Genomic DNA, 61,423 nt, shown 5'->3' with positions numbered 1-61,423 from the left:
TGTATGCACTTGTGGACAATGCTGACAAAGCCCCATCAGCGGCTGTCACCAGTGGATATAATATAGCAAAATCCCCTAACCAAACAAGACCTTAATTTCTCATTGAGTTTTGGGTTCCCTGAAATCTCAACTTGAAAGAGGTTTCATCCCTTGCTCAAGGGGTAGAATCCTCTGGTGAGAAAAAGTAAAGAAAGGTTCATAGTGCACAGACTTTCTGCAAATAAATGCCTTAGTATCTCACCAATGGGATCAACGTGATGCAACTGCAACAGCATCTCAGCCTCATCTCTGTTGCAGACCTTGGGAAAAGTAAGTTCAGCTTTTTCTGATGATCCTGTGTCATCATAGGAATGTTTTCAGAGTACATTCTTCATATGTTAATAGTTTTGCGCAGTATTAAACTGGATCTAATTATGCTCAGTTTGCTAGGAACAGCAAATCATATTCACAATTGTGTTTTCATTTTAAAAATCATTCTATATAAAGATTCCATTAAGATGTTAATTGCTACCGGAATTATATGCACATAAATAATAAACAAGAATACCCACCTATTATTAGAAAATAATTTCCACATATACCAAGCCATTTACTTTAACGTGCTTTAGATTTTAAGTGGCAAGTAGTGTGCCTGGCTAGAATTAGCAAAAGATCCTCTGTTATGAAAATGTGGCTTTATGTCCTCTGCAGAGTGCCACTTGCCAGCCCACACTAAAAGAATATAGGTGATGCCCTTTCAGCATCGATAAAAAGAATGGCTCACATAAAAATTCTAATGATGGGAAACATTGCGCAAGTTAAAATCACTGAAGGAGACAGCACAAAAAAAGAACAGACTATGAGACAAATGTGTGAGGGCAGCAGACACTTTTCTACCTGCGGACCCTGTATTTTAACCAAGCAAGGGCAAACTCCAAACCTTCAAAGAGGCCTGGATGACGTGATCATGTCCCTTGCCAGAAACTCCCTGAATTTGCTGGTCTGTCTTTGTGGGGGATCCAGTATGAGATGGGAAGTGAGCTCCCCAGCCCATGGGTGACGGCCACCCCTGGAGAGCAAGGGCAGCGAGGACACAACTGTGGCCAAAATCCTGATAGGGGTCCTCCCTCTGCTGAAGTGGCAGCAGCTGGAAATGACACCAGTGAGCTCAGTCACATCACAGGAAAGTATCTGTGCTTGTGCCTGTTGGTCTCAAGGTGTCATGATGACAAGATGGGGTTTATTTTTGGCCTCTAGAAAGAGGATTTCTTGCTCTTGCAGAGCATATTGGACACTGAGATCAAACACGCCCTACGTAAGGTCTGTTGACATGCCCATTGGGCAACAGTCATCTTCGGTGACACACAGAGAAGAATGAAAAGGAAAATACAAAAAGTCTAGCAGTATCAACAAATTCTCCTTTCTGTGCCCTTCCTCTAGCATCACAGGCTGAGTCCACATGAGGGAACAGAGAGATTTCGCTCGGGAGAAAACTGGAAAGGAACAAGAGGAATGTAAATGCAGTGTGAATCAGAAAACACACTCAGAATTATAAAAAGTCTCTACTTCAAGAGGAGACACAATAGAAGCCTGAAAGCCTGAGCAATAGGAACTAGGAAATAGAAAAAGGAAATTAAATTTTTAAAACTCTGTATGTTTAGATGGTGTTGTCTTCAAGACAACAAACAGCAAGGGGGCAGGAAATTCCAAATTAAATCCAACACTTTCCTTATTTCCTGATTTTCTCTTGTTAAGTATAAAAAGCACAGCCAGGTTCAAGTTAACATTGTATTTCCTGCCATGTGATTCTATCGCATAACTTTCATTGCTATGTATATGTGGACTGGCCCACCCTGAAAAAAAAACCCCAAGATACAGTATCTTGACATGCAAAGAGAGCCCAGAATTTCAGAGCCATAGTTCACAAAAGATGCAACAAGCCCAACTGCTGGTCCCAAAAGGTTTTTTGTAAATCCAAGGTGAATATATCATGGATGGAGTTCATGTCTGATGGCAGATTCTGTTGTTATTAGGTGACATCTATTGATCAGTGTGAGCTATCTGACAAGTGTTTACCCTACCAGAATTTAAATCGTGTAGCTCTTTGGCACTGCTCTGACACAGTTGCCATCTTCTACAGTGCTTTAACTCCTGTGAGTTGACTATGAAAGGCAGCTCACCAAGGTTGCTGGCTACCTGAAGCTTGCAGCGTGTCCTGCTGCAGGGAGGGATCATCTGAGGCACAAGTCGATGAATTGAGCAATAGGACATTTCCAGCCCTGTAGGCAGTTCCTGTGCAGGGAGGTTCATCATGGGAAACAGACCCAGTGGGGCAGCGGGATGTGTGGGGTGGTGAAATGAGGCCCGGCCAGCTCCCCTCCAGCCAGAAGGCGTTAGTTCCCAATGGCCGCCCAAGTCCCAAGCCCTAGGAGCACACCTATCCATCAGAAAGAGAAAGCCAAAGCAGAAGGCATACCTAGCACAAACACACAAAACAGTTTGTCACACATAGGTGACACCTGTCCCCAGTCCTTATCAGTAGAGTGTGCAGGGCAGCACGTATCTCACTGCAACCCCAAGAAAGGTGCTGTTCCTCTGGCAGAGACAGCTAAGTCCTCAGACACTGCCAGTGATGTCGCTGGACCAGCAGCAGGAATTCCTGGGGCGAGGAGGTGACACCCATGACACCAACAGTGGCGCAAGGAAACCCATGCCTTCCCCAGGCTCATCCTCTGCGTGGGGTGAAGAGCCCAGGGAGAGACCATGCCTGCTCTGTCACTGTGGCCTGTGGAACTCGGCCGTGAGAGCAGCATGTGGGGGACAACTGGGTGTGAGTTAGGGCCAGTGCAGCTTATCCCCCAGGCAAAGGGCCACCTCTGTGGATTACAGCCCTGCAGCTGGCCAGATGCTGGTCGGCACGGGCTTGGCATGGGCACCAAAATGTGTCCAGCCACAGGCTGGCACTGATCCTGCTGTACTCCTCTCTCTGCAGCGGGGGTCCTCCTGGCCACTGAGGCTCAGCACAACGTTCCAGTTGTTTCCTCATCATCAGGAAATAATTTGGACTCAAACCTTATTAACAAGAAGGTTTTGCTCCCATGAACTCTGGGGGCTCGGTGGCCTCAAGCTCAAGGGCTTGCTTTCCTCAGGTCCTAACGCTGACTCTGATACAAGCCCCTTCTTTTGTTTTTTGAGTGAAGCCCGTCGCTGGCCCGAGGGCAAACAGCAGCCAGGGGATGGTGCAGACCCCACGGGACTATCCATGGTGCCTGGTTGCCACCAGCTGTGTCCTGCACCCAGTGCCTGCACTCTGCCAGCATCCAGCAGCACACAGGTCCCACAGCACAGCCCAGGAGCCCAGCCAGAGTTAGACTCTGATTATTGAGATTATTGTTAGGAGGTGGGTTTAGTCATGATGACCTGACTTTTCACTGATATCTATGAGAGTTGATCCAAACTTCTTAGCTAATTCTGTGCTTTCACAAATTATTTTTTGACAGTCCTGGAATCCTCAGAATCGAGGCTGAGAGGTGGCAGGACATTGTACTTTTCCCTGTGCCAATTTTAATTTTAAAAACTGCCTTCTTTTACACAGTCAATAGGTTTTGAAAGGAACAAGGGAGGGAGGGAGCAAGGGAGGGAGAGACAGAGAAGCGCAGGGAGGGAGGAAAGGTGGAAGGGAGGAAGAAGGGGAAAGAAAGGAGGAAGGGAAAAGGGAAGGGAGGAGAGAAAGAGACAAAGACAAAGAAAGAAAGAGAAAAAAGAACAAAAGGGAGGGAAGGAAGGAGGGAGGGAGGGATAGAGGGAGGGGGGGAGGGAGGGAGGGAGGGAGGGAGGGAAGGAGGGAAGGAAGGAGGGAGGGAAGGAAGGAAGGAGGGAGGGAAGGAAGGAAGGAGGGAGGGAAGGAAGGAGGGAGGGAAGGAAGGAAGGAGGGAAGGAAGGAAGGAAGGAGGGAAGGAGGGAAGGAAGGAGGGAAGGAGGGAAGGAAGGAAGGAAGGAAGGAAGGAAATCCACTCTATAGCCAGCAAGGTTAGGTGAATTATAATGTATTTACAAACGACACTTGAAAAGAAGGATTCTACACTGTGTTCTGATCCTTCCACTTTGCTTCCTATTTTATGTGTTTTCATTGATGTTGGAAAAGTCTAGCAATACAATTTGCATTTCAGGCAACACTGTGGATCAGTTTGCCACAGACAGATAGATACAGTTCTTTTTCAAGTGACATGGTTTAGTGATGGACTTGGCAGTCCTGGGTTAACGGCTGGACTTGATGATCTCAAAAGTCTTTTCCAACCTAAATGATTTTATGAATCTATGATCCTCTAATAAGGTCTGACATGTCACTTCTCGATGCATCAAACTTGCGAAACACAAGTTGAAATTTTAAGACATCACTGAAGGGTATGGTCAGTCCTTTCCAGGATTTGCAAGGAAGTTTTATCACTCAAGGGTGAAAGTTAAGATTAAAACTCACCAGAGTTGGTGGCGTGGAGCTGCTGGAAGTGATGCCTGAATACAGCCCTGCCCTGCCATGTTTTATGGAATCCACGAGCAAGAAAACCTATGAAAATGAAACACTGTTTTCCATTTTAATTTTTGAAGCTTTAGAGTTCTCTGGGCTTTCTTTTGCCACACTGTCCCCTCTCCAGTTAAAAATGCTTGAACCAAAAGAGAAGGAAAACCAAAGAAAGATTGGGGGGGACCACAGTCGTGGACCATTATTCATTTTATTTTTCCTGAAGGGAGAAGGATCGAGAGATAGAGTTCCAACTTTGTAGAAGAAGTTCGATTTTTCATTATTTAAAATGTTGAAACATAATTTTCACACTCCTTAGAATTAAATACGTTATGAAGAATCTATCCAGCTTGGACCAGCACTAGCACCAGACAGAGGAGAGCTTCCCCAGTTGCATGCATTGCAGATATTTCATATTAGCCAGGAGGCAAGGGAGTAAGAGAGGTCTCCAGCAAAGGGGCGAGACAATGACAATTTAACAGACTGTCCTCTTTATAAACTAACCTCCTGTTCTGATCTTGTGCAGCTACCGAAGATCCCATCCCAGATCCATTTTCTCAGATGAAGGAAATTCAGACCTATGTCTCCCAAGAAAACATCTCAGCTACCAGGGTAGGGGTTAACATGCAGGGTTTCTCCTGGCATCACACACTTCACCCTCTCCACCCAAGTTGTACCAGTGTGTAGAAACATGACAGGTTCCTGGGGCAGGGCATGAAGGGAATCAGAGACCTGCCCTTACGTGGCCTCACTGCTAACAGGCTATATGAGTGGTGACACAGCAGTCTGTGCTGCTTCTGTCATGCAGCTGTTTAATGCAAAATGCAGACGCAGGCATCCCCTTCAAACTGAACAGGATTCAGGGTTGTCTTCCTACTAGCACCTTTGTACATCCAGGTCAACAAACCTTGAACCCTTCTTTGAATAGTGGCTGTGCTACAACAGCTGCTCCTGGCGGAGACAAAATGGGTAGAGAATATGAAGATGGATGAAGCAGTAAATAAAGTTGGGAGAAGCATATGGAACAACTCATCCCTGTGTGGTTTACTAGGGCCAAATGAGAAAAGTTGGTTCGGTAACAAGGAATGTAGTTGTATCTATGAGGAACTGTGTTTAATAAAGATGCAACTCTGCAAGGAGTTTTCGTTGTAGGGATAGCAAGCAGCTGAACAGAGACATCAGTGTCATAGGGCATATATGGTTCTTGGTTGAACAGATAATGCTGAAAAATTAGAAGCTGTCAGAAAGAGTTAGAAAAAGTACCCAAACATGAGAGAGAAAAGTTTTAGAGAAGACCTTTAAGAAGCTTAGTCATAAAAGAAGACTAAAAAATGATCGATTAGTGTGTGTTGGTGAAGTAAAATTTTTCCATGAAGAAAAAATATGAACCACTAAAAGACTGCTGATTTTAGCAGAACCAAAAGCCAGTGGCTGAAAGATGAAGCCAGATGTGTTCACATTTTGAATGAGAAGCAATTCTTATGTAGCACAGAAGGCAATAAACCTCTGGAACAGGTTGCCACAGGAAGTGCTGGACTTCCCGTCTTTCAGTGTCCCCAAAGAAAGGATTTTCTGGCAAGTATCGTTTAAACACAGACTTCAATTGAGTTAACAGCCTCAGCACAAGAGTAATAGATGGACAGGTAAGACGGGTAAGACCCTCTAACAGACACAAGATCAGATGATCCAGTAGGTCCTTCTGGATGTGTGCTCTGTGAACATACGAACTGAAGGTCCTTAAAGCTTTCTTAGAAAATCACAGATGTTTTTCACTGAGAATACTAAGTGTAGCACATGGGCAACCTGGATAAAAACAGTGATTCAACAATAAAAACGAGATTCAGTTATACATGACTTGCCTCTACGCTATTCAAAGGGAGCTGGCATTTTGACTTCCACTGGCTCAGAATCTTCTGTGAATAGCACTCGGACCAGGAAGACTGATGACATTTTCAAAGAACTACATCATTCACCTGATGAACTTTTTATGAGACAAGGAATTTACCTTTACCCATTTATCTACAAAGATAAAAGTTTGGAGGCTTTAGAAGTAAAAACCAAGTAAAAAACCTGACTGCCTTTTCAGGGCCATTTACAATGAAGTAAATATACACACTAATCTACCAATTTATAAGGTTTGTCTTTCAGCACCCTGCCTCATTAAATGCCTGGCCTTCTCTTTCTCCTTTTTCAGTTGTTTGGGTGAAGTCCTGGCCCCACATCAGTCTATAGCCAGACTTAGTGGGGGAGGAGAGAGGAAATCTTTCAGCCTCTGTTCTGCCTTTAAAATGCCATCCTGCTATTCTGCTTGGGTTCCCCAGGCCTGCTTAACCAACCCTGACAAACCCGACAGCTTTGGTGAGTCCTCTGCTCCCCAGCTCTTCTGCCCCTTCTGTATGAGTGTGTTGCAGTAACAAGCCTGCACCCTGCTCTGTCTTCACGTGCACGCCAGAGACGGGCTGGACCAGTGCTGTACAGCCCACAAACACACTGACATTTCTCAACACCCAAACTTGTAATTCCTTTAGAGTTTTATGTGGTTTATTAAGCTCTGTACTAACAATTCAGGTGTTCTGCCAGGTGGCACCATACTCATAACAACATACACCATCAACAGGGCTGGGACTTTCAGCTCCAGGACAGGGCTCTGGATGCTTGAGCTAATGCAGTAACATGTTCACCCTTCAAGTTAACTGCATATACAGGAGGCGAGAGTCATAGTTTGCTAATGGGTCTTATAGATGTTTGCTAGCAGCAGAGGTATCAGAAGCTGAGAAAAACTGCCCCGAATCGAGGTTCACGATGGAGGAGTATTCAAGTGGACGCAGGTACCCCCAAACAAATCCTCTCTTCTGACCCCTTCTGTTTTGACCCTTCAAGTATTGTGCCTGCTGTAGCCCATGTCTCCCTTGCTCATTCTTCCAGTCTCTCCTTGCCAGTGATTTCCAGTCTCCCGTCTTCAGGTTTCTCAACCCAGTTTCTATTTTTTTATCTATTCAGCCCTAGCTTTCCACTCTAGCCTTGTTCTTCATTATCCACTCCAGTTCCCCAGCCCTCCTGTCCCAGCATTCAGACCCAGGTTGTTTACCCAGTGTCTTCATCCTGCCTTTCTTCTCTCCATATTCACGTTCAACATGCTTAGCTCCCTGTTTGATAGCTCTCTCTCTGCCTCCCAGGATCTCACAATCCCAGTTTCCTTCTCCATGTTCCTCACAATTCCTGTCTGGCTTTCTATCCAGCCAGTTCTCCCTCTTGCTGAAGATCCTGCTCAAGGCATCTCTCTTTTCACAGTATCTGCTCCTTCTCCCCACTTCCATCAGGTTTCTAACCACAGCCTCTTTGTCCCACTAATCTCAGGATGTTGCTTAATTTCTTTTTTCTCAGCTAGCACTCCCAGTCTCTGCTCCCTTCCCAGTTTTCCCCCACCCAGCCTGCTGTCACCAGCCCCTCTCAAAATACTTACCCACCCTGTCTTAATCTTGCTCTTTCCTACATCTCCTCCATCACCTCTAAGTCAGTGTCATTCCTTTCCTGTTCAATCTTAGTCTTACCACACTAAGGAAGAGCTGCTGATGGGAGAGTAGGCCAGGAGTGGGGAAACTGGGATGAGAGCAGAAACTAGGAATGTGAGATAAATGGTCAGGATGGGATTAACAGCCCATTTTTCCATTGAGTGGGTCCCTAGAAAAAAATAAAACATTTGACTGCACTTTCTGCATACTCAGAAAGAAAGATAGTAGCTTGAGGATCACATATTCATCATGGAAAATTTCTGCCTTAAAGACTAAATTTGGCAGTTATAAGTAGCAGAAAATTGGATCATTGCAAAGATCAAGGGATTTTAATTAACAATTTGCCATTATTCTAGGTGTAATACAACATAATGTTATCCCAGAATAGTAACTGCTTTATCTGCATGACAATTTCATACTATTATTTAATTCTTACATAGTGAAAACATGCGATACTCTCAGTAGGGATCAGGACATCATATTATATGACACTGTATGTATACTACAAAACCACCTCTCTGGGAAAAGGCTGATTTAATCGGCTCATCTTCCCATTTTGCCCAGTAGCTTTCTGATTATAAGAACATGAGGATAGAGTACAAAACACATGTAGGTTAAGTAATTTTAAATAGCCAATTATCCATATCCAGCCATGCTGGATTTGGGGTTTAATTGCTTCAGACATCCAAGCTTTTTCTCCAGTTATCTCTTCACAGCCCACAAACACAATTTCATGTTAAAGTAGCACTGTCCTGAAAATTCCCCATAATGAATTTTCCAGTCTCAGCACTCTGTCTCAGTTCTAAGTCAAAAGTTTTTCTACATAGAAAAGTAAAAAACTTAGTAAATCTTAAGTGAACAATATTGACCTAATATAACAAAAAAATCTACCTCTACACATTACAGATAAACAACTGGAAACTGCAGAGAGTTCTATTTCCAAACCCCATATAAAATGCTCTACATTTGACTTAACATTTATCTGTAGCTTTCTGAGTCATAAAACCATAAATCGAATTATTTGCTTATTTTCTCCCTGTAATGGCTGCACAATGCTGAAATTTTGCCATCAATCATGGAGCACCGAATCAGTTTTCAACTAGCATTTCTTTATTTTATTTTATAGAGCATCAGGTTAAAAAATGACCCATACTTCTGTGGCAAACTCTCTCTTTTGCATAGCAGCAAAGAAAGAAAAATCATGAGTACTTATTATTTTTTTAAGTGTGTTTGACTAAACGAAGTTATAAAAAAATAATGAAAATCTCTGCAATTCACCATAAAATTTTTATTTCCAAAAAGAGCCAGTAAACCTGTCAAAGAAAAAAAATTCATTTCTATGGTATATACTATTAGACCATACATAAATGAAACTGCACACACATCAAGACTTAAATAACTATATAAATGCATCCTAAATTTCCTGAGATAGATAGTGGATCATATACAGGCAAGATATGCATTCCAAAAAGATTTTTCTTTAAGAAGAAGAAGAAAGGGAAGATGAAAGAATACTGGGGAAACAATTAAAATACTATTAAATTGAAACCCACAAGATCGTGTTGCAACATTAGACAATGCAAAGCAAATGAAAGCAAGGAATGACACGGTCATTTTGGCCCCGATTCTGGAAATCACTTAAACACATGTACGAGGACATCTTAGTTCAGGAAAGAATGTAAGCACAAGCTTAAATTTAAGCATGATGAGATTTTCACCTTCACTCCGGCCCCTGTATCCCAGATTCAGCAGCTGGAGTAGTGGGAGGAGATAGTGGAAGGCTCTGTACAGCAAAGGCAGGTGAAAAGGTCTCCTGGCAGATGAACTGAGCTTGATGGCCATCCAAGGTGTGGTGTAGGAGGGTATCCGGCTCCCACAGTGCTAGGATTTCTGTACAGATCACACTTGCCAGAGCGGGCTAGAGAGGCTGCCTAACCTGCATTGGCCAAAAGCTCTTGTAGGCTCCCGTGATCATGAAAACATTTTTATGTGACCTTTGTCCCTTCTTATAGTTCTTCCGTGTTTCTCCCCTTAGAAATGCAGCAGATTCTCACTTCAAGAATTTAAATACCACTGGCTTAAACAGGAGTTGGGCACATGCCTAAGGTCTCAGAATAAGAATACTTCTGTACCTTGGGGTGATCAGTAGAGATAATGTTTCCACTGCAGTCAGCAAGCAGAAGGAGATAAAAACATTGTAGTTAAATCTACAGAAAAGGAGAAACTCCTGTTGATTCTTTTAATTAACCCACTACCAGAAAGTAACAATGAAAATTCTTTACATTTCTCAGGCACTGCAGATAAAAGGAGTTACACCAAGTACAGTTATATATTCTAGATGGTGAACACTTCTTGCTAGAAGTGTTCAAGAAGATTGCAACATATTCTTTCTCTCTTTAAAAATACTTAAGCTAACTGAAACACTTATTTCTGGATGCCCTTTACCTGACTGTCATGGCTGTCCACCCTCTTACCAAACTAACAGGTATATTATTCAGATTATGGCATCAAAAGTCAGGGACAGTTGTGCTAAGATAATAATTTTGCACTTCCTATGTGTGTTATACTGCATCTAGTACAAAGAGCAACTCATTCAAGTTTATATTTAGAATGAGAAGATGATAATACAGTGGTTGTGTGATGGCTGCTTGGACAGAGTAACTACCAACTTCAGGAATTTCCTCACTTCTTGGAGTTTCTGATTGCAGCTTCAGCAACAGAACAGCCTGTTTGCCCTATCTGTTGAGCAGTAAGGCACTCTTCTGTGTTTTATGCTACAGTTTTTGCATCAAATTTTCTAGCAATTTTTTTTCCTGTTTTGTACATAACTTTAAGGAGCTGTAAGAGAACAAAAAAAGCAGCAGATAATCATATTTTGCAAAATATAAGCCAAAAGAACAAAGCCTCCTTGACCTACCCTAAGAACCCCCACACTTACCAGTACGGATTAGTTCAGCTGTTCCTGAATTTCATTTTCTGAACTACTCTGCTTATGTTACCTATCACTTTTTGCTGGGTTTTCCAGCAGACCATGGAAATTTAAAACCTTCAAAATATCAACCCAAACAAGTCTGGAGGTTCTTTGCAAATGTTATTAAAATACAAAATGGTTGTGTATTAGTACACCTTTGCATCATTATGGAAAAGAATATCCTAGTTCCCTCTCTTTCTCTTTCAGTTACACTACACCCTAATCACAACACGAAAGCAGGAGTTCAGAAGTCAATCATAGAGCCGATGGCAGTGCTTCATATTTACCATACTTTCAGTGGAAACATTTTCCTGAGTAATAACAACTGGTTTGGGTCTGTTTTTAAGAGCAGCATTCCAGACCTAATCCCAGACTCACCACAATATGCTGTCTTTGATTGTTGCACAGAATCAAAAACTCACCTTGAATGTGTAAGCTAGTTTTGTGAACTGCAGAATTTATTGTCTGCTTTTTCCTGCTCTATGCATTTTCTTCTTAATGTTGCAAGACTTTTAAGTTTGTCCACCAAATGCTATAAGATGACATAGTTAATGATAGTGTTACCAAAAATATCATTTCCTTTTTTAAAAAAGATATTTTTATAGAATTAAGTGCATGTCATTTTTTAGTATGATGTTTTATTTGCAAAAATGTAAATGATCTTTTCACTAAACAGCAAACAAAATGATGTATCTCTGAAAAATATGATAATGCTTTTTTAAGGATGTGCAGATGGTGCAGTTAGAACATCTGCAGCAACAGAGGATCTGAAGAGAACAGGAATTCTTTGAGAGGATGAGTTACTACCTCCAATCTATTTTTTTGCCATTTTTTCACAATGTTCTTTACTGAGAAGCATTCTCTACCCTGGAGTGCTCAATATTTGGCCTCTTTTCAGAGCTTTTACAATACTCAAGAGAAAATCTTAATTATAAAATCTATTAAACATTTTAATCAGTCCACAGTCCATTTTTCAACATGTCATCCACTCAGGTTTTTTATCTGCATCAAACAATGTTTATGTACACCAACAGAAAGCACCTTCATAAACAAGACTGTCATGTAATGGAGGAGGGTTAGAGAAGCTCAGAAAGGATGATCAGAGGTATGATATGGTTTCACGATGAAGAATCACTATGTACTCTTGCACTTTTCATTCCAAAAAGAATATGATCCCTGAAGGGGAGAGGACAGTGTGGCCTGGCAGCTCACTGCCTTTTCAAGAAGTAAGGTGGACAAATGAAGCTAGAAGGAGGTGGGTTCAAGCTGCACAAAAGATGTGGTTGTGCTATGGATCTCCTTGCCCTAGGATGTTTTATGGGACAGAAGCTTACACAGGTACAAGGGGACATTGAACAAAGCCATGGAAAAGAAATCCATGCAAGATTGCTAACTGCTTAGAAGTTGCATCTGTTTTAGAAAATCTGCAAATGCCTGGAAGCTGGAGGAATACATGTGGAACATCATACAGCCTTGTCTTGTTTTTGTACTCTCCCCTAGACATCCTTTTTTTTCATCCACTGATGTGATTACAGAGGTAGATGAATCCTTGGTCTGACCCTACTCTTCTGTTCACATAGTTTGGTCCCCTTGATGGCAGAAATGGTTACAAGCACAAATGTGCAGGTAAAAAATTAATTAAACTTATGAAGCAACTTTTAATGACCTTCCCTACCATTATGTATCCCTCCACGTGTCAAGAAGAGACTGGATTATAGTGATTACATAGTAGGTGCTATGCTTGAAGATCACCAGGGAGATGAGGAGCACTTTACAAAAAATGGTCTCTGCCTAAACTGTATGTCTGGTTTCATCTAGTCTAGATTAATATCGTCACAAAATTAAGACTTCTTAAATGTCAGACTTACTGGAAATCAAAGACAGTGAATGAACTATAAAACGTACTTCTTAAAACCAGTATATCAAACATATTTTAATCTTCTTTGTATCACATTTCTTTGTAATCCATTTTTTTTCTATTTATTATGCAAGTCCTGGAAGGACTTTTGCACTTCATACTTGGTGAGTGAGGGCTTTGACACTTCTATTATAGCTAATGCAGATGGTGAGAACACTGTAGCTACAGGTGGAGACTCCAGTTCCTTGAAAGGCCAATGCAGACCCTTAGGGGGGCTGTTTAGTCCATGTTACACAGTGATCTTTTGTGGGCCAACTTCTCTTGGTTGTCTTGTCCAAATTTTGATTTCCAAATATATTTTATAAGACCCCTGAAACGGAAAAAAGAATTAAACAAAAACATACCTTCAAGTAAGTTTCCATAAATTGCTTTGAATCACAGAATCACAGAATGGTCAGGGTTGGAAGGGAGGTCATCTAGCCCAACCCCCTGCTAAAGCAGCTTCACCTGGAGCAGGTTGCACAGTCACATCCAGGCAGGTTTTGAATGTCTCCAAAGGAGACTCCACAGCCTCTCTGGGCAGCCTGTCCCAGTGCTCTGTCACCATCAGGGTAAAGTTCTTCCTCATATTCAGGTGGAACCTCTTGTGTTGCCGTTTGTGCCCGTTGCCCCTTGTCCTGTCCTGGGCACCACTGCAAGGAGCCTGGCCCCGTCCTCTGGACACTCACCCTTAAGGTATCTGTAGACACTGACCAGATCCCCTCCCAGTCTTCCCCAGGATACACAGCCCCAGCTCTCTCAGCCTTCCCTCATACAGGAGATGCTCCAGTCCCCTCATCACCTTCATATCCCTCTGCTGGGCCCTCTCCAGCAGTTCCCTGTCTTTCTTGAACTGGGGGGCCCAGGACTGGACACAGCACTCCAGGTGTGGCCTCACCAGGGCAGAGCAGAGGGGGGAGGATCAGCTCCCCTGACCTGCTGGCCACGCTGCTCCCAACGCCCCCCAGGGTCCCATGGGCCTTCTTGGCCACCAGGACACACAGCTGGCTCGTGGGCAGCTTGCTGTCCCCCAGAACCCCCAGGCCCTTCTCCGCAGAGCTGCCTTCCAGCAGGTCAGCCCTGGGCTGTGCTGGTGCATGGGGTTGTCCCTCCCCAGGTGCAGGACCTTACACTTGCCTTTATTGAACTTCATCAGGTTCCTCTCCACCCAGCTCTCCAGCCTGTGCAGGTTTCTCTGGCAGCCCAACCTCCTGGTGTATCAGCCACTTCTCCCAGCTTTGTACCATCAGCAAACTTGCTGAGGGCACACTCTGTCCCTCCATCCAGGTCATTGATGACTAAGTTGAACAGGACTGGAGTCAGTACTGACCCCTGAGGAACACCACTAGCTACAGGCCTCCAGCTAGACTCTATACCACTGACCACAATCCTCTGAGCTCTGCCCTTCAGCCAGTTCTCTGTCCACCTCACTGCCCACTCATCCAGTCCACGCTTCCTGAGTTTACGTGTGAGGATGTTATCGTAGACAGTGTCAAAAGCCTTGCTGAGGTCAAGGGAGACAACATCCACCGCTCCCCCCTCGTCTACCCAGACAGTCATTCTATCGCAGAAGGCTATCAGGTTGGTCAGGCATGATTTCCCCTTGATGAATCCATGTTGACTACTCCTGATAACCTTATTTTCCAGCATATGCTTAGACATGACCTCCATGATGAGCTGTTCCATCACCTATCCAGGGATGAAGGTGAGGCTGAACAGCCTGTAGTTTTCTGTGTCCTCCTTTTTGTCCCTTTTGAAGACTGGAGTGACATTGGCTTTCCTCCAGTCCTCGGGCGTCTCTCCTGTTCTCCATGACCCTTCAAAAAGTGACAGTGGCTTAGCAATAACATCTGCCAGCTCCCTCAGCACTTAGGGGTGCACCTCATCAGGGCCCATGGATTTGTGGGTGTCTAGTTTGCTTAAGTGATCTCTAACATGAGTCGTTCCCTTCCCACCCACCATCACTGTAACTGCTTTGCAAAGCACTTCTTTCCAGTCTCCAGAAGCTTGTTCCTGTTTTCTTTACTGACAATACAAATATTAAACTACAGAGAAACTTGTCATGTTTGTCATCAGTAATACCATATTTTGATCAAATAAAATGTAAAACATATTGTATACTGTCCACCTACCAGTGAAGAATCATAAAGATCACGGCAAAGATCACACCAACAGTCACAATGGTTCCAGTTACCAGGCAAAAGACCAGAATGGCATCTCTTGTTCTCCTTGATTGCTCTGTTTCTATTCTCCTAGATTTTTTTGCTTGTATCTCTGAAGAAAAGAAATACATGGTCACTGTTATGTTCAAATTGTCAAATGAATCAGGCATTTAATCTGATGGACAGGATGAAAAGGAGCAGGGCTTGATTATTTACTATCTGACATCTTTCACAGCCTTCAGGCTTTTACTGTATCAGCAAAAGTTAGAATAGTGACATTTTATACCTTCTTTGCAAAGGCCTATCTAACCAAGGAAGATGCAAAGAAACAGAGATCAAGGTGTGGAGTGGGGGATACATGTCACTTAACAGCTGTGAAACACAAAGAACTGCAATTCCTAAAGACAAGGCAAAAATAAAAATGGGAAAGTATCTATTTGGTACATGTTAAGAATGACTAATATAACAATATTTTTGCTTTAAGAAATGCCTTAATGTTAAGATTTCAAGACATGTTCATGTAAGACACATGAACGATAAAGACAGAAGAAATACCACAGCCTGTCTGCCACTCGAGGCAGGCTGACTTCTTTGTTTTGTGCCTGGTACCAGGTGCTCCATCACCCAGGGCTGAGACATCAAGGTACCACCGTGCTACAGAAGAATTCTAACAATGGTAATTGCTGCAGTCATAATGATAATAATGAAGCCAAAAGAGAGTATGCTAACAAAAGACCAGATTCAAGGACTTAAGTGCCGCTTTTCAGTTCCCTGTCTCTATCTAGGTCTGCAAAGCCTTTATTTAAAGCAAATAACCGCTAAGCGTGGAAAGGAGCTGTTCTGCATGGCCCAGAAATATAGAGAGAGGAGCAGCTGCATGAAGCTGAGAAATGAAAATGTAGCAAGGACATCAAGTAAAAATGCATTTTGTAATACTGCAGCCTGTTCAACCATTCACCTAAGGAAACTGAGGGCCTTGCCATTACTCAGGCTGTCTCTCTAAGACCAGACGTGACGGTTAGGAGGTGACTCTAACAACCAACCCAGGAAGAGTGAAAAATGCTGAAGATGGTAACCAACTTCCTCCATCTGTTTTTTGACAGTGGATAAAGAAATGCCTGGAAATCAAACCCAGTCACCTTGTTCTGAAATTTACTTGACCTTATTTGTTCAGCCACATTCAACCAAAATCAATGAACCATTAGGCATCTTGCCAGATCCCTCCAACTTTGGCAATTTTACATGAGCCAACTCTAATTTTTCATTTTCCCTCATGCAGTTTCTAAAACTATAAGGTGCAATCTCATTGCTGACTGGTATGCAAGATTCATGTTCACACTGGTAGGAATTCTGTGTAGCAGAATGACTGCAGGAAACCCATTTCTATTTCTACTTCATTTCTACTTCTATATAAAGACCTGTGCCACTGTCATCACTGTAGTATCTAAGCAACTCTTCCATCACATCATTTGGGTTTCACCCTTCTGCATCACAGAATTTTCATTCTGATATTCTTACACCACAGCTCATCTATATGATTCTCCTGATCTTTCTGCAAGATATAGGACAGGTAAGAATGGTGAACTGGCTGAGAGTATCATACATAATAAGTCTGAATGCTGGGGTTTTTATACAATGTAAAGCCATTCACTTTTAAGCTAACTGACATCACTGGACTGTGTCTTTTTAGAATTACATGAAGGTGTGGGGAAGAGAGGTTAATGAAAATTATAATTGATTTTGTAATTTCATTAATGTAATATATTAGATGTAAACTTAGAACTCTAAGAATATCCCTGTTTACGGGCTGTAACAGGAGCCTGCTGAAGAGAAAAGCAAGTTTTATGTCATCCACAGCTAGTCTACTCAAGTTTTCTTCCTAGGCAAGAAATTCTTCCAGTAGCCAAGAACCAGAACTGCCCAAGAGACAACCTGATAATACAGAGGGTATGCATTCCAAGTAAACACACGTGTTTAAAATGCAAGCAGGAAGCAGACAGGAAAGCAGCTTCCCAGTAAGCTGGTTCACAATAAGCAAAGATTGATTCACATCAGGTGCACTTCTAAGTGCTGACTGCACTCTTAAAGTCCAGGCAACACTCCCAATTAGTAAGTGAAAATTTTGCCACAGTCAGAATGTGCCTTAAAAACATCCTCAGCTTACAGTTAAGGTTACAAAGAGGTATTTAGTAAAAATAGGAAGAACAAATCTTTTCTGAAACATGTGAAGTCTAGTTCAATTGCTTTCAACTTGAAGTCCACAGCCCACTCTGGGTCTGTGGACTACTTCACTACAAAGAATGACCAAAAAAACCACTATCATATATATTCCCAAATTACATTGTAAAACGATCCCTAAAACTGTGCATTCCACTATTAAAAAAAAAAAAAAAAGAGATTGATAACATATCTCACAGTTTCAAGCAGATTGCCTCCAACCCTTACTGAAAGCATGGCATTCTTACCTTACCTGTTAATTATTTATATTCATGTTTATTAAAAAAGGAATGCACTTCAATGAAATGCAAGGCTGGGATACTGCAGATAGATTGTAGGCACTGTTGGATCTAACCTATGAAGATCCATTTACTTATGTAAGTCTGAACAAGACAGGAAGGAAGGAAAAGAAAGAACGCTCAAATCTGAAATTAAAAAAAAAAATTAACTTCCACCAGGGCTTGCTGATTTGAGGCCAGCCCTGTGGCAGAAACCCCAGAGTTTGTGTGGTCCCAGTGCTGGTCATGACTTACGGAAGCCTTTCCAACAGCTCAAATGGTCCAAGCAGTGCACACTCCTACCCCAGTCTCTATCTGCTATGCCAATGCAGGGACAACAGGCTGGATTAAAGGAAACAAAAGCATCACCTGTATGGCCACTACCTGCTGCTAAGAAGCTTGGCAGCTTTTTAACCTTCTTTGTGCCATCAGAACAACAGGACCTTAGAAAGTTACTGCTTTCTTATTTGGGCTGAAAGAGATACATCACATACCTCCTTCCCACCAAGCACCAGAGCAGGTTAGCAACACATACTTTGCTGTGGTGTGGCCCAGCAACTGTATTTGCATTGTACACCACAGTTCAACAAAGCTGTTTTGATTTCTGTGCAGTGCAGTGCATCTCTGGACTGTCCTCTGCCTTTATGGAACCCTCTCCCCCTTAATTTCTTAAATCCAAATACATTCAGAAGCATCTGTTGCCACTGCTAGCATTTCCCTCCAGAAAATATCAGCAATACAAATTCTGTCTCTGCATTCCATTCAGTAATTTCTTTAATAAGAAACAGATTCATAATAATGTAAATCATGTACATCAAGAAGTGGAACACCTGCTTTTTCAGCACCATTTCTGTCCAAAGGAAACCCAGTTCTTCTGCCAGTAGCACTGTTCCTCTTTATCCTCCTCTACCCCTGGGTTTTTCACTGAGCTGGAGTTCCTCCTAGACCATGATGTTGACTGTACAGCAGTGCTCCATTTACAAGCCAGCGCTCAACCAATTGTTTATATGGTCCAGCAGCCAACAGCAGTTCTTTCCACCACTTTGCAGATCCAGAAAGTATGTATCAGTTTGGCAGAAAGGAATGAGATTTTGCCTCTGCAGACTGTTTTATTTCCCCTTAATATAATGGTGATGCATAGCTTTTTTGTTTTCCTTCTAGATTATCTATAAGCCTTTTTCTGTGTATCAAAAATGGATGGATATATGCTAATGAGACAGTAGGGTTGCAACACATGGAGGAGATCCAGGCTGTTAATCTTGAGTACGGGGGTTCCCCATTTCATTTCTGTGCAAATGCAAGGACAACATGGCCATGCTGATTGCATGTTTGTACAGTAGCCAGTTACAGAGATGTGACTTTTCTGTCTCAGGGAGGCTCTGGCACTGAAGTCATCAGCAGGAAATGAAGAGAGATGTGGGCTAGAATGGCCTCTGAAACACAGAAACGCTATTGCCTCCATCTTCTCCACAGAAGTGCCACTAGACACACACCCCAACTCTCTCTCTCACTCATGAGAAGCGTGGAGCTTGGAGCACAGCTGGGATCTCAGTAGGCTGACACCCTTCAAATAGCATCCTAATGAGGATCGTTCTCTGTTCTTGCATTCCTCCCTTGCAGAGTCCTCCCTCCTCACAGAACTATTATTAGTACATATGAATAAACCACCTTCCAGTTCCAAAGTCTTTACAAAACGCCGAACAACACAACAGGTGGGAGTGCGAAACAAACATTCTTCAGTGTTTCAGGGTAGTGATTTAGTAAAAAGGAAATATAGAAAAGTCAGTTATTAGAAGATGGGATTTTCCTTGCATAGATTCCAGTAATTTTGGATGAGAATAAAATACTTTTTTTCCCCCTGTTCTCTTGCTATAAAAGACAAAGAGAACCCATAGGTCTGAACAGTTCTGAAAACCAAAGAAAGAGCCAAATTATGAAAAAAAACTCACTTATGCAAAAATACCATTATGACTGCTCGTCAAAAGGTCACTGAGAAGCACAGTGATCACTGGTAAAGGACACATGGAAGTTCTGTGTGCATAGATTTAAAATTAACTCATACGAAGTTTTGCCACATGGCAAATACACACAAAGTCCTGTGAGGTTTTATCTGCCCTTTTGCAACACGTCTTCCCTCCTCCCACCTCGCATGCCTCAAAATCTGAAGCAGAAAGTGTCACACTATGTATTTTCAAGTAGTGTCTTTGGGGCCAGGCTCGTAGGTGGTGTTGCTGAATCTGGTTGCTGCTGTTCACATGGGTGAAACATCAGAGCACTAGAAAAAGAAGGAAGGATGAGACAAAAGCAAACATATTTGCCCTTTGTCAGCTACCTTGATAATTTTTAGCTCTGTTGACAACTTCAAGGCTTTCTCTCTAGGAAAGTGCCAACAAGAAAGGCCAACCATGGAGCAAACACGTTTTCGCTTCCCCTGCCATGTCCTGTAGTCCCGGCATGAAGAAATGTATCTCTGTGGAATAGTGAAAGGAGTGATCTAGGTGATGAGAAAGATGAAATACATAAGCTTATTGACTTGACTGAGGCACAGAGATCGTCTGAATCCCCTCAGTTGGATTAAAAAAAAAAAAAAAAAGTAATTTAGGAGGCAATAGAAAGGACCTACTCTTTTCCTGACTAAAACCGATTTGTCCATGCATCTGGTTCAAAGACACCTCCCAAAACATACACAAGACCCTCTCCCCACAGACAGTTTGGACTGCAGTACTAGGTGCCAGTGCCCAGGCAGTGAAGGGCTGCAAGGTGGCCTCTGTGAGACTCATCACTTAAGGACGTGGTTTAGTGGTGGACTTGGCAGTGCTAGGTTAAGGGTTGGACCTGATGATCTTAAAGGTCTTCTCCAACCTAAGCAATTTTATGATTCTCTGACCCACCTGTGTGGGGCTGGCAGCCAGCCAGGGTCAGCCCACCACACCTGTCCAGCTTCGGCTGACTAGGAATCTCTGTAGCCAATTTTGGATGCTCAAAAAAAATCTAGTTCAGTCCTGTAGATTACCTGAAAGGGGAAATTTTTGTCCTATTTCTGATACTGATTTTGATTCTGCTCTTTACATTTCAGCTTGGAGACCGGATAGATAAACGGCAAAGAAAAAGATGTTCACTCAAAGGAAAGACTTAGATTTTCTGGAGTAGATAGAGAAGCCATCTTACTTGACGGGGGTGATAAACTTGTCTCAAATTCCCCAACCCTCATTTCAAAATGTCTTTTAATAAGGAACTGGGACAGGCATCGTTGTACCATGGGCAGAAATGTTACCCCTTTCCAGAGTCTGAACAACACAGATGAACAGAGCAGCTCTGCAAAATATAAGGCAGCAGCTAAGAAAATCGACATCCAAACACAAGGAGTCTCGCCGCATCCACTGATGCTGTCAGAAGGATCTTTCTCATTTCCTCCCAATCCTGTTGCAAATCCTGATCTGGCTAGACTTCTGATCATCCACAGTGAGCAAAACTAGATCTGGTACATTCTCAACCAAAACTTAAACTAATTAACTTCTTCTATGTATCTAATTCAGAGTTAGTAATTTCTCAAGTCCAAACAATGCCACTCCTGGGTAAGCAAAACCCAGAAACTCTTTTGGGCATCTGCACACCTCTGTACAAAGCCAAAGGATGCTGATCTGGCACTAAGCAGAACAATCCATTCCTTTTAGGCTACTTAGTAAACCTTACAGCTTGTCTTCCTCAGATTTCTGTACAGTCCTAAATATTTTCTAACTCAATAAATCTCAGTCCTTGTAAGAGGTTCTCAGTGGCTAGGTCTGTTGGACGTGTTTCATCTGACCACTTTTCACCAACACTACTCAGTCACAGCTTAAACACAAGTGTGTGAGTCGTCCTATTGATGACTCACCTACTCAAGTCAATGGAACCACTTGCATGCTTAAACCTAAAACAGATTATGTGCTACGCTAATTCAGGTCTCAAAAAGGAAGTTTGCTCTGTACAAAAAGGCATGTAGAGACTGAATAGTGGGAGAAGGAAAAAAGAAAACAGCTTTCGGTGTTTTGTGACTGCCAGATGGATTTAGAAAGTGAATAAACAAATTCCATGTTAGTGTACAATAGCAGAAAGGACCTCAATAGATATACAGGAAATAGCCTATCTTACTGAAGAGAAAGGAAAAAAAGCAGGATTCCCAGGCCACACAGTTTTACCTGGGTAAACAACATGAAAGGGAGAAACCTGGGGAGGAGTATCTCCAAGGATTTCTTTCTAGTCTGCCATATTTTTGCCTAAGACCTAAATCTACATTATTTCAGGAAAAACTTTACATTTTGATGAGCAAGGCAATTTCACACTTTCTCTGATTGGGAAAGATTGAGCTTCCGTGTGCTGTTCTCATGGTTTGAGAAAATCAGCACACTGCTACCTTTCCTGACGAAGTCAGCAAAAATCCCATTAGCAGAGGGGGTAAGTAGATAGCACTGGGGAAATGGTTTATGATGCATTCTTCTTCATGTTAAAATTTGCTAAATCCATTGTGTATAAGCAAATTCCAGATGACTACTAAAAGACAAACCCAAAAGATTGTTTTCCTGCTTCAGTGCAGAAGTGGAAAGGAAACTTAAGTGCACAGCCCGTGCTGCTGGTGCTATGTGGTTTAGTGAGGCAAAAAGTACCCTATGTTAACCAACCTGGGTGCAGTAAAAAATAAGCAGGTAATAGGAAAACCTAATTTTAGCTTGAAGTTTTACAAAGGATAAAGAAAATACTCATTCCTACCACAAGGAACCTTTTCATTCTCATTCTGTCATTTCCTTTTATATGTCTCTTTTATTGGCCTGCATTTCATGACAGTCATTACCACAGTGCACAAGCTGCTACCTATATACTGCCAGTGACATGCAATCTTACGAAGACTGAGTACTACATAAAAAACACAAGGCCAAATCACTACAAGACTGTAAGCATCTCTGTGAACTTACCAGTTGTTGCGTAGACTGTGTATTTTACAGAGGCAATTATAATTCCATTTTCTTGAGTTTCACACTGGAAAGTAACTGAATGGGTACCTCTGCAAACTTCCATAATAGCTGAATCATTGGGAAGAATGTGTGGTGTCTAGCCATATATAAAAGAGAAGAAAAAAAAAAAGGGGGGGGGGGTGTTTGCAATTTTTCACATAGATCTGCAAAGATGACTTGCATTGTGTCAGACGCACAGAAAAGTCTTATTATACTCCAACAGCTTTCAACCTGTCAGGATCTCTTGGCCCCTGGGAAAATTCCACCACCTCTTCAGCATCTCCTACGCAAACAACTGGGAAGGGCGACGTGGTTGTGACTTGCTGAGATATGTATATGCTCACCAGCCACTATGCCCCATTTTCCTGAAGTAACAGTAAACATTACTCTTTAAAATTATTTCCCTCACATGAAGAGGAAAGTGAAGCTGCATAAAGAAGCAAAGCTTTGTGAGTCCTTCTATTACCAACTTTCCAGTCAGAAATCAGGGCTTATTTGCATTATGACAACAAAGGAAATAATCTGCCCAGAAGTCTGAACAATTCAGCTGGAGCATGTGGTAAATGCATGCAGTACGCAATTTTTGTGCACAAAGTGGGATTCAGTTACTCACCTTGCTTGGAATTAACATCTTCCAAACATACGTAAATCGATTTTCAGGAGGTATAGAAATACAAGGCATCTTCACACAGGCAAGGCCCTCAGAAATTGGTATTCCCCCTATAGGAGGAATTTTAAATTAGGTACATCATTACTTAATTAAATACATCTCTGTATAGATCATAAAGTTCATAATTCTGTAAACCACTGAATGTTACTTGGAAATTATGCTTTCCCTTAAAATTGCTTAAAATACTTTTTGCTTGGTCTAATGTCTGGAACCAAGTACACAGCAGAAAAACAGTATTTTACAGGAACTTGAAATCCAGCACACATCAGTACAGAAATGAACCCTGAAACATTACCGGATTTTTTAACAGGGTGATTAGAGGGTGGAATGCAATCATTTTATTCCACTTCCACCATGCTAACAGAGAATAAGGATGTTTCCTTTGAATCAACATATTTACTCTAGATTACCGTATCACAGTGTTCCACTTACATCCACAGTCTACTGGCCCCCGACATTCCTCCACACGGACAAGACATTTTGCTTCAGTCCCAGGGCATCCACGGGTTAACAGAACTTCCCGAATGCCAATACCTATGAGGGGCAAAAAAAAATCTTTCACTCTGAATTTCTTCATTTCCTTCATACTCTGTTTTTCTTTCTCTTTCTTTATCCTGGATGTTAATATGTATCTACCAAATACCAGGCAAAACAGATGTTCTCAGAGTGCCTGCTAAAGCTATCCCATGTTGGTATCTAAGATTTCATGACAACATCTACTTCTGTCAGACACTGCACACCAGGAACTGAGATTCTTAGAGTCATCATGTGTCATCAAAAGAATTGAATATTAATTCAAAACTTTTCTTACAGAAAAAGCATTTGAAAAGAAACTAATCTATGTTCTGAAAAACCATTAATTCACTTTAACTACCAAAGCACTCAGGCTCCTGGCCTTTAAATGCTCGAATCAGATGGCACAGAGAACACTGTACAGACTGCCGACTCAGCCTGCCTCCAGTCTCGTGACTGAGTGTCTTCAACTCCCACCAAGGGCAACAGAAACTGAAGGCACGAAAAACCTCCTGGCACTAGGACTGGGGAGTCTGAAGCTACCTAACAGGGACCAACAGTGAGGGATACAGGAATACCACCAACAGCCTCCGGAATGAAGCCTCTCAGAGAACAGAGGCTGGTGGACGGTAACATGGGGCTTCTCACGACAAACGCGTGAAATCAAGTGTTGTCCACCTGGACTCCACCTGCAACATGGAGGGTCGCACTGAAGACAAAGAACGGGAGGGAACCTATTTCAAACATGTAAAGTTAAGGAGAATTCCTACACAATGTTCAAGGAAGCAAAAAGCTGTTCACTCTCACTATCAGGATTTCAATGGGAACATCCTCGTTTTAACAATTATGAACAAATTCAAAACAAGTGCTATAACTGTTTTTGCCAAACAGTGTGTACACAGTTCATTGGAATGACATAGCTTGTGGGGGAGGCAGGAATAATGTGTTTAGGCCCAGTAAACACTGAAGGTTTTGCCATTTTTCCAGAAGCATTTTGTTTACTAATAGGCATAGAAAGAGAAAGTTAACCCTCCCTTGCAGGAGAATAATAAATAGGAAATTGGTTTGAGCATTGCATTTATGATGCATCTGCCTTCCTTAAATGCGTATTATATAAACCAATGGATTTCAGAATGTCTCAGAGATATCATGTAGCTTGTGAAACAGAACTTCAAGTGACAGAGGGAGACAACACCACTTACTGAAAATGACACAAAACAAGGATTGTTCTCCTCTCCAGAGAATGTCTCATCTCATGATGCAGAGAGACAGAGGTGTAAATGGCAGTGAACTGACATTTTTATTAAAGGCATTCCTCTTTCTTCAGTGACATCTAGTTTTTTTAGCTAACAAAAAAGACAGGAAGCCTATGAAAAGCCAAAAGACTGGGTACTGGGCTAACTGTAGTCACATCATCAGGAAACATCTCACCATGTCTTATCTATGGGAATAATAAAATGTGAAAAGTATATCGTACTCAAAAGGGTTCATGAAAAAAACCCTTTTAATTACACCTACAAGTTCTTTTGGTACTCCTCTGCCTCTTCCTTTTGGACAGCTTTTCCTTTCATTCCCATGTTTCCTTTCCCCACCTCTTCTTAGTAGCTGCCAAAGCTGATGAAATTAATCTCCTGAGATGCTTAACAAATGAAGTCTTAACTTCAACAAGTCATACAAGTTAACCTAACAGAAAACTGGCCACAATGCAGTAAAATAAATTACCTAAATTAAATTCACCATAGAGAAATGTAAATTAATAGACTGGGGCAGAAGTGGTAAAGAAAGATGATCCACAAAGAACTGGATACTTAGCAATACAAGAGAAATCGAGAGGTAAGAGTGGCCAAAACAATTAGACCACAAAGAGAGTATTGCAAAACTGAGGCAAGTATGACAAGGTATCATTAAATATGTTTTAATTACGCTTTAATGCCTCTGTAAACGTGGACTATGACTACAGGAGCAATGGATCTGAGCCACAGCATTACTGGGAAAAAATTAAGAAAACTGAGTCATTTCAGAAAGCAAGAAATAATAGAAGACTTGATAGATGGATCTAGAGGATAAGGACTGTGAAGGAGACAAAGAGCTTACAGCTTTACCGGAACAACAAATGTAAAATCACAGAATCATAGAATGGTTTGGGTTGGAAGGGATCTTAAAGATCACCCAGTTCCAACTCCCTTGCCACGCGCAGGGACACCTTCCACCAGACCAGGTTGCTCCAAGCCCCGTCCAGCCTGGCCCTGAGCACTCCCAGGGATGGGGCACCCACAGCTGCTCTGGGCAGCCTGTGCCAGTGCCTCAGCACCATCACAGTAAAGAATTTCTTCCTAGTATCTAATCTAAATCTACCCTCTTTCAGTTTAAAACCATTACTCCTTGTCCTATCACTACATGCCCTTGTAAAAAGTCCCCCCCAAGCTTTCCTGTAGGCCCCCTTTAGGTACTGGAAGGTTGCTACAAAGCTTCCCTGGAGCCTTCTTTTCTCCAGGCTGAGCAACCTCACCTCTCTCGGCCTGTCTTCATAGGCATTCCAGCCCTATGATCACCTTCATGGCCCTCCTCTGGACTGAGTCCAAGAGGTCTATGTCCTTCTCCTGGGGACCCCAGAGCTGGATGCAGGACTCCAGGTGGGGTCTCATGAGAGTGGCGCAGAGGGGGATAATCAGCTCCCTCGACCTGGTGGTCACACTTCTTTTGATGCAGCCCAGGACACAGTTGGCTTTCTGGGCTGCAAACACACATTTTCAGGCCGTGTTGAGCTCCTTGTTAACCAACAACCCCAAATCCTTCTTCTCAGGGCTGCTCCAAATCCATTCTCCACCCAGCCTGTATTTGTGCTTGGGATTGGCCCAATCAATGTGTAGGCCTTTGCATTTGGCCTTGTTGAACTTCATGAGGTTCACACAGGCCTCCCTCTCAAGCCTGTCAAGGTCCCTCTGGATGGCATCCCTTCCTTCTAGCATGTTGACTGCTCCACACAGCTTGGTGTCACTGGCAAACTTGCTGAGGGTGTACTCAATCCCAGTGTCCATGTCACTGACAAAAATGTTAAACAACACTGCTCACAATCCCAACCCCTGAGGAATGCCACTCATCACCAGTCTCCACTTGGACATCAAGCCATTGACCGCAGCTTTTTGAGTGTGATCATACAGCCGATTCCTTATCTACCATGTTGTCCATCCATCAAATCCATGTCTCTCCAATTTAGAGACAAGGATGTTGTGCAGGACAGTGTCAAAAGCTTTGCACAAGTCCAGTAGATGATGTCAGTGGCTCTTCACTTATCCGCTGTAACCCCATCATAGGCGGCCACCAAACTGTCAGGCATGATTTGCCCTTAGTGAAGCCATGCTGGCTGTCACTAATGGCATCCTTATTTTCCATGTGCCTTAGCATAGTTTCCAGGAAGATCTGCTCCATGATCTTGCTGGGTACAGAGGTGAGACTCACTAGCCTGTAGTTCCCCAGGTCTTTCTTTTCTCCCTTTTTAAAAATGGGGATTATGATTCCCCTTTTCCAGTCAGTGGGAACTTCACTGGACTGCCATGACTTCTCAATTCGATGGATAGTGGCTTAGCCACTTCATCTGCCAGTTCCCTCAGGACCCACAGATGCATCTCATCAGGTTCCATGGACTTGTGCACCTTGAGGTTCCTTAGATGGTCTTGAACCTGACCTTCTACAGTGGGGAGTTCATTCTCCCAGTCCCTGCCTTTGCCTTCTGTGACTTGGGTGGTGTGGCCAGAGCACTTGCCAGTGAAGACTGAGGCAAAAAAGTGACTGAGTACCTCAGCCTTCTCCATGTCCTGGGTAACCATGTCTCCCGTTTCCTCCCAGAAAGGGCCCACTCTTTCCCTAGTCTTCCTTTCATCACCAAGGTATCTATAGAAGTTTTTCTTGTCACCCTTCATGTCCCTGGTAAGATTTAATTCTATCAGGACTTCAGCTTTTCTAACCTGATCCCTGGCTACTCAATTTCTCTGTATTCCTCCCAGGCTACCTGTCCTTGCTTCCACCCCCTGTAAGCTTCCTTTTTTGTGTTGAGTTTGTCCAGGAGCTCCTTCTTCATCCATGCAGGCCTCCTGGTGCTTTTGCCTGACTTCTTGCTGGGATGCACCGCTCCTGAGATGGAGGAGATGATCCTTGAACATTAACCAGCTTCCTTGGGCCCCTCTTCCCTCCAGGGCTTAACCCCATGGTACTCTACTAAGTAGATCCCTGAAGAGGCAAAAGTCTGCTCTCCTGAAGTCTAGGGTAAACATGCCATGCACTGAATAGCTCAGACTAGAATGAAGGCTATGAACATGATCTGAACTCCAGATATGAGATGATGCCTTTGTCTTTTTTGTTAGAGCTTTCCTTTCCTGATTCTTCAGCAAGATCATATAATTTTCAGAATTAAAGTGGTTAAACATATTGTATTGGGTCTGGCTGGGATGGAATTAATGTTCCCTATAGCATCTCTTATAGTGCTGTGCTTTGTATTTGTAGCTGGAATAGCGCTGATAACACACTGATGTTTTGGCTACTGCCGAACAGTGTTCCCACAGCATCGAGGCTGTCTCTTCGCACCCCCTCCAAAGACCAGTAGGCTGGGAGTGGGCAAGAGGCTGGAAGGGGACACAGCCAAGACATCCGACCCAAACTGATGAACGTGATATTCCATACCATACGATATCTTGGTCTTCATATTAGCCACTACAAATACTGAGGCCCTACGTCATAGCAAGTGGCTGGACATCACCTGCTGATGGGAAGCAGAGAATAATTTTGTTTGTTTGTTTCCTTTGCTTCTGTGCACAGGCTTTGCTTTTCTTTATTAAAATGCCTTTATCTCGACCCACAACTTTTTCATCTTATTTTTCCCCATGTCCCACTGAGGAGGGGAGTGATCGAGTGGCTTGGTAGACACCTGGCATCCAGCCATAGTTAACCCACCAGAACATTAACTCTGAGGGACCAAAGATAAAACCAAGACAAAATTTAGTGAAACTCCCTGGAAATACAGAACATTTAAGACATCTGCTAGAGGGATGGGACATCAAGAGCAGTTTCTTATATCCAAAAGATGTGTGCATCAGAGCAAGTGAGGTTACTAAGAGTATGGGGATACATATACAGTATCAATATACAGAACATATAAGCAGATTTGACATTATGAAGTGAAGAAAGAGAAATATTAAAGTATGTAGAAGGAAAAAATCTTTTAGACCCATATTGTCCTAAGATGTGAAACAGGAGGGGATTAAGGAAGTTCTAGCATATGAAAAAGTGACTGAGGGAAAAAAAGGCATACTCTAGAAAACATCAGATTGATGGGGGCAAAACCTCACTTTTCTCTGTGGTCTTATGAGAAGCTGAATTTGTTCAGAAAAAAATTAATAGCATTTCTGATTCAAGGCTGCTTCCTAAGCAATAAAATTACCACCTCAGAGCAGTTTCTATCATCACCCCAAACACAGAGATGTCTTCTTAAAGCTCATCTCATCTTTCCTCTCTCCCTTCCTACTCCAAAATGATACCTCTTCTTGCCATCACACAATTTATAAATTGTATAAATGTGGAATACAGAACAGGCTACTGCAGGCAAGCAATTTTTTGGCAATATTGTATGTGGGAAGACATCTGTGAGAAGCATCAGAAGATCTTTCATCTTCTGAACATCTCACAGATGTTCACAAATAGCGAAAATTGTTACTTTGGGGAAGGCAGCTCATGTGCCAATAAACGTAGGGAACTGGTTTAAAATAGGAGCTTGCAGGCTGTGAAATTAATAAAACAACAGATCTGACCTAAACTCCTAATGACAATCAGCCTGATTGTTTTTGTTAATTATAGTTATTGGCAATTGAAACCAATGAGAGGTGAACAAGGGCAAGCAAATTACAACTGCTAAATTGCTACAGTTAGCACTTTTTTTTTCCCCAAAAAACAAATGACAATATGTTTTATTCATCTGCTTTGCTACTTACCACATGTAACTGTGCATGCTCCATATTCTACTTCTGCGGACACAGTGGCATCCAGACCTGAACACAAAGTCTAAAGTTACATCTCTAATACAATGACAGGGGTGGAAATTCCCAATTAATGGGAAACCCACTCCTTGAAATCTCTGCTACTTTTTAGTTGAAATGTGAAATTTGCCAACATTTTTTCTTTCACTAACTAGATGAGAAAAACAAGACATTTATGAAAAATTTATCATAAAATCCAGTCTGAATAGCATTCATGTTTAAACCTTAAGATGATTCTTTAAAAGGAAAAAAGCCGTAATTTTCTTCTAAAGCAGACTATGATGCTAAATTAGCCTACTGAATGCTCTGGGAAGTGCAGTGTCTAGGTTCTACACAAATAATAGGTCCTCCCTGAAAAGAGTTAAGAAAAATTTTCATGAAACAATATTCAGTTAACTCATTTCCTTGTTCTTTCTGGCTAATGTATGCCTTCCCACATGATTTTTTTTCCCCATCACACTTCAAGGTCAAGTTTAGACAGCCAGCACAAAGATGAGTCAACCAGGTACAGTATTTTAATTAGATACTAGGGTTTTAATCACTGTGATTGGGTTCCTTCCATTTTTTAATGGTACTTTGAGGTTACAAAATGGGTTTCACAGAATGTACAAAAGCAAAAGGTTCTCATCTCCATCTGGGATTCAAATCTGGATTATATATTTTATTCCTAATAGCATGCAATTTGAATGTTTGTTTATAAGGATGCTGAGATACAGTAACTGTTTTATAGAGAAACTAACTTAGTGAAACTCCTTTGGAAATTATTCATTAAATAAGCAATAGGTCTTTTCAATTCTTCCAAATGCAAAGAGAAAGTCACTATGACTGCTTTTGCAAGTCTGCACTGCCAGTCCCTCCTACTCAGATTATTTTTTTCTGATAACAAATACTCACCAATGTAAAGTTTGCTTTCACTGTCTCTCAGTTTTTTATATTCAAGATTTATGTTTACAAAATGTTATTTCTGTGCAGCAATGCAAGTTTATATATCACTTCTTGCTACTAAATCTCTGAGTAACATTTACATTTTTCACACACTATCCAAAACTTTAAATTTCTCAGGTTGAAAGGAATGGATCCATTTTTCTTGCAGTCAGTGATACACAAATATAAAACCTTTATTTCTCCATTGTAAAGGATTTAGACTACAGCAGCATGGTGCATTCTCCACAATAATACGCTGATACTGAACTCTTTTCCCCAACATTATAAATAAGCCATCAAAATCTTACTCTCCTGTTATCTCTAACTGTCTCTATGGTTTTGACATTTACTTCAGCATATAAGCTGTGCTTGTCAGAACAGTCTTCTAGCGTATGCACAACAATCCTTAAACAGTAGCTATCCAGTTGAATGATAAAACCCCCAACTTTAGCCAAAACATAAGGAAAAAAATGATAAGATTAAAATCCTATGAAAACAGAGACAACCTTTAAAACAGCTAGTGTATCCTCAAACTATCTCTAATGAGCCATAAAAATAACAACTTCTTTAGAAGATGGTACCCACCATGGACATCCTATCACATTTCCCTTAGCTTCTTTTATATCGGACAGTCATTCAACTGTCTTGTCTAACATCAACTACCACAGCACAGCAGAGAGGAGGAGGAGAACTTAAAGATCCTGTCTACAGTCTAAATACAGTCCTGTTTAAAAATACCTGTTTTCAACTTGGTACAACACGAGTCGCACTTGTTCACCTATGCAGAATAAACAAATATGCAAAAATGAATGGGAGGGGGGACTAAAACAGCTTCAGATTATGTTAATTCTCAACTCAATAGATTTCTGATGATTCATATCAGCTTATGGTAAGCCCCAAACCTCTACCCTGAAAGTAGGCATTATTGTAATTCAATTTTGAGGTGACAAGCTGAGTGTAGCCACAGCAGGATGCCATCAGGTCTGAAAGGAGAACCTGCTATTTCCCATCCAGACACAAATTTAAAAAAAAAAAAAAAGCTTTAGAAACAAGCAGAGACACAAAATACAAAATTTCAGATATTACTAATAAAAGGCGAGGGACTTTGCTAACCAGTGAAAGCAAACTTCTAATTATAGGTGAAGATATGAACTTTCAGGATGCTTCTGGCTTCAGGAGCACCACAATGCACAACATGGCTCTTTTGTCAGAGATGCATAATGATGAACTGACTATAGCTCTAAATAGAAAAGATACTGTAAGTAATACTCCAAATAAAACTTTAAACACACCTAAACATTAAAAGCTGACTTGTTCTAAATGAACAAGTTGATCAGGAATCACCAATCCTGGTTTCTGATTTAATGAATTTTTTTTAAAAAGCAACAAAAAGAAACTGAGGGAAACTGAATCAGACTCAATTATAAACCTCTGGATAGCGTAACACTTTTTATATGAACCTTCCGTGCCAATGTCACAATACAAAGTTTTGGGTTGCTTACTTTACTTGCATTTCCTCTGTACATTTTAAATGAACCAAAATGTTAAAGACAGCTCCTGGCAAGAAACTACAGATCTTTCTACTTACATGAGAAGGCTGGTTCTAGTTGCATGGGGTTCAGATAAAAAAAATAGTGTCAGCCCTATGCAAAACGAATTATGTATATAACTTCCATTAGCATTAATAGGAGTTATATATGTAAATCCCACACATGCTGAGATAAGAATGTGCTAAGGAACTGCATTTACATTCCTGTCAGGGGGCTGCAATTAGTACCAGCGCAGCAAAGCAGTCTGTATTCCTCTCTACATTTGGAAGCCTTGTAAAACCTATGTAGAACAGAAATCTTTGCCATTGTACACCATTTTAATTACAAGCCGCATCACAGCATATATGCAGAACATTTTGATAAACACTTTAAAAGCCCGCAGAAGTGCTACCAAAAATGTCAAAGAGAGAGGACACGAAGCCACGGTTGTGAACCCTGGGGGAACCTGCTCACTCCTGAGCTAGGCATCTCATTCCTGCCAGGGACTGTGGCTTTAGTACTTGCGGGGTCCTAAAGGTCAAAGTGGAGTGGGGAGGGAGAGCAGCACTGCTCCGTCCCCGAAGTGTCACCCCAAGGGGCAGCTCAGGGGACGAAGGCTTCCCCGGACGGAAATCTTTCCATGGGGAATTGGCTTTGCCCTTGACTACGCGTGAGCCGTGACCCCGTGCGGTTCGTTGCGCGAGCAGAGGCGGAGGGGGCTGCAGGGGCTCCCGGCGGCCCGGAGCCCACCCCCGCGGCTACCAGAGCAACAAGCAGATCCGGCGCCTCCCCCGCCTCCCCAGCACGTCCCCAGACCCCCGGCCGGAGGGGTCCCTGTGCTGCTGCCTGGCTCCGCACAGCATGGAACCGGCCCCGGCCCCTCCCGCTGCCCGCCTGTGGCACCCGGGAGGGGTCGCTCCGCCCCGGCGGCGGCGAAGGCGGCTGCCCGCACCCGGAGCGCCCGCTCTCCGCACGAAACCTGGTCTCCCCGCGGCGCGGCCGGGCACCCCTGCCTCCGGAGAGGGAAGCCGGGCGGCGAAGGGGAACTCCCCTCGGCGGGAGCGGACATAGCCCCATCTGCGGGAGAAGCCATGCGGGGAGAGAGCGGGCAGGCGGGCCGGGCTGAGGAGAGCCCACCGCCCGCCCCGCTCCGGGAAGGGCCCGCCAAGGGCGCCCACACCGCCCGGGGACGCCTCACCCGGCTCGGCGAGCCCGCCCAGGGGCTTCGCCACCTCCGCTCTGCTGCCGTTCACGGCGCCCGCCGCCGGCGAGGGCAGGAACAGAGACATGAGCAGGAGCAGCGCCGGGCGCCCCGCCGCGCCGCCCGCCCTCAGCGCCATGCCCCGCGCTCGCAGCCCGCCGCCCGGCAGCTCCGGCGCCTCACAGTGCGCCCGGCCCGGCGGGGCTGTGACGGGGCGCCCGGCGCGGCCCCGGCCTCCGGGCTGCTGCGCGGGGTGCTCGGCGGGCCCGGGGCCGCAGGCTGAGGCTGGCAGCCGCAGCGCGAGCAGTTCGTGGCCGCTCCTTGGCCTGACTTCGTCATAAAACTGGCGGCAAACTTCGCGGCACCGGAGGGATCAGCCTGCCGGTTAAAGGTGGGCCTGAACAGTAACGTTCGCTGTTGCAACTGAGGCATGCAGTTCTTCTCCAAAGTCCAGAAAAAGCAGATTTAGATTCAAATTCTTCTGGCTGACTCCAATGGCTTAAAATACTACCCGACAGCACCTTTCAAGGCCCGGTATGCCGGAGCCCTGTGCAAGCCAGGGAAATGCACCTGCATGCAGGTGGGCACACTGGACAACAGCTCTGAGCGAGGTGCTGGGCCGGCAGGCAGAGAATACAAGAACCTGCTTGCAGTAAGCATCCCCGCAACCCAAACCCAGTGTTTGTAAGCAGTGCTCCCACATTTTCACACAGAATCCACAATGCAATCTCTGCTTTAATGTTAAGAAAACCTCTGCAGATGTCCCAAGCTATCTGGGCAAGAACTTCCCCCTCAGGGACCACGATTTCCACCAGCAATTGCATTTCCTCGGAATGCAGACAGGCAGGCAACAGGGCATTGCTTCTGATTGCAGAGCTGGACCTGGGCTGCTTCCATGTGAAATCTGCTTCCGTGAGAGCTGCAAACGAACAGAGCTTTCCACACATCCGAGACTACCTGTGTATCTTACCTGTTTGACTTAGCCTTTCTTTCATTATTTCTTCCCAGGGCACCTGCTCTCACCTGTGCAAACATGGAAGAAAATTCCTGGAACTGATTAAGCTACTTCCCCAAAGGCTAGAAAAGAGATTATTACTTGGGAGGCTCTCAGGTGTTGAAGGCAGAGAAAGCTGGGGAAGTGGGAAAATACTGTTTTGATGGGTAGTAAACCATCATTTATTCAATAAAGTTCATGAAGCTGTCAAAGTTAATGTTGTCAAAAAAAAAAATTATGTCTTTAGTAACAGCTCCTATTTCTGTGTCTTCAGGACCCAAAGTCATCTAGTACTAGAAAAAAAGTCAGTGTTGAATAAAACCAGCTGTGTCTAGGGAAGGGAAAAAAGACTGACCAAGTAGATTAAATCCAAGTGTCTATTCTAGTTTTTCTTTCATCGAGTCATTTTCAACACTCTTTCCTACCTATGTTTGTGTATGTGTAAAATATACCTGTATATACACACAGATGCACATATATTCTGTGCCACTGTGGCTGCTTGTGATGGAGTGCAGGAGACAGTTAACATGAAGGAAAGACAAATAATTTCTGGGAATAGCAGGGCTACCTACTTCTCTGGAAGAAATAGACCTTTACCATTTCTACAGAATAAGCAGGAACTTTTTAGGCTGGGACCTAGTAAACACCTGGATGGCATTTGGTGTATATACTCAACATTATTAATTAGTAGCAATGTATTTTCCATTCCTTCCTTGTACTTCACAGACTTGGTGTTGATCTTGATATCTTTCTACAGTCTATCTTCTGCCCAGGCTCTCTCTCTTTTTTTTTTTTCTGGCCCTTATTTTTCTGTTGTTATAAAAAAGGGGGATAACAATACTAATGGCAATGGGCTATATCGGTTTGGCTCATGCTGTTAAAAGGCTCTGTGGAGCAGTAGCAAGCTCCCAAGCGGGCAGAGCTGTTCCACCTACTTGTGTTGCTCTCACAGCTGGCTGTACCACAGGCTGCCCAGAGAAGACTGGCAAACAAACAGCTTGGAAAGAGCTTGCAGCTGCCTGTTCTTCTCCCCAGCCTCAGGACAGCCATAAAGTGTTTCTGCAGTGGGAGTGTGTATTTGGAAGCTTTCTTCCAGGCTGCTCCTTTCCTCTCCTGGCTTGGCACCATCTCCCACACAATCGTTTTCCTCAGCCATTTACAGGAAGAACAGTCTGCCTGGACTTGTAGCCAGTATCACTCCCCTCCCCAGGGTTAGGAGCGGTGGGCAGGGTCACAGTACTGCTTAAAATTATGTGGAGCTGGAGATGCAGCTAGGAGCAGCAGAGGGCTTCTTCACTGCTACAAACACCTGGAATATGATTAGCTCTCAGTTCTGCCCTCAGGCTATGGAATGTGGACTGTCAATGTAGCCACATAATGCAAAAAGGTTTCTTGCTGACTTTATTAGTCTAGTTGCTAATTAATAGACCAAATTATACCTTTACCACAATACCAACAGATCTGTACTTTAGTCTGAAATTCTCAGTAATAACGGGCCAGATTAGATGCTCAGCAGTTTTCTGATTTGATAGCTGTACTTGCGAAAGGTTGAAGTGGTGTGTAGCCAAATGACATAGGCAACATTTAGAGTGAGCCAGAGCAGACGTGTCTCTTTTATTCACACGGATAACCCAGGTTGTTAACAAGATAAGGAAGATGTTTGATACTCTTAGAAAACAGGAGTTCCATGCAGTGCTGGTTTCTGCAACAGGACTCTGTTGGTCAATAGAATGTCTTTGTTCTCTGTGCATGGGCCAATAAATAATTCTGCAAGTTGTACCTCATTGAAAGCTTCTGCAGCAGGAGCTCATGCCAGAAGGTCAGCACATCTGTAGTGGTCAAGGGGAGGTGGGCAACAGTTCTGAAAAACGCCTCCTCTTGTTTTGTTCCTATGCACAGATAATGGCATGCTTCTTCCACTGGGTAAGAATTGTTGCCATAGTAATGTTTCCAGCACTCCTTTGGATCAATAGCACAACAGAGGGTTTTTCAGGTATTTCTGTTGTTTGCAAGCCTGCTGTCATGCCCCATATATATATTTCTGTTCCCTTCTATAAAGCTTCCCATAAATTGTTAAGGGCTGAATCTACCAAAGTGTGGATTTAGTCACTGCACCACCACTTTCAGCAGCCACCTTCAACATGTAGATCGTCAGAATCTGCCCATCTGCTCTACACATGTCAGAAGACTCTATACGTGCTGTATGGAGGCCCCTACATAACCTAGCAGTTAGGGCATATCTCAGCATTTGCAGTGAGCTAATTTAGATGTTTACTGGAAACAGTCCCATTCCCAGTAAACAATTTGCAACAGCCATGCTGTGCAGGAGATTTAAGAGTCAATATGAACCATTCATGCTAGTTGACCTCAATGTTGGAGAATGGCTGCAAGCATGATCAATGTGTGAAGACAGGCTTTGGTTAAAGATGAAGCATTGCCACATCTAAATGTTTTTGTGAATTTAACATGGAGAGCTGAGGACAAACTATTCTGAGGTAGAAGTATTCTACTTGCCATATTGATATGCAAGCAATAAAGGAGAGCACAACTTGCTAACAATATATTTTGCATCTTTTTAGGAAAAACAGCTCAAACTCGACTTAGATTTCTCCATGGAATAGTGATTCTTTTACTTCAGTAGTTTATATCTAAACCTTACTATTCACAAGCCTATTATGCATTTTTCTATGCCTAGATTCCTTTACAAAGGGTGTTTACCTACAGATGCTGCACAAGGCTCCTTCAGGTATTACAGTTATTCACTTGTAATTGGAATGGGAACATGCTATCTTCTGCAATTATGTGGTACATTTTTTAAATAGCGACTAATATTTCATTGCCTGCTGAAAACATCTCCAAATCACAAATACAAGTGGCTTCTGCGGGAACAGCGGTAATCAGCACCATAGACACAACTCAGAGAGATTCATTAGAGTTCCCCAGCAATTCCTAGGCTGGTGTCTGCATGCATGTATCACCACTGAGCAGAAGAAAAATGTGCACTACTTCTTTTCCTCTTACCTGACATTTCTCAAGAGATCTGGTATTTCATATCTACTTACTCTCCCCCTTCCTTGCTTCCACCAAAACTGGAGGAGCTATCCTTTATCTTCTGCAACTCCTTCTTCCTTACTGGCAACGAGGCCCTCTTGCCTACATGACTACCTGGCCTTCCAGAAAGGAAGACAAGAGGAGAAGTGAGTAGGGGAGGAGAGTATACATGCCTTGGTTTTGTCATGAGATGGAGTCAGGATGCATCTAGGCTACTGGACACTGGAAAACACTCTCGAGTCCTGTGGTTCGTATGTACTTCCTTGTCTTCGTGGCCTTGTGAAGAGAAAGACAGGGGAATTCAGCTGAGATTTCTTGCTGTGGATGACAGCATGCTGTGATGTTATGATTTTGCCCATGTTATTTAGGAGGTACACACACGTTCCTGACACCCAGCCTTTTCAACAACAATACTTATTGAATATTTTATGCCAGAAATATTAGAGAATTCAGATATATTGTTGGCCTTTCTGATATAGTCCCATCCATCTTCCTGTTAAACTGAAGAGAAGATAAGATTGAGAGTGTGAGGAGAGAGAGACTGAGAAATGGGGAGAATCCCTGCTGAAACAGTACAAACCAGAGGTCATATTTTGCTCCCGCTGTTACAGCCATTTTTGGTCAGAGGGGTTGTTCAGATATAAGCTGGGACTGAATAAAAGTAGTATTAGTTAAAAGCCTGCTCACGTGAAGTTTTCTTAATAATATCATGAGGATCAAGATCCAAGCCCTGAACATGAACAGTCCTGAAAAGGTGCAGTTTTATCTGTTTCCAGCTTGCACTCAGCACCACCAAAAATAAAGTCTGCACCATCCAGGAGATTCCAGGTTTCACAAGTAAATGGATAAATTCATGGGCTGGCTTTTCAGGACCAGAAATGTTGCTTTCAAATACAGCAACTGTAGGCATGCACATCACCTGGTCAACCAGGTCTTTCTGTTAAAAGTCTAGCTGATACCTTAGATCATTTCAGGAAGCTAATTGCTGTAGTGTGGCTTTACTTTTTAGCTCAGTTGCTGTTTGTTCCCTAAGGGAATGCCCCCAAGGCTACCCCCTGGCACTTCAGCCTTTCTGTTTACCCACTCTCTCATCCAGAATTCACCCGCCTCCACATGGTGTTCCTTGGCATCCTCACTAGCACAGAGCTCACAGTAACTCTAGCTTTGCTTTTCTCTGCACACAAGCAAGAAAAATGCCTGCGTATAATTCAACATGCGAGTGCCCTGCCACCTGGCCAGAGGCAGACTGTAAGGCACTGCTAAATAGATTCCAGAGCTTCCACACTGTCCTACCAGCTTTCCTCGTTCAGGCAGCTCATTGCATTCAGGAATCATGCTGGTTTTTTCTGCTGTCCCCTGCAGTTTGGCAGAAGCATCCTCTGAGGAGTCCTAGCAAGAGCTAATGCTTATTAACTCCTCCTCAGATATCCATGGGTCTGGATGCACTGAGATACCATGGTAATGAGAGCATTAAGAGCATCTAGGCAGACAAACAGACAGACAGTAGTGCCACAGTTAAGGGAGAAATTTTGCCAGTAGATATTTCATCAAATTAACTGTTGTGTATTCTGAACAGAGAAGCATGACTATGCAACCTGAGTGTATGGTGAACTTAGTGGTTGCCTGCTATGACAGCTTTTATATGATATCACAGAGCCTCTGGCAAATACGCAATTAACAAGACACTTAAAAAATTAAAACATCGAGCATTTGACAAGCTGTGTTATTAAAAGGGCTTCTTCAATAGTACAGGGTTTCCCTGGCAGTGATGGGGAGCCAAACCAATCTCCCAGATTACAGTTCTTGAAAGGATGGAATTAAATCACTTTAAAAGACTGCCTCTTGCATAGCCTACCCTTAAAAGTCACTACAACCATTTCTGATAAGGATTTCAAAGTACAAGATCCATTTCTCTCTTAGATGCTGATCAGCTATGCACCATTCCCTTATGTGCATTTGCCTTGATAAAAATAAACCTTGATTGACTCAGGTGTGGAAATTAGGAATTGCCTTGAATATGTTTGCTTGTTTGTTTGTTCTCAAGCATAAATTATGTTTGGACAATAAGGGTGCGGCTCTCCGAAAGGCTGAGCACCTGCAGCTCACGTTCCATTCAGCTGGAGCTATAAATGCCAAGCAGCTCTGAAAAGCCAGGGTTGTAACTGTTCTGCTGGGTGAGATTTATCCAAACAGTATTGATCGACAACTAAATCTCAGTATAGGGCTGCCTTTCCCTTTCCAACCCACCGTGTTTACTCAGAGGCCTAGATTCTGTGTAGAACATTCAGAATAATTTTGTTTAATTAAAAGACTGCAGTGAAAAGAAAGAAAGGCAAAGATATGCCTTGTTCTGCAGTACAATAAAAAATAAGTAAATACAGTTCCAGTTAATTATCCATCACTCAATACAGAGACTTCTACTTAATCTAATCGCTGGTTAATTAGATTGTCTGTTTTATTTGATCAAATCTACTGTAACCAAATCATCTGCATTTGCATTGTGCTTTGTATTTTGATGATTCTCTATTATTAAAAAGGTCACTCTTAGGTCAACTTAGGCCTGTATTTGTTGTTTAATATAACAGGATTTCACATTACATAAACCTCTTTCTGCAGAACCCAGTTTGAGGCTCAGACTTTTAGAGCTATGCAAGTACTGAAGGATCTAAACCCTAAGATTTTCAAAGCAATTAGATGTCCCACTCTGATTAAAAAGCAGTATCTTTGACAATCCAGGCAACATTCAGTGAGGTATTTCCCAGAATCAGCAAGGTATTTCAATGAGGAGTGAAGGACCTAAACGAAAAATACACGCAAGAAAGGGTTTAGGCTCACCATTTCTAACTGAGAGTCCATTCCATTTCCTTGTGGTGAACCCAAGACAGGCCAGGGTAGCGCAGTGCCCCTGTGCCTGCAGTTTTGCTGCTCGGATGATGGATGGTAGTGCGTTAAGTGGTGTTGGTTTGGTTGCATGCCTTAGTCTCTAGAGAGTAAGTCCTGTTTTGGCTCTCAATGAGACTTAGAGCATTCTTAGAGATGTTTTACCTTCCTGCAAACTAACAAGTATGCTTACCTGATGCAGGTGTCTGTCCCAGCTGCCAAAAGCGAAGTGATGCAGAAGCTAAAGCCAGACTAAGAAACATGCTATCCCTGGGTGTTTTAGAAGAATCAGGAGGAAGATGCTTTTAACAAATGGAAAAGATTATGGTCTACAGTTGAGGGGATTATGATGCCTTGGTCCCATATTGACATTAGCCTAGTGCAGAGAGGACACCCTCAAGCCACTCAAGCTGGGATGGCTGATAAGCAACCAGACCAGAACTGGGACACTGAAAGGTTCATAGGACCTGAAAACAAGAATAGTAATGGCTCCCTAAATTTTCCCATGTAAATGTGAATACAGTGGCGTTCACCGCTTCTTTCTAAAGTGCTGTTCAAGACCATGGTAAGTACATGAGGGAAATTTCCTTATCTTGAATTTGTGAGAGCTGGTGTTGGTGATAAGAGCAGGGATAGTATAATAAAGCGTGCTAATCTCATCATAGCAATTCTGCTGTGTATATTGCTCAGGGCCAGCTCTAGGTATAGGCAAAATAGGCAGTTGCCTATGGCAACAGACTGCTGGTGAAACCAGGGTGAGTTCAGGCTCCTGCAGCCGCCTTTGTCAGTACCAGTGCCCTAAAGAGCCAGCCTGGTGGCTGTTGCTGGAGGAATCAGGACACTGTCAGGCTCTTCTCCCCAGTAACAATCAATACAAGAGGAAATGTCCTCAAGTTGCTCCAGGGGAGGTTTAGTTTGGGTATTAGGAAAAATTTCTTCCCCAAAAGGGTTGTCAAGCATTGGACCAGGCTGCCCAGGGAAGTGGTTGAGTCACCATCCCTGGAGGTAATTAAAAGACGTGCAGATGTGGTGCTTAGCGACATGATTTAGTGGTGGACTTGGCAGTGCTGGGTTAACAGTTGGACTCAACGGCCTTAAAGGTCTTTTCCAACCTAAACAGTTCTGTGTGGGGCCATGGCTTTTGACAGCAGAAGTGAAGACCTAAGGGCTTCTCTGCAATTGTTGTCATCCACCGTTGCTCCCCTGACACCTCTGCCATAGCAGAGGTGGAAAGCATGACTCCACAGGACTCTCCCCTGGCTCTGCTGCTGCTCTTTTGCAGCAAAATTCAATATTGCCAGCACTTTTGAGATATCTGGAGCTGACTTGCATTATGAGAGTCCTGCAGGCTTACAGCTGTTTGAGGCAGCTTGAGGTTACCCAGATGTATCTTTATCAGCTCCTCAGAGTGATGGCAACACCTGCACTGACAGAAGTCAGGAAAGTGTCTTGCTGCAGCAGGAGAAACAAGCCAGGCCTTGCAGAAATGGGCAGGCAAAGATCAAACAATTTTTCATGAAATCATGCCAGAAAACTAGGGATATTTCTGTACCAAAACAACACAGACATGGTAAATGAAGAAGAATGGTTGCTGGGTCATTCTAGGAGCTGAGTGAAAGCCAAGACCCACCAGCTAGCAGCCTCACATTTCTAGCCTTCCCTGTTGCATCTTTGACCCAAGCAGAGATTGAACATCATTTGTGTTGGAAAGTCATACTTAATTGCCAGTGCTTTTGCATTATAGAGCAATTTCTGAAAAGTCATGATTTCTCATTGGCAGGTACTCCCATCACCGGCAAGCATCTGAAGAAGTGCTTTTTCAAAGAATTTTATTCCAAGGCTCATGTATTGGTCTGTGTGCATTTGTGTTTACAGAGCACTGAACTGTATTTGCTTTGTTGCTTCATTACTAGAAATATTATCTGCTTCCAAAACAATACATGTTTGGGAAGGGATTTGGTGGGAGGGTGAGGTTGCTCAAAGTTTATTTTTTGCTCTCGTTGCCAATTACTGCTGATGCCTGCTGCTTAAGTAAGTAGGCTGGTTGAAAAACACAGCTCCTTTTTTCCATGTCCATAAATGATCCACTGCCTTTTGACAGTAATCTGTGAAGATGTAGCAAGGGCATAAAGTTAACAGCTGGGCACATACTGACTCCCACCTCTTCTCCACAGGGAATCTCCTGGGCTTAAACAAGGTGAGGTTCAGCTCTGCCTCAACAACCTGCTGCTGGATGTCTGGGAATATTGCATATTCCCTGCCTTGTTTAGCAAGTTTTCCATAGCTGTGCCATCTGGGATTCCTAGTCCTTGTCTTGCCTGAACCACACCTCAAATAATGTCCTGATTTTTTTTTTTTCTTTTGCTGAAGCTTTTTTTAAGTTACAGGGTAAACCCAGAGCCAGCAGAAATGAGCAACATCAAAGCTGGTGGGAATTTAGCAGAGGGTCAACAGCCAGTCAGTGAACAATTCCAAATTCGTCCGTGCTGCTCGCCATTCCTGGTTGCTCACTCCTAAAGATTATGCGTGGAGAATTTGATTCCTTTATTTGTGGCATCACTTTGGAACGAGCAGTAGAGTCGTCATACCTTAGTTAAGATGATGTTGTTCTAGAGACGTCTTTTTCCATCACCCTAGGCAGATGTTTTCTCCCCTTGAAGTGGTACCCGTTCATTGAAAGCAGACTTGCTCCACAGCCTCACTCCTGAAGAAATCTTCCAGCAAAACTCCTCACAGTGTCTCTGAAAACCTTTTCAGAGAGCCAGTTTTTGATTGCTGTTGTCTGCATTCATAGATTCGTGGATCAAAGGCTGGAAGGGACCACTGGATCATCTCTTTTGACCTCCACAAGCCCTTAAATGTCATCACTTACCACTGCACTGAACTCATGTTTAGCTGTAGCCTGTATTCCAGCGGGGTTGCAAAGTTACCGAGGGACAGAGAATTCGGCACTTCTGGTGGTTCATCTCCTCTGCTTTTAGAAATATACGCTGCATTGTAGCAGTGCCTGAGGGAGCCATCTCAAGGCCTGAGGCCCCATTATGCTGGCCCCACTATACATAATTTAAAAAGACAGCTATTGCCCCAGAGAACTTGGAGACTGTAAAGTATATGTGAGGCTAAATATCAAGCAGAATATTATGCAGTTGGTTTCAGGCTGCTTGGCCAAGTGAGGAAAAAATTAAACAATACAGTGGCCTAAAGTAGTTTGAGACCAAGCAGTGAAATGCACAAGGCAGGCATGAGGTTTGCACAAATGTCACAGGCTCCAGAGGAATGATTCAGAGAGGACAGTCGCCCTTAGCATGGTGGTATAATTTATAAATCAAAATAAATAAATAGAACGTGGAGAAGAAATATAAAATAATAATAAACAGAGAAAAATTCAATCAGGTCCCTGAGGATTAAAGAGGAAAAATAGCCTTGAGGAGAGCTAGAGACTGATCTTTTTCTGAGCGCTGGGTGGCTGTGTTCTCTTTGCAAAATGATAAATATTCAAAATAAACTCCAGGCTTAAGGATTTTCAAAATGCCGAATAAAGTCAGCTCCCACATATACAAAATATTAACGTTTCCTGGTGTGTATATTTATTAATCTGATTAGAAAGAAAGAATAATAGACTGAGCAAAATAACGTAATTATGTTCCTGAATGCATGGCTGGAGGTAATTTAGGGGTTTATTTCATTCTTTTTGTCCTCTGGAACATCATCTCAGTTTTCTGAGCAATACGTTTTCCTTCTGGTGGGCCTTCAATACTGGTTGGGATGCTTACATTTTTTTCTCTTATCTCCTCTGGAATATCTATTGATATTTTCAAGGCAGCCTTTTTCCTTCAGACTAAGAGAAGAGTTAAAACCTTAAAATTGTGTGGGCCAAATTCTTCATTTGCACTACATTGGTACCTTTCAGGTCAACTGAGTTTGGTGGACTATCTCCTGCATGATTCCAGTCTGAGAGGAGAATGAGGGCTGTTGTTTTCCTGCTTAGCTCACCAGTGCATGTTGGTAGTCTCTGGCTCTTGGGAACAGTCAAACATCTACTGCTTAGGGTAAAAAATATTCAGCCTCATGTGTTTTCCCTGTGAAGTAGTACATGTTTTGCTGAATTTTAAGTTGACATTGCCTAAGCTAATCAGGGTCCTAGAGCTATTGCAGTAAGGCGTGAGCCATTTAAAATGCACTCAGATCTTCCCAGTGGCTGAGTTAAGGTAAAGTGCTGGTAAAGACAGCAGCCATCTACCCCCCATCCCCCACTTGCACCCTTCATCACTACAAGACATAACACAAAGATTCAAACTGAGGAGACACTGGATTAGCTCCTGAAAAGCACCACTAGAAAGCTCAGTTGGGTGAAACTAGTTGCAAATTAATTCACATGGTACTAACACGGGCACATACAAAGGATTTCAGCTTCTTGCGCTGTTTCTGCTTGGATTCAGCCTTCCAGATCGAGCTGTCTATTGCTTGATGCAGATCCCCTTGCTCACATTGCTTGCTCTAAGTTTAAACAGCTCAGCAAAGGGTCTGTGTGGTCCTGTAGCAGCTCCAGTCAGGCTGACACATGTACCCTTACTTCCTCTGAGGCAGGCAACAGCAGTACTATTAAAGAAGGATCACAGCACAAGAGCAGGCAGATGCAGGGAAATGGGGAACATCCATGCTAAGGGTAGTGTAGGCTGAGGCAGGAGCTTCAGTAGAAAACCTCTGGCCAACTGCTATGCAGGGCAAGAAGCTGTGCTGTAATATTTCTTGCTGAGATGTGATGGATGTTCAAATGCTTTTAAATACGTCCCACTTATCTTTGAAGTCAGAAACAATATTTAAGATAATCCGTAAACTGGCAGGCACAAAAGGCTCTGTGAGCAACTGAAGGAAACAACCGATAGACCTGCATTATCTACAGTTCAGGAGACTCATTGGTGTGGCGGGTGTACATGAATGGTGCCTCTGATTAAATGCCGCCAGCTGTCTGTTAATGTAAGATCAAGATTAGTGGGTTGGCAGAGACACCCCAGCTAGGTCTGGAAGGAGCCTGTCAGTCCAGGCTCAGCTCCGGCCCACCCTATGCACCATCCCCAGCCACGTGCACCCTGCTCAGCCCTATGCACGCTACCCAACGCTACGCGTCCTTTCCAAGGCTGTGAGTGTGGAAGCGCAAGGCATACCAGCTTTGCAGAACAGCAGCTTGGCTCCGGAAGCGATAGCTGGTTGCAGTCATGGTCTCTCCACTTCTTCATGCTTTTTCTTAGCATGTTGCAGGCTCGCTGCCCTGTGCAGTGGATGGGGGAAGGTCTGTGCTGAGTTCTCTCTGTGCCTGGGACAGACGAGTTGAAGCAAGGGCCTGAGGGACAGGAATGAGGGACAGGAATGTGGTCTCTGAAGGGATGTTCTGCCAGACTGCCTGTGTGAGCCAAGGAGCTTCATGCAAAATTCAGCTGACAGGCAAGCAATTTCCTCCTGAAGTTTACCACTGTCTGAGAAGAGGAGAGAGTGCTTAGGCAGCAAGGTGAAGATCATTCTGGTTGCTTTACATGACATACAAGTGACCTGAACAAGTCACTCGGAGCCATTTTCCTCCTTCCAGATGCCTTTACCCTAGGGTAACTCTGAAGGACTTGGTGGAGCTGCAGCTTTATCAACAAGAAGCAGCTGTCTGGATCCCTTGAGCAACATAATGTGGGAACATTAAAAAGGCAGAATTATGGGTGCCAAAGAAGAAGGCAGGTCAGTAGTGGCCTCTGACAGTAACGAGAGAGTAAGAAGCTCTGATGGGAGTTCCTCTCAGCCCTTCCTCATCCAAAGGGCAGGAGCTGTATTGTGGAGCTTTTGAATACACAAAGGAATGAGAGTGAAATTGTGGACTCTTAGCAACCTGCCATGGTTTAAGAGGAACTCTTGGACAAAAAAGTAGGAAAAAACCCTCCTTTTTTTCCCTATAAAATTGAAATAAAGAAAGTAATGGTATATATCAGTCCCTCTAGAAGTCTTCACATGTCCCTTCACTCTCAGAATTCAACTTAATAGGCTCCAAACATAGACTGCTTTAACAGCCAGTATTCTGACATCTTTTGGTGTTATCTAGAAAATGTCAGCAGCTCAAATGCAGAAGAGAAATCTGGCTTCAGGTTTTTTTCAAGCAATTTATTTTTCTTTTTGTCCTTTGACATCCAGTAGCTGCAGGGTGATGCCTCAGTTTGAGAAGTAGCTGTATTAAATGAAATGTGATAAAAAGAGACATCCAAATTCCAAACAGGTTTCAGATTAAGTTTTTGAATATGTAAATTTAGAAACATAAATTTAAATTTAAACTACAGGGGGGAAAAAATGAAGAGCATTTTGGCTGCTTAGAAAATTTAATACAAGATGTTTTCTTCTTTTTAAGGGCTTGCACGTCTAAAATTCCAGGCAGATGGAGACATTGTGAATCTTATATAGGCACATTTTGGTCAATTTAATTTAAAAAAAAAAAGTAAAAATTATTGAGGTGCAGAGTTTCTATACATATAATGCAAGAACAAACTGACTAGCTAGATGTGGACCAGTACAATGCCTCACTATATCTTCTGCCCCTTTGCTTTTCAAACTTTGCTGCCATTTTGTTCTTAAAGGCCTGTTTACTTTGAGGGTTTTGTGACATAGTTCTTTACTGATTCTCAGCTTTCCTTCACTTTGTCATGGTTCCCTTGTACATCTAGACCTGACCTTCTGGCCCATCTCCTACAGTCTCAAATCTCATATCCCTTATGCTACTTTGGGCTGAGAAATTTCAGCTGTGCTTTGCAAATCCAGACCTCTGATGAAAACCACACCTTTAATTTTCTTTCTGACTTTTTTTATTGCATAGCTGTAATCTTAAACTCAGGATGGCTAAACTGATACTTGTTTTTCCTTTATGTGAAATGCTGCCTTCTTCCCATCTTTCTCTGGTATCACAGACGTGTTACCTTTGACTATGTCCTCCCACATCACCTCTAGATTTTGGCCTTTTCATCCTTACAGTACTTGCCCGGAAGCTCCATTTCTTTTGCCATCAACACTTCCTTTCTCGTTGCCTTTAATTTCAGCAATTTTAGGTCCCTGAAGTTCATTTAAAATTTAACTGTTCAGGTCATCGTTCAGGCTTATCTCGGGCCTATTGCTCTTCCAAATGTATTCCATTGTTTAGTCAAAATTTCTCACCTCTGTGTTTAAGGCCTTTCATTTCTTAGCTTCACCATTTCTATTTAGATGAAAGAATTATGACATGATGATGCAATTTCTTGCAGAATGGTTCCAGCCTATTCTGCCCATCAGTCTACCTTTCTGTCTAAAAGATGCATCTTCTTTCCATGATGCATTTTAGATTTTGGGAGAATCTCCATATTCACAAAGGTACTGATATTCACCTCTGCATAATACCTTAAAAAAAAAAACCAAAATGCTTCTGCTCTTAGTTGGCTCAGTGATAATTTTGCTTTTCTATGCTTTCCATTCTGCCTTTCTTTCAGATTCATGACATTTTGGTTCATATCTTCTTTGCCACGAGTCAATAACAGTAATATCAGCAACAAAACCTGCCATCAAAGGAACCTCCAAATCCTGCACCAGCTACATCATCATCAAACAGCAGGTTATCCTCTAAATCGTATCACAGATGCCTCTGCATCTGTGTTTCTACCATACAGCCCCAAATCATATGACTGGCTCTGCATCTGTGTTTCTACCATACAGCCCCAAATCTGAAAGAAACTGCCATCACAGAGTGGTATCACCGGCTGCTACCATAATATAGATTCATTAGTGACAAATATCATTATTCTGCTCAAACCTGCCTTTAAAGAAAGACAGAATTTGTCTGAATTTTAATTTCATTTAGACCTATTAGAGAAAAAGAAAGCTGAAAATCCAGAAAATTTAGTTCCGGTTTTGTACATCCAGAAAATCTCAGTGTTAGGCATAATGTTAAAAAGCTTTATTACCAAGAAATATGCAAGACTTCCATAAAAATCCTTCCAGTGAATGCTTAAGTCTGGGTTTTTTTCTTATTCTAACAAGGTTTAAGGTCATTCAGTCTTCCTCTCTCTGTTAAAATATTGTGTGGATTACCAAAATGTAATTGGCGCTTAAATACCATGCTGCAATTGCCTTAAGTCAAACAGATATGCAAAAGGCAGCAGGAATGTGTGATAAAGCACATTGTGGAATGGAAACTAATGCTTTCTTTAGCACTAGTCTAGCTCAGAGGGCATCTTGGATTCAAATTAATGGACTGTTGGCAGCTGCTTATAAAATTAGGTTCCAAAAGGATAGTGCAAATTTAAAACTTTAATTCCTTGCAAGCAGCTGCAAGGAATCTCTTTCAGCTCCAGTGCTACATGGAAGTGGAAGAAGGTCTGATTTTTGCTCCATGAATGTTTACCTATTCTACCAGGTTTGTCAGTATATTGTACTTTGGATTAAAAGACTTTGATAGCGGAAAGTAATTGCCAAAGAATAACTTGGCATTCTTGTGTGCCCATCAGAGATGTGGATTGGCTCAGTAACATAGAAAATTGTCTGGAGAACAGAGACTTGGCTACTAGCATCCTAGTTGGAGAGATCCAGAACAGGTTTTATTATGTGTCTGTCTTTGCAGAATTATTGTATTTGTGCGTGTGTGCATGCATGTAAAAGACTTGGCAATGATACAGTCTTGGAAGGCTTTTAATCAGCTCAAGGAGCTTAACTTAATATGAGAAAATGTATCAAAGCAAATGTTAAAGAAGTTGCCCTGTCAGTCAGCGAGCAGCTGAAGAGCTGAAGGACAGCATGCAACACCCATTAGGCAGCAAGTGCCAGACTAACAATTGCCAAGGTAGGGGCTGCAAAAAGCCCACAGGCTAATAATTCACAAAAAGTAACGAACAGCTGAGGATGTCTCTACGTTATGTGTCCTGCCCACCACATTCATGTGCTCAGAGAGCGGGTAAGTTAGCTCGTGAGCCAGGATCCAGCAACTAAGCTGCATTCACACATGACTAAAGGGAACCTTAGCGGTAAGAATGTGACATGTGTAGCTTAAATTTATGACGGTTCATCTGCTATGTGAGTGGTATCTTGAATGGAGTCCAACAGCTCTTCCGTCAGCTGCATCCATATGCTATGCATGTGTTCCCTGCTAAGCACATCTTTTAAATTTAGTCTTTGTGGGTGCATGTTCTACACTTTCTCCATGTTTGTGGCTCTTTCGTGTGCATTCTTTAGAAAAATACTCCTGTTCATTTCAAAGGCTGTCGTGAGCTCTTCAGATGCTCTCCAGCCGTTCAGCTGTGACCTCCACCAGACGCCCCGGTGCCCTCCCTCCCCGTTTCACCCCGGCTGTGCAGCAGCCACCGCCACTCTTTGGGCTGCACTGCAAGTCGTGAGCTCCTCGGGGAACCGTTAGCGCTTCCCCGCTCCTTTGTTCGGAGGTGGTGAACATCCTGCTGGTGCTTGCAGTGATGTTTGCCCCCGTTTAAAATTTATAGACTCTCAGGCAGAATGATCTGGATATGGTGACAAGCCTCACCACACAGCATCTTTTCTGGTGGATTTTAAGCCTCATCTGTTGATTTTTTTAATCAACGTTTACCACTAACAAGAAATCCCTTGTCACATTTTTGCCATATGTGGTAAGGAGTGAGTGTTTGTATCTTTGAAAGCAATAGTTGCCTTCCATGGTTCTCTCCCAAGTCTCCAAATTGAAAGAACCTTTCCTAGAAGAAAATGTGAGCCAAGCAGAAATAGGTGTCAAACTACCCAGTAGCACAGTGGTATAGACACAATAGATTAAAAGCCTGTTCTCTGGCAGGCATTTGTTCCTAAGTCTTTTTCTGGAACAGAACATACTGCCCTACACATCAGCAAAGAACTGAAGACACAAGGCAAATAAGAAAAATAGAAGACAGAGGAAATATGAAAGACTCTTCTCACAACAAGCAAACATGGAGGAATACTGCCCTGATATTAAAGACTAGTGCCGTTCTTCAGGCTTGAGAGTTCAGATTTATGAAAGAAATGCATAGCAGTTCCCAGAGGAGGGGGGCAGAAGCCAGAACACTCAAAATGTAATGAATCTGGACACAAAATTATATGTTCACATAAAAATGTTATGAGGAAAAACCAGAACAGTGAAGTGCTAAAAAGCATTGTCTGCACATTCAGGAATTAAACTGTAAGCTAACGTTTGAAAATTGAATAGTGGTAAAGCTTAAAAAGCAGAGGGATTAAGGAATCTGCTGTAGCTCACATGGCAATCTGTGCCAGAAAAAAGTACAGAATTTGGATGTCTTCTGGTTTTAATGACACACAGTTTCCTCTTCCCACAGATAACCCTACTGATGTGGTCGTCTTGCAAGGAGAGGGTGAATTAAAAAATAGCATCTATTCAAATATTTAGCACATGCCCACAGTAGAATTCATGTTACCTAACTTCAGCAGTCTGAAAGTTGGAAATGGGATTCATCTGCCCAAATTTAGATTCCTACAGTGCACACGTCAACAGCTGAGCTAGTCATACTGACTCCTTTATAGGCAATGAAGAGAAACAGGCACTTCTGATGCGTAAGCACATCTCATCCCAAAAAATATGTCTAAAAGAGATCCAGCGAATCACATGTAGAAGTGGCTTCTTCTCCATCAACTATAAAGAGAGCCCAGACTGTTATCATTATGATACAGGTTTTTAAAGTTTGGCAAGATGAATCTCTCTCTGGGTGTCTAAACTAGTTGTTCTCGTTCCCTCATCATGTTGACAAACAGTCACTTCCAGCGGTCTTGGTCATCTTGGTCACCTTCCTCAGCCACAAACGCCTAAGACAGCTGGCACTCTGCCCTCCGGAGGTATTTGCTGCTGGGAGGTGGAAGCCTCTGGGATTGTTGAGCAGTGTGAGCTGAGAGGAACTGAAATTATTTGAGCCATTCCTCATTCCCACACGTCTATTTTTGTGGTTTTATAATGTTGCCTCTGGAGATACGGAAGGGTCAGGAGGACAGTGCCAGGATAGGAGGAGGGGGCTCCAAGGGCAAGTAAAATCTGAATGTCTTCTTTTTATTTACGTCTTGTTTAAGCCACTGCCTTCCCTGAAGTTTTCCCTTTGTCTGTCAGTAGCTACTGCTGTTGGTGCCGGTGAAGAAGGGTATTTTTTTTCAGAGATGCCATGCTGTGCACACATGGCTTGGAGGCCTCCCAAAGCCATCTTGCTTTCTCCCCCAAAGTCAGAGCGTTGCTTGCCCGCTAACACACCCTGTACTGGGGAGAAAATGCAAAATAAAAAGGCAGGGAGGTATAGGCAGGCACAATGGTGAATGGGATATTACAGGTAATGAAACTGGAAATGGCTTCTCTTTTTTACCTCCCTTTGTCCTGTATAGTGAGATATCCCTCAATTCACAGTTATTTCACCCCTGTCTGATTCACCAAGGGATCCCTGGAGTATGCAAATGGTGGGCTGCAGGTTTTTCTGGTCACTGCTCTGCCTTTCTTTGCTCTGTGCCAAGTGAGGCGTGAGGTCTCCTGCAGAGCTCGGGTGTAGCTCTCCGATGTGGCCGCACACATGTATGTGTGCACACACACACAGAGATCATCGTCCTGGGGAAGGTGCAGTGGTGTGGGATGTGGAGGGGCTCATTTTTCATCCTTGAAGGTACTGATAAAAACACTCAACAAAAAATACACCTTTGTTTCACAGTGTGCCTCCAGAAAGCCGTGTTCAGAATCTCACACCTCTTTTTCCTGTTTAAGCATCCCTTAACTACCTGATAGATGCAAAATGGATCTTCATTAAATAGAATTTATCCTGAAACAGTCCTGATTAAGCAATCGTAATTATTGCTGCCTGCCATTAGGCTTAGTCAGTCCTCAGGGAAGCTTCCTGAGAGCAGGAAGACGATGGGGATCTCTGCTTTCCAGTTCAGGGACTCTGGTTGGGCTCTGTGCATGTACAGCCCCGAGCCTGGGGGCTTGGAAGCACAGCACTTCGGAATTACGGATTGGGGGGTGGGGCGGTGTGTGGTGTGCTTTGTTCTGTGCTCCTACAGCAGCTCTTTGGGGTACCCCCTGACCCCAACTTGAGGAGGTGGCGAGGCCAGGCTCCTTGCCGTCAACACTGGCCAGGCGGCCAGCAGCGCTCTCAGGCTGGCAGGCGAGCTCGTAAGCCACAGGGCAGCCTCGCAGCTCTGCCTCCCTGTCCAGTCCTCACGTGCAAGCCGCGGCAGCACTGCGCGCTGGACTCCGCACTCCCGGGCCATGCTGGCTCTCCTCGCAGCTAGGGACAGGGACAGCCTCCCCTCCCTCTTCCCATCTCCCACAGGCATCTGCTGCCTGCTGTCTGGGCAGCAGCTGAGCAGGCAGCAGCAGCTGTAAGGCTCGCTGGGGGGGAGGGGATTGTTTCTTTAATTTCTCCAGGTCCTGTTGGGCTATCCCCACTGGCCACACACCCGCCAAGCTGTGCTCCTCCAGGACCAAATTGTACTTCTGGATTAACCAGTGGCTCACCCAGGAGCTATGTTCTCTGCCGGTCAACTCCAGAGGCAAGGGTGAGGGTCTAGAGGATATCTAGAGAGCACTCAGGACCAAACTGAAGTCCAAAGTCACAATCAAACTCAGAATTGAGCTTGCTGCTGCAGGGGAGAGCAGACATTAGGCAGAAGACATCTGGAACCTTCACTTGGTCTTGTATTTCCCAAGATCTCTTCCATTAACTTTGCTCAGTCTCACCCCAAATCATCCAGCCAGAGGCCAGTGAGACATGCAGACTAAGGATGGATGGGCAGCATGGTTGGAGCTGGCCTTGGGTTAGGTTCCCCTCTGCCAACCTCTCAGTGAGCGCAGAGCACCAGAGGAGCCACTTTGAAGCACGTGGGAATGGCAGTCTCCAAAGGCCCAGCAGAACTGCTCGCTCCATCTTACCACCCTTCCCCTGTTCTCACTCTGATGCACTCGGGGGTGAACACCAGGGTTCATCCAGCAACAGGTCTGCTACAAATGCAAAACAAGGCACACAGAGAGGGTTCCCTCCATGGACAAAGCTTTCCGGGATCCAGGGAGCTGTGCTTCCTCCACTTCCACAGCAGATTGTGCCCGGATCACCACATATTAAACGTGATGACTATTAAAGACTATTCAGTGAGTTAGCGATGTGCTGGGTAATAAAACACACACGCACAGTGAGCATTAGATCCACCGCCTGCTTGTTTCAGGGAAACACCGGTCCTGTGTTCTGAGAAACAGCGAGTAAGAACTCCCTGTTCACTGCTTCCCATGCACCTTTTCTGATTTCCTAGGTGTGACTCTTTCCCCAGGTGGAAAAGAGCCAGCTTTATGGCATCCCAAGGCATTTCTTTTTCTTCAAGGCAGCTCTCTGCAGATCCAAAAGTCAGACCCTTGAGCTGAAGCTCAGACCTTGCTGTTACCCTGCATCTCTGCCCACTCTATATGCCCATCTTTGTGAGGGGAGCTTCTGTGTCTACAGAAAGAGCATCTCCTTTTCCCAGTCCTCATTTCTGTCCTTCCTGACTTTTCAGATTCAGTATCCATAGGTTACAAAGCTGTCTGCTTGCTTGTTCTGCTCCTCTGCTTGCAGGACACCTAATAATAGCACTTACCTGGAACATTTAGTTCTCCAGAAACTGCACAAACCCTGATCACCACACTGGGCTTGTGAAGGAGTTGAATATTTGGCACCGATTTATCAGGACTGGGAAGGCTGAGAGCTCCCCCTTCTGCTCTGCCCCCCAGACCCTGCCTTATGTTCCCACATGGGGAGTCGCACTTGTCCCTAGCTCCTTCACCCCATGCTTTTGGGACTGTAGGTGTTATGCAGGAGCAGGAACTTTTCTGGCTAAAAGAACAATGCTGTCATACTGGTCTAATCCTAACTATGGTATACAGACCCATGGCACACCCAGGAGTAATTTTTGTCATATGATCACAGCATATATTCCCAATAGCATCAAACAGCCCCGCAGCACAGCTGTGATGTTCAAAATGTTATTAAGAATAATTCTGTGGAAAAGTAAAAGGAAAGCTAGGTGACTGGGTAATGGCCATGCAGGGTCAGAGGCAGGGGTAAAGCTGTCCTCAGGACCTCCAGGGGATTTCCAAATGATGCATATTCTTCTGGGACAGGATGCAGGCACATCAAACGAAGCAGCAGATGCTAGTCCCACCTGGGACTGGGACTCACACAGGACATCACAATGAGGCATATCTTACGCAGAATGTCTGTACACAGGCAGATTCCTCCCCCTTCGCTTCCTAGATCATCCTGCCTCACATCTCAGCCTTAGCAAGTGGGATTCACGCAATTTGGAAACAGATTGAGTAGTGAAAAATAAATAAAACTGTAGTGTGTGTCAGCAATGTTTCCTATTATTCCCGGAAGGTAGGTACCAAGCACTACCTAATACTGCTGGCATTAATAATTTCTGCATTCTCCTCTATTCCGTCAGTGCCATGAGTCTTGCTAAGTCTAACATGAAAAGATGTGAATGTGATGGACTGTGCTGAGTTTGCCCAGAATTCTCAATATTCAGCTGAAAATAAACTAGAGCCCTGATGCCAAATCTTCAGTGCTGATGACTTTGCTTCCATCTCAAACAGAAAAAAAAAGACAGATTTCTCTTTTTCTGCTGGAAGTTAGTCATATAATCCTGTAATCAGTAGAGTGCTGGCCTATCATTTTCAAATCAGAATAGATGTCAGGAGGGAAAATATAAAAACTGAACATTCATTGCTCATCCACCATAATCACCATAAATATGTCCTTGCATCTGAGAGCAGAACTGCCAGGTTAGTTTTATTTGCAGAAGTCTCTTCACATTATTTCTTTTAAACCAGGTTAATGTGGCCCAGCCATTTCATCTGCTACCAGACTATTAGCCTGTGGGTAGATCTGACTCTTCCCTCCCCCATCATGCATCCAACATATTTATTTTTCTGCAATTGGTCAGATTTTGAATCTTCCTGTCCAAAGTCAACTGACAGACACCTCCAGCCACCACCGGCTCTATAGCATCTCAGGCTAACCATCCCAGGCTCCACACAGTTGTCTTTTGTATTCTCCAGACTCTACCATATACTGTGCCATCCAACATTCTTCTGACAAAATGCAATTCCTAGACCTTCACCTTGATCTGCACCCTTCTCTCATTCTTTCTGCTAGTTTCTCTCACTCTGTTTAAGTCTTCCTGCCATTGTCCAAGTACAAAATCTTTCCAAACACAGCAGTAATCACATCACTTTCTCCAACTTTCCTTCAGTTCTTACAGACTCCTTGAAGTGCTTCTTGCCCCTTTCATTTCCTTTCCTTTTACCTCTCTTGGGGCAGTGTGTGGTACAGGGAACAACTTCCCACACACACACTTCTTCCATCACCAGCGAGATCTTCCCACAGATTTCATCTCCTCCCTTGCTACCTGCCACAGGTGAAAGACAAATAAATGAAAGAAGTGGCAATGTACAAGCCTTTTCCGAGTTCCTCTGTCTGCTCTGTCTTTACCTCTTCTGTCTCCTGGAGTATCTAAGAAGGACCATGACTGTCTCCAGATCTTGGTCTGCACCCAGCATATTGGTCCCCATATAACAAAGAATGGGGAAGACCCTGAATCTGAGACACCAGGTGCACTTTCACAAGGTCTTTGGACCCCTGTCTGTGGAGTATTCCATAAATATCACTTTGTCCTAACCTTGGAGGTACAACCATGTCCTGTTGTTGTCAGAGGAATGGGGGAGCAGGGGCAGGCAGAGTAATAGGGCAAGCACATGATAACTGATCATTAGCACTAGGTCCCCTCCAGTGACCATGTGTAACCAGACAGCAGAGCCTCTCCAGACAGACAGCCCCCGAGGGATCCAGGCAAGAGAAGAGGTGGCAAAGCCGATGCCCCAAACACCTACCCCCGCTCTCTTTCTTCCCTTTGCCTTCCCTTCCCTGCAAGGGACTCGCTATCTGCCATAGACCTCTGGCTCCTCTTCGACTCACCCCTCCAGATAATACGAAATTACAACGCTGGCAGGCTTGGGGTTATCGACAAGTATTCACGCTAGTGCTGCCTGTGCAGTAACAAGGGCAGCAGATTTCGCACGTCTCCGAGCCATTGTTTCAGGCTGCCAGGAAGCCTGCACAGCATCAGTGATGCTCTGCTCACATTTGGGGGTTAATTTTTAATCAAAAAGGCTGGAAACTTTTTTCTTTTCTTTTCTTTTTTTTAATGATGGTTCAGATTATGCTGAAGCAGAGGATTTGCAAAGAAGAGGAAGGTATGCTGCTTGGTTACATCAGCCACTCTATCTAGTACTGCTGAGGTAAAACCCTAGTGAAGCCAAGACAATTTGTAGCTTTCATGCCTACATGAAAAACTACGTGCTTTTCATGTAGTTTACATGTCAACATTAACAGAATGGGGAAGGAGAACAACATGTCTTGCCCTAGTGGCTTGTTTTAATTCTACAAACTGTCTTGATGGCCTCCGCCACAGCCGATACATAGCAGGAGTACAGTCTTTTTCCTTGATGAAGATAAGGCCAATTTATAAAGGCACATAAACCATCCTGACACAGTGAGCCAGCAGGGCAGGTGTTTGGCACCTCTGTCTTGGGAGGACGGAGATTGTAGGGAACGGGATTCTCTCAGCTTCCTTTATTCAGGGGCTTTTGGCTGTCCCAGCTCCTGTTTCTCAGAAGTCCTACCCAGTGGCCTCCAGCTGAAACAGCTGCTGGGGTTCCCCCATTCCCACAGCCAAGTCAGGAATGGGAGCAGGAAGAAATGAAATGCAGCTGTTCCATGCAGGAAAGGCACTTCACAGAGACAGATGGAGGAGCAGGGTTGCATGAGCCTTAGCAAGCCTATGGGAGTAGGACATGGATGAAGAATGGCTTTGGTTTAAGGCACTAGGAGCAAAAGACTATGCTATTTGGAGAGGCCCTGCTGGATTCCACCGCTGTGGGATGGCCATACCTCCTTTAAGGATTGCTGCAGGTTCCTGCGCGTCCAGCATTACAGTTACTAGCACTAGACAGACACAGCTGAGACCAGCAAATGAGATCCAATTCCAGCCTAGAGGCCTCAAATGGATTTTAAAGTAGGCTTTGCCTAAGGATGAAGAAAGAAACAAGGTGACTTTTTAATTTGGGTATAGTCCCATTCTTGCAAGACTATATTTCAAACAAACAGCCTCTGGAAGAACCTAGGCAGGGGCTGGAATCGAAAATGTCTGGCAACACAGCATGGGCTGATTTCTGTCAAACCTGACTTAATGCTGATTGTAACCACCTAGTGCTGTTGCAAAAAGACAGTCAAAGCAATTCAGAAGCCAGGTACTCTGCATGAGAGAAGGGGAAAGATCCATGCTGGTGCAGAAGGCACCAGTAAAACCTCAATCCACCCATGCCAACCTGGTATCCCACATCCACAAAAGACAAAATCAACTGGAACAGACCCAGGGATGTGCTACAGGGGAGAGGCAGCCTCACTCTAGGAGGAGGAGGAGCTTGCCTTGTTAAAGCTGGCAAAACAAAGGATCTGATTGCTGCCTATAAACATACTGGGGGAAGACACCAGGGATGGAAAACAGCTGCTATGCTGAAGGACAGCACTTGCACAAGAACAAAAGGGTATGAACAGGCCACGGATACGTTTGTGAATATGATTACAGGACACGGTGTCTACAATAGCAAAGGACTTGCCTCGGTGACCAGGGACACCCCATTGGTTTTAAGTTGTGCAGCAAATCCCCTGGCTGTTGATCCTGATTAATTTTTCTGCCGCTAGCTTTATGCTGTTTGCCAGGTCCTCATTTTTAATGCTTCAGGGTATGACATCCCAGTGTATTTGTCATAGGAAAGACATATTTAGAGCAAGTGCACTTAATGCACCCTCCAGCCCACATCCCAAGTCATGCAGGAGGTTGGAAAATCTGTTCCTGATGTCGGTGAGAGAAAGCCTGGGAGAGAAAAGAGAAGTGACTGCCTAAATCTCACCTCATGGTAAAGGCTACATTAAGAACCGGGGCAGTTGTTGAAACTTGCTTACCTGTAGGGGCAGATGTAGAGATGAATGAGATGCCTAAAGATGAGAGCCAAGAACTCCTAGGTGAGGATACTTGGAAAGTTTTTGCACTTGGGATAGCTGTGACCAAGGTTTTTAGGTTTTAATATTGTGCTAGACAGGCTGAGGACCATTTAGGCCCCATTGGGTTAGGAGGCATCTTCCTGACTTGCATCCTGGAGGCCAGGGCAGTGGAAGCAGAGGGAGTCTGTTGGCTGCTTCATTGGAGAGGATTCTGTGATTCCCCACACTGCTGCATTTATGAGGAATGGTTGACTTTTATGCCCAGGGCTCTGGGGAGGCAATGTGCTACTTACTGTGGTTCTGGACTCATTTTCTGGGCAGAGAATCCTCCATCAGTGACACATCATCTTTAGTTATTTTGAGAAGAAAAGAATGTGCTTTTTTATGTGGGTTTCTTTGGGCTCCAGAAGCTATAAACGTCTTAATTTTTAAGTGTCAGCCTTGACACGCACAGTTGATTTAGACCTCAGTGATAAATATATCTGCTCTGCTGTGTATCATTTTTGGGGAGTTATAATTGAATTAAAATTGTATACTACGTGGGCAGGCTGTGATAGGTAATTAAGTTTATTGATTATGCCACAGCTCAGTTTGTCAGATGTACAGCGCACTGCGCACTGTAATTGCTATTATATATACCGGACAGAGCTCATCTCAGATGGTACAAACTGGCATAAGGCCACTCCTTCAGCAACAGCTTTCAGCAGTTCAGGACTTTGTGTTACTGCTGAAGCTGTGTGAGAGGTTCGTAGGCAAAACTGATTAACCTTGTCTTGCTTGGAAATGTTGTAAAATTATACATTTGTCTATCTTTGCAGCCAGGTGGATTGAATGGTCTGTAAAGCTCCTCTCTCAGCCTGTGGCAGTTCGTAGGTTCACATGGAGGCTATACTGAATTTTCACTTTCCAGTCAGGAGCAGAAATTGCCTTTGAGGACCACACTGAACACTGACAGATTTTTATTCCAAGCCCTAAACTCAACACAGAATTGGTTGGGTTGCAAATCAGGAGAAACAAAACATTTGCAAAGCATTTCTTCTCAGGCAGCACAAATAATGGATTTTACCTAAACCAGACACAGCTCTCCACAGAGTAAGGAAAATGTGGTTTGATGCCAGTGCTGAAATGAAACAGGGAAGACTGGGAATAGTGGGAAAGGGAGTGGGAGACCGAGGGGAGAGTCAATGGGTTCTGAATGGTGATGCCTGGGCCAAAGAGGGGTGAGAGAGATTGCAGGAAAGGGAAAGACGCATGTTTGCACAGCCTTGCAAGGTGTTGCTGGGGGGACCACTGTGGTGAAGAGAAGCTGAAAGGAATTTAAGGTGCTACGGGAACTGGGAATGGAGAAAGGCACTGCTTTTCCCATCTCCAACAACCTTTGATGTCATCAACGCCATCTCCCTCTAGGGACTAGCAGGCTAGGCCTCTGGGCAGAGGACGGAGGAAGGGTCAGGCTGGAACGGGCTGGAAGGGAGCCCAAGTAGCTGGGCTCCCTGCTCGCGCTCCAAGGGGTGCAGACTGCCAGCGGGTATTGCTGCATGGGCTGCTGCCTCCTCCGCTCAGCCCGCCCAGCTCTGCCCATAGCAGCAGAAGCCTGTGGGGCAGGCAACAAGCTGGGTGCCCAGCCCGGGGCAGCCCATTCCCCTATTTCCAAGAAGAGACAAACTAGATTGCCATGCTCTCCATGCCACACCCTCCCTCCAGCTCTGGTCACACCACCCAGGGAACACGCAGCAGAGCCACAGGGTATACCTACCACAGTCCGGCACCCCACCCACCTTGCAGGCCTAGACAAACTCCCCAAAACCCTGAGATCTCATTTTTTCATAAGTACATTGTCTTTTGGGGGCTAAAAGTTTATTCATTATTGCACATGTGCAGAACAGCCCGTGGCTGGAAAAGTCTGATGAGTCTGTGTAGCACCACTGAGTTTGAGAACATAGTGTTCGTCCGTAACGGCTCTGGCCAGATACTGATTCCCCATGACTCCGCTTGAGAAAAGAGCAATTCCTAATTTTCAGGAGCATGTAGTGGCATCGAACTCTATTAAGGCACGTGAAGGCTTTAATCCAACAAATACAGAAGTCACTGATGAAGCCTGTGGGAGTTCTGCTGAAGTCAATGGGACCGCGCACATCTTTAAATCCAGGCTTTGCTGGAGGAAGTCTTTCGAGCTGAGCTTTTGAGTGACTTGAGAAGCTTTTGAAAATCAGATACTGGGCATCCAGATTTGGTAGGAAATACTGCTTACGCTCCCATTTAACACACCTGAGCCTCAGGAACCAGAGAAGAAGACAAATCAACTTGTATCTCCTGCAGCATGAGACACATATTTCCTCCAAGACTTTACCTTGAGATTGAGGCATATTTCTTATCCAGCAGACTGAAAAATACCTTGAGAAATGGGTCTGAAAATGTTATTTCTGAAATGTGATAATCCAGTTTCAAGGAGAAGAAAGTGGTGAACCTATTTTCAATTACACTAAAAGATCTGGTTTTTTCCTTTTGGTCTCTTTCTCTATCCAAATCCTTGAGCCTGTTTATTGCTTTCTCCTTATGATTGAAATGCTCCATTGCAGAACGTCTGCTTCTGCTGGTCTCTGACTCCTGCTAAGCACTTCAGTTTTAAAATGTGAACAAAGAGAATGTGCCATTAGGGAGGGAAGTGCAGCTGGATAGAAAGTCAAGGTTGAGGGCATCTCCTCTGAATATGAGACAAGATGCTAAAGATGTATATTTATTTTCACATATAATAAAATGCTTTTAAACCTCTGCTAAACTCCAAAGCTATTTTCATGGACTATGTTCAAAACACATTGGGAAAATAAATGACAATTCACAGTTTCATGCTACCTCACATATTTCTGGACAGAGTAATTGAAGTATATCACGTTTTTTAAAATAGAAACTGCATCCCTAACCTCTTGCTCACTGTATGCAACTGCTGCTACTATGCAACAACACGAACCAGCCAGTGCCTTACGTGCTCTGGAGGCCTGAAGTGTCCTGAGCTGATCCATTGCACTTTCAGACTATCAAGGTTG

At 43.6% G+C, this 61,423-nt stretch overlaps 1 protein-coding gene across 1 annotated transcript; it reads right to left on the bottom strand.

The window, feature by feature from the left end:
- Positions 1–11,603: 11,603 nt before the first annotated feature.
- SPACA1 (sperm acrosome associated 1) lies at positions 11,604–33,508 on the bottom strand. Its single transcript, XM_037393122.1, has 7 exons — positions 33,384–33,508; positions 29,688–29,744; positions 23,626–23,727; positions 23,137–23,243; positions 22,485–22,620; positions 15,011–15,152; positions 11,604–13,209 (listed from the first exon to the last, which is right to left on the bottom strand). Exons 1-7 carry the CDS (start codon positions 33,472–33,474, stop codon positions 13,119–13,121), a joined length of 726 nt encoding a protein of 241 aa, XP_037249019.1. The 5' UTR covers positions 33,475–33,508; the 3' UTR covers positions 11,604–13,118.
- Positions 33,509–61,423: the final 27,915 nt, after the last annotated feature.

The sequence above is a fragment of the Falco rusticolus genome, chromosome 6 (genome assembly GCF_015220075.1).
Source record: "Falco rusticolus isolate bFalRus1 chromosome 6, bFalRus1.pri, whole genome shotgun sequence".
Classification (NCBI taxonomy): domain Eukaryota; kingdom Metazoa; phylum Chordata; class Aves; order Falconiformes; family Falconidae; genus Falco; species Falco rusticolus.
Note: the sequence above shows the minus strand (reverse complement) of the source record. Positions and strands in the feature narration are given on the sequence as shown.

Coding starts and splice junctions, on each gene's coding strand:
- SPACA1 (XM_037393122.1), bottom strand. CDS start 33,474: ATGTCTCTGTTCCTGCCCTCGCCGGCGGCGGGCGCCGTGAACGGCAGC. Junction 22,621..23,136: donor AGATGTTAATTCCAAGCAAG/GTGAGTAACTGA, acceptor ATATATGGCTAG/ACACCACACATTCTTCCCAA. Junction 15,153..22,484: donor CACAGTCTACGCAACAACTG/GTAAGTTCACAG, acceptor TCTTTTCTTCAG/AGATACAAGCAAAAAAATCT.